Source organism: Pagrus major, chromosome 6 (assembly GCF_040436345.1).
Source record: "Pagrus major chromosome 6, Pma_NU_1.0".
NCBI classification, from domain to species: domain Eukaryota; kingdom Metazoa; phylum Chordata; class Actinopteri; order Spariformes; family Sparidae; genus Pagrus; species Pagrus major.
Window position 1 is genome coordinate 32,024,626 of NC_133220.1, and position 72,089 is coordinate 32,096,714.

Consider the following 72,089-nt stretch of genomic DNA (forward strand, 5'->3'; position numbering starts at 1 on the left):
GTTTCCATTTAGCAAGACTGCCAAAAAACAATTTGGTATGCTTTGGTGCTGTTTACAGTAATGCTAAGTGTAGTTTGTAGGTTTGTAGTTAAAGGACAATATATGCAACACTTGCTTTAGTGGGACACTAAATGTTAATTACTGTCCCTGTGTGTAGGACTGCTCATTGTACAGAATTTGATCAATACAAAATCAGCAGTTACTTCACCTGGTGGCTCTCAGGTCAGATAGAGTACAGTGTTACCTTATAACTAGACTTCAGCTTCTGTATTTGCTCTGATAAGCTATCTTAAAGGTTCATTACAGTTTATTGTTTGTCCGTGAGCCAGTCACAGAATCATTGACCATTTAAAAACTGGGGCTGTATTAGAAACTACAGAATGGCCATTTAATTGTATGGCATGATATTGCAGTTCATATCTAATGCCAATAGAGGTCAATAAAGGTCACAGATTACTTGATCTCTTTTTAATCACAAATACATCCTGGGCAATTTATGCAGCATATTTGAACTTATCTCCCAGAGTCTCTGTCTCACAACCATGGCACTAACTCTAATTTTAATCATTTAAAACCAGTTTTACTGTACAACCTGATTTTACTGTAATCTGATGGGCACATAACAAATCATTTTAGTATGACTTCTGTGCAGTGTATAACTTCGAAATGTGAGAAAGTGGCCATTTAAATGATTTTTTAACTGTTATAAATGTTGCTATTTAAACCTCTCAATGAAATAAACTGCTGTATAAAGTAACATCCAGTGTTACCACATCAGCCGGTATTTGTTAGTATTTGAGGGGAACTAATTGTTGTATTATCAGTAGCTCCAGTGCAGTGTGCTGCCTCTGTGCCATGTGAAAATGTGTTTTTACAGAGAGAAAACTCTCTTTGTCCAAGCTCTATTGCCTTTGGCAGGTAACACTTCTTGACTCAGACTTCTTCAAATGTGGGGCCCTCTTTTCCTATAGGCTACACACACACACAGCCACACACACATAACCATGAGGAGACCTCCAAATAATCACGTACTGTATGCTTGCCTGCCTGTCAGTCTGCCATGAAAGCAAGTTCAGTTCCAACAATGTGATGAGAGACAGCTGAAGATGGATGTCTGTGGGTTTTCCAGGTTTAGTCACACTGACTGCTGTCTTGACATGTAGAATATGTGAGAACAACACCAGAAGTTTCTGACAGTGAGCACCTTAAGATTTCTTATGTTCTGAAGTTTTGTCCGAATCATTACATTCATCACTGCGCTGTCTCAGCAGGGAGATGCCTATCTCTCTTTAACTCACTCCTCATTCAGTTTACATCAAACAGACTGACATGTGGAACACTTACCTATATTTTAATGTCAAGTGTCAAATGTGAAAGAGGGACAAAGTCACAGATAAGTCTCAAGTCTTGGCTATGAAGTCCTGAGTTAAGTATCATGTCAAGTGTCATAAAGAAAGTCAAAATGTGTGTTTGTTACTTTTAAACTATATATAGTTGTAACATTTAAAGGTGACACATTACTAATGTTTTGCATGTGTCTTGTTTTAATCCAAGGCACCAGTGTTTCCTTAATGGACCTCACTTAATGCACCATCTCCTCCTGCTAATACAACATGACTGGCTGCTGTCAAAATATAGTAAAATTGTTTATAAAGAGTGAAAGTTGTTTCACACTTTTTTCACAACATGACATTGATTTTGTCAAGTCATCAGATTCAAGAAGATCATTTTGATTATTTGTATAAACTAACAGATTGTTTTTTTAAAGTGGCTATAATCCTAATTATAGTATTTTTTTTATTTTGATTAGTATTAGTATGATCAGTCATAATAATAATGTGTCAAATGACAATGTGAAAACAATGTGACAAAGCTGTTGCTCATAGTTTAGCCAACTGTTGTAGTTGTTTCAATAAAGCTAGTTTTAAAGCTGCTCTAGTCAATATTTTAATATTAACAATGAATGTAATAAATATTAGTATAAGTATAAGAGATCATAATATAACCTACAGAGAATTATCCCTCTGGATCTTGGATTTACAGAGCTTTATAGTGGGTTTCAGCTCATTCTTTCGCTGTCTGATTTCAATTGCACTGTTTTGGGTCACTCTCACCACTCTCATGGAGTTGTTTTTGGCAAAAAAGCTTAAACATTTCACTGTAGACTGCCTGTTCAGCACTAAACAGCAGACAGACACAGTTAGAGACTAGCTGATGAACATAGTGGAGCATTTGGCAGCTGAAGAGTCAGATTCTCCCCTCAGGAGTTGGTGGAGACCAAAATCAGAGCTAAAAGTTAGCTTGACAGAAGCACAACTCCAAATGTTGCTGCTGGATGTGTGCATTAGCAACCATAGCAACAAGTTCACCAAATCACCTTAAGTACATTATCTGTAACATTGCTGTATTAAAATATCTAAAAACAATTAAACCTTTGTTATATATTTTGTTGAGTTGTGTACTTACATTATCTCAACTGTTTCCGACAGTGTTCAAACACAGGGAAAAAAGTTACTATACTAATAATAACAGTGTGTTTCATTTGGTCACCTGTTGCTATAACTTCAGGGAAAGAGTCAGAGAGTGGGCAGGGGAGTTGGCTAATGGGACTAAATGTAACGTGAATAAAACTTAAATACATTATCTCACCTGTGAACATTTCTGTCTGAGTTACGTAGGCCTAGATTTTCATCAACAATAGCTGTTGTTAAACACAGAAGACAACAACTCCCATGTCCCCACACAACTTACTTATTGAAAGACCCCTAGTGGCAGAAATTACATACTGCGCATTTTAAAGGTAATTTGTCAGTGCTGTGTTCACAGCTTGTTTCCACTGCCCCCAAGTGGCCAAAAAATCTATTATTGTGGGTATGAGTCAGATATAGTAACATTATAAGGTTGGTGAAATAACACTTTTTCACAGAACACAGTTTGACTAATGGTAAGAAAAAAGTGTAACAGATGTAGCTCATAATGTAAATGGTGGCTCCAGGACTGGAAATGACAACCATTGTTGATGATATTATTAATTACACCTGTGCATTTCCTACCATGACATGTTAATGCCTTAAATGAATATCACATTCACACTGGGCTGTGATGAATAACATCACAAAAAGCTGCATACATATCATCTCCTTACATAACAAGGTAATCAGTGTGCTTGTTGTGCATGAGTTTGTATCGAGTGTATCATGCTATCATTTCTGTCTATTTTGAAATCAAGGTTTGACGTTTTGCTGTGATATTTGTGATCCTTTGTCTTGGCGTGTTTTGCAATATCACAGCCTCTTTCTCTCTGGAACCAGCCTGACTGCTAATATTTAGAGCTCCACCCCAAATGAGGTTGCAATGACTCCCCCCTCCTCCCTCTCCTCCCCTCCCTCTCCCCCCCTCTGTCTGACTCTGTCCTGCCTTTCTTCACACTTCACCATTCACTCTGGATCAGTACGCCGGACCTGTTGGAGCTGAAGGGATTACTCAGGACACCACGTTTATGACCACGACCCCAGACGTGAGGACCAGCACGGATGATGCGTGTTCGGCTATTCAATGAAAGAAGAGCCGCGCAGAAGAAGAAGAGATGGGCACCGCTCCTGGACCTTCACCTCCCCGGTCAGGGGGAAAATGTTGTCATCGCTCCGTGTGGGCTGTACCTGTAGTGGCGCTCCTGCTGCAGCTCTGCGCTGCGTTTAACTTGGACACGGAGGAGCGCGTCGTTTTCACCGGACCACAGGGCAGTTACTTCGGCTACTCAGTGGAGTTCTTCACCAACTCATCCAGGTAAATACAGTCTGTATGCAGCATTTCAGAAGTCAGTGGGAGAAAGTTTACAGCATTATTTACAGTTCAGAATCACCTCCTTATTAAACTCTATTACTATAAGGAGTGTGTGAATTAAAGAGGAACTGACCTCTTCACTGGCAATGACACTGATGTATACCCTAAAGTTCTGAAATCAACATTGTTTATAGTCTTGGGTCTTTATGACTATCTTACACAGTGGCCATTACATTTATTCTCCTCTATGGCAAGGTTATATTATTATACTCCAATATTTTAGTTGTGTATGTACTCCTGCAGCCATATTTCATATTTTTTATATTGTACTATACTTACAATGTAGCGTTGACTATTCCTACTGATAATATCCCTCTGCTGTGTTATTATGTAGTCAGAATTCTGTTTAAATAAAGTCTATATTTAAGTCTACTATAGGTTTTTAGACTCTGTTATTCAAAAATGTCAAGAAAACATTCGAAACAACATTTTAAAGTTTAGCATTAGTCCTTTAAATATGTTTCCTAGTGATACAATGATGGAAATGTCATGGTATAAAGTTAAATGTCCCTCATCTAGCATACATCTCCCCCTCTCCCTCTCTTTCTCTTTCTCTGTCTCACTCTCACTCACACACACACACACACACACACACACACACACACACACACTGGATTCCAGCCCGACTATGATTGGAAACAGACACACGAGTCTCTCTGTGTGTGTGTGATTCAGAGAGGAGGGGGTTAACCTACAGCAAATTAAGAAATATGATAATCTTCTGAACACACACTTAAGGGACAGTAGGAGTTTCCTGCTGGGTTTTTCTGGTGACAGGCGAGGAGTTGCTGAGTGAGATGAAGCCAAAGATCAAACATGTTCTTCTTTCTTCTCAGACACAGCACGTTCCATCACCTGTTTCTGCTCACTGAGATAACTCTCCTCTGGGCGCTAGTGAACACACACAGTCATAATGCTTGAAGTATCTTGGCCATGTATGAGGTGTGAAGTATGCCGTCTGAGGCTGGTGGTTTGACAGGGCTCTGTTGATTAGCTGGACATAGACAGTTTGTGCCTCTCATGTCTGACATTTGAGTCACAGAGCTATGCATCAAATTTTCCAAAACATATATACCTGATTTTTGAAAAAGCAAGAAGGTTCTTCAACAACAGGTCTACAGCTGAAGGTATTTACAGAATCCATCTGGATAGAAAATATATATAATTAGTCCCCTGCATGATTTTTCCTCATCCAAACAAACATTGCCAGAAAAGATTTATCTACTTGCCTAATTTGTATGACATGTACCAAAATAGAAAATGTGTTTGTGTTTTAAGAAAGGACATCCAGATGTCAAGAAGAATCTTTGAGGGTTGTGGAAATACCTTTGTAATAGCAGTACGTTTTGTTGCAAGACCTTCTGGGTTTTTCAAAGGTCTCCAGGCATGTATTTTTTGGAAAATCAGATGTTTAACTTTGTGAGTTGAATGTAATGGTAATACAGTATATGAGAGAGAGGCACAATGTGGTGCTACACACAGACAAAGTCTAAATTCAGTCTGAAATGAGGCTTTGAAAAAACTTTTTTTTTTAAAGTAACACATTCCTAAGGTGTCAGAAGGTGTTGGTCTGGTTAGGAGCTTTTGGTGGCTAATGTTAGCAAACCTTACATTTTAGGTATTGCTGTGTAACTGACATTACTGATACTGTTGGCTGATTTTTCTGCTTGTGCTAATATTACACTGTGGTTTACTATTTACCATCATCCCATAATTGTAAACTTTTGCCACAGTGGCTGTTGTCAAAGGAGACATATTACGCTCATTTTCAGGTTCATAATTTTATTTTGGGTCACTACTAGAATAGGTTTACATGCTTTAATGCTCAAAAAACACATCAATTTTCTCATTGTATTCTCCATCTGTCTAAAACGCTCTGTTTTAGCTCCTGTCTCTTTAAAGCCCCCATTCCAAATACCCAGTCTCCTCTGATTGGTCAGCTCACACATGCCTGACCTAGCTCTGCTAATAACAACAGAGCAGCTGTGCTAAATCAGTTCTTACAATGTAGGCTAATGTAGGCTAGCCGACTGATTACAAGTTAACACATGAAGAATCTCTTTTAGCTGGCATGATAACAGTAAACCTGCCAACAAACTGATTGAAACATTGAACAATCTGAGAAAGAGCTGCAACAGTTAATTGTTTAATTGTTGATTAATAGTAGAGTGTTTTACAATCCTGGTTCTTGGGGCCCCTGCCCCAACACACCTGATCCAAATGAATGGGTTGTTATCAGGCTTCAGCAGAGCTTCATGACGAGCTGATCATTTGAATCAGGTGTGTCAGGGAAACAATATCATGCAGGACAGGCGCCCCCTGGAACATGAGTAAAAAACCCCAGTTGATCGCAAGAACATTAGTTTCCCCCCTTATTTTGATAATGAATTAATTGTTTCATTTATTTTTCAAGCAAAACTGTCAAACATTCGCTGGTTCCAGTTTTTTATTGTGAGGATTAGCTGCTTTTCTTTGTCACGGCAGTAACTAAAGAGTCTTTGGGTTTTGGACTGTGGTTGGACAGACGCTATTAGAATACGTCACTTTGGGCTCTTGGAATTTGTGATTTATACACTTTATAGACTAAATTATTAATCATGAAAAACCTTGGCAGATAATTCGGTAATTAAATTAGTCCTTAGTTGCAGCCCTAATCTGATTGATGACTGTTGAGACAGTCAAATAGATATTATCTATTGTTGCCAAAACACCCTCTCTCAGCTGAGGACGAAGTCTGCAGGAAGTGTTACATCACCTGAAAACCCCATACAGGTCATAACATAAATCTGGTGCATATCAGCTGTTTCCCTTCTTTATCTGCTGCATGATAACCTGCTGGAGAGCAGGTACGCAGCAAACATTTGGGACACAGCTGCTCCTGTAAAACGTTAAACTGCTCTGATCTTTGCCGTATAAATCCCACTTACACCTTATCAGCTCTGTGTGTCTCAGTTTCCCCTCACTAACACCTTTGAGGGCTCACAGAGTAAAAGCAATGTTGGTTTATGAATGTAGATATTCCTGTGAGGAAATTGGTTAAGATTTTCTCTGTTTGCTTAACTAAGCTTCTGGCAGTTAGAGGCCATGTTGACGAGTAATTACTGAGATGTTGATTTAGACCAATTTGTAAAAGCCCCCTACTAAGCCTCCTTTTACCTGCGATAGCTTTGCTCATACTGAACAACACCACTTTTGTTTTAGGACAAATTCATGTATTTAGATGGCTCAAAATGACTGTGGAACCAGTGGTTCGTGTTTTGTGGTGGGTAAACAACGCAGCAGGAAAAGGATGCTTTCCTGAATGAGGGAGATGTTTTCTTTCTGCTGATGGGATTGTTTCTGCGGTTGTCATGCATTCTGACAATTACTAGACTGTTTGGCTATAGGGAGGATTGTTAATAGGTGCTCCTCTTTCTCCCCATGCCATCTCTGTTTCATTGTTTCAGCACACATGTCCAGTTTTAGTCAGTAAGTCTAGTTCAGGAGGCAGGAATCAATTGTGTTTATAGAGCTGGTTCACGTTAACCAATTTTGAGATAATCAAAGCAAGAAATGAATGAGGTTTGGAATGTTTCAGCACACTAACCATAAGGGTTTATTGAGGCACTGAGTTTTTTTTCTTTTTCTGCAAAAAATATATATATTTTTTTTCATTTTACTGAGCAAAACTTTGCACAACTGTGCATTCACAGGTGAAAACCAAGGCTCGACAACTTCAGAACAAGAAAGTGCACACTGTCCTTTTAACTTGCAATCAGTACAATTTAATGACAAGCGACTGAATAGGTCGATTGTCAGCGACTCTCAAACGTGTTCCCAAAACAACTTACCAGGCCTACATCGTACACTCTCTGTTAAGACAATGAAACTACTTGGTTAGCTTTAGGAAAACATCATGGCTTGGGTTAAAAAAACAGCGATAGTTACATAACTTCAGTTACATATGTACATGATGGAACTTCAATATGTTTGTAAGTTGAAATATCTCACTGTCTACTTTTGGTTTGACAATGGACACAAACAGTGGTCTCCTGGTTGAAAGTCTTGCTTGTTTGACCCAACCATCCATCTCCAATCTCCTCCCTATGTGGACTTTCTCACTCTGTATACAACTTAGCCTGACTCCCTCCTTTACTGCCATAACAGTGACTTTGGCCACTAGAGGTCATCACCTAACAACAAATGTAAATATGGGTCGTAATAAGCTGCTTTCACAGTCGACCTGCATGGTCGTTTTTCTGATGAGGATGGGCAGCTTTGTGAAGGATGAAGGTCTGTGTGTTTTTTGTTCTGATATTTAATTTTACTGTATTTGTCAGTGCTACATGCTTTCTTTGACTTTCTTTCACAAAATTGGACTACAGGAGGTTTGATGTGTATGTGCCAACATCAGTCAAACTGCAGCTTCAGATCTCACTGCTAGTTAATCTTCACAAAGAGAAAACTAAAGATTATTATGTATTTCCTTGTTGTCCAAGATGTTCCTCGGCCTGGTTTGCCATTAACTGCACTTTATTTAAATTCTTTATAGCTTTGAGTAATGGTAATGTATGCATTGTATTGTAAGACAATACTGTACTCAAAAATATAAAGCTTTTTCTCTGTATATATGGACTATTTAGCCATGCTAGCATCATGGCTCTAAGGATGGCGGTGTTAGTTAACCCACTGCTTTAGTTCAGACTAAAATATTCAGACATTTACTGGATGGATTGTGTAATTGTGTTTACTGGCATAATTGTGTCAGTACAGATGTTCATGACTCCCCCAGGTTGAGTCCTACTGATGCTCCGCTGACATTTCCACTAGTCCCACCATGAAGTTGACATTTTTGTTTATTGTTGAAATATTAGATGGATGGCCATGAATTTTACCCACATTCATGACCCCAAGAGGATACATTTTATAACCTTTGAACCTCTGACCTCTTTATCTAGCACCACCATCAGATAAAAGTTTGCCCAATACTGGTTTATACCAAATACCTGCAAAACCAATGATATTCCCAGCAGCCTTGCCTGAAATTGTGTTGAGTGCTAATTAGTAAATGTTAGCATGTAAACACACTAAACTTAGATGGTGAACTTTATACCTGCTAAACTTCAACATGATTGTCATTGTAGGCATGTTCGGCAGAGACGTTAGCATATCTACAGACCTTGAGTCTTGTTTGAGTGTATTCAACACACTTGAGTCATTGAACTTCTTTATGTTTACCAACTTGTCTGTGAGCTCTACATTAAACGACACCAAAGGGCTAATGTTGCTAGCAGAATTTTACTGCAAAGCCAGTCACGGTCAGTGCTGTATTGGGATTTACTCTTTATTTCAATCAGTCCTTATTTGTGAGCAGAGAAGTGTCCATTTTTAAATTAAAAACTTAATTTGGACAACAAAGCAAATGTACAGTCTAGAAGAGTGGGGATGGGGTCTCTGCTACCACAGCATTAGTGCAGCTTTAACGCAGGTTAAGTCAATATTGTTCATTTGATTGATTAAATTTTGACATAATTTATCCTATTCATGCCTGTTACTCTAGAGGTTCAGTCACGCTCTCATGATTGGGACAACAGGAAAGAAAACACGCTAATTGAGTATTATGTCAGATTGTTCGTGGCCACCCACATATGTATGAGTTTACTGAGTGTGTTTACATGTTAACCAAACAAAGCAGATATTCAGGTTGGGGATCTGACTCATATAAGACTGTTTATTATAACAACCCAGATAAAATCTTGAGAAACCTGAACAGGGTTAGTGGGGATATTGTGTTCATTACTGAATATAATAAAAGATCATATCTGGATACCTCAATGGTTCCCATCTCTTGTTGGCTTGTGCCCCTTACGATAAAGCAATGTCTACATGTGACCCCATGACACATGTTTATTTAAAAGACATTGTGAGAAGTTAAACCAAAGTCATTGGCTGTTCTTAAATATATTCTTTTAGATGCCTGAAAGGGTTAAAGTATTCAATATTTTAAAGAAAATGAAGACTTACTAGAGAAAGGAAAAAAACAGTGTAGATGTAATATTTATGAACAGTTACATTGAGTAAGACCTATCATTAGGATATGACTTGTTTCATAATAATGTGGCCATGTAATTGCATTGACTAAAGCTCATAAATCCTTTAGTAAAAATTACATGTTACATCCTTGACCTTGCTATGCCTCTGAGCCATTTCCTTTTCTGCAGATGTTCCTGTCGAACATGAGTTAAAGGAAAGGAATTCTTATTTCAGGTCTCAACAGACGCGTCCATCATCTCACTGATACACATCACATTGTCATGGAGGCTATTGTTGCCTGTTAAGTTTTCATTAGGAGTGTTTTTAATTGACTCACAGCTGTATTTTACACACACACACATGCAGAGAACACAGGGGGTGGCAGTGGGTTAAAAGTGCTGTACCGTTGACGGAGAAGGCCATTGAAAGGCTGCACCCTGATCAGCTGAGTGGCTGGAGAGTGAGTGGTTTATAAGGAAAGCTCATCCAGCCATGTAAATATTCCTCCTGTGCTCTCCAGACAATTTGGGGGATGGGGGGGAGTACAGAGTCTGTCTGATCTCTGCAAATGTCATCAGTCACCAATGTCTTAAGTTGTGCCATTTCCTCAGGGCCAGGCCTTTTTAGCAGGGCTGCCTGAAAACCTTGAAAGCACAGCTGATTTGTAATACACACTCACATATTATGCACACATACTTGCATGTGTACATGTGGGAGTGTGCTCATGATATTCACACACACACATCCATGGAAATGAAAGGAGATGTTTTTCTCTATCGCTCTTGAATGATCTCGCCATTTTCAGACTGTCATCCAGTGAAAAGAAGCAGAACTGTCTCCTGATACTTCCTTGCACATTTTTCTTTTGAAACCTTTTGAGATAAAACACTTAAAACCACATTGCTAGTTCACTTGCAGATAGTTACAGTAACTAGAGTTGCAATAACAGTTATGACATTGATATTTTTGGAAGTCTTGACAGATGTTGTACAGTTGCAGAACTGTGTTTTACTTGAAATAGCCTCCCTTTTTAGCTAGAAGAACAATAAAGATCATCACATCTTTGTCTGGATGACCATTTAAACTAAGCAAAAACTGCAGCCAAACAACCAGTTCCAATACAAGATGGTCATTCATTACGCTAAAAAGAGCTACAATAATTGCACTCATGTTAAGACCACTGCAGTTTTTTAAGGGCCCACTAGGACATGTAATCATTCTTTATAGCTGGTGTACCTGTTTCAATGTAGCAACTTTGTATTGCACTTACTTTCTCAAGTCAATATTATAAGTTAAAAATGGTCTAAAGTGACAAACCTACAATAATATGACCTGCAGTATCCTCAGCTCTCCCCTCAGTTTTTTAAGCATCTTTCAGCTCATTGTTTTGGTAATACAACCCACAGCTCTACTTTTGGTTCACTCTCACAGCTCTCATCAGTATGGTTTCGAGCAGTAACAAGCAGTTCTTTTCATCAGACAAGCTCTGAGAAACACACTGTAAACCTGCTCAGCATTTAGCAGCATTTAGCAGCTAAAGAGCCAAATATTTAGATACCTCAGAAGATAGTCTTGGTGTTTTTGCTCACAGGGCCGCTATATCATTTTTATGAGGTGATAATATGCCAGTGTTTACAAGTTGTTTAGCTGTCACTGAGGTAAGAGCTGCAAACTGATCTTAAAGAGCGCACTCACACTAGGCAATCCGTACCGTGCCCAAACACGTTTGATCCCAAAAGTCCAGTTTGTTTGACTAGTATGAGCGCTCCGTACTGTGCTCAAGTAAGGTACACCTTCATGGCCCTGGCACAGTTGGAAGAGATGTGCTTCAGCACGGTACAGTTGCTCATGCATGAGCACAACCACGGGTATGACGTACATCCAAGAGCTAGCTTTTTATTATTTTTATTATTTATTTATTTTTAAATGTATCAGCATTAAATGCAGATATTCATTTAAATAGATTAGCTGAAATGTTGTGTGAAATGTTTCTGTGTTTTTAAAGGTGCAATATGTAAGAACTGGCATCCAGTCGAATTCAGAGGCAGCATATCACCAGAATAACCACTAACTGCTGCTAACTGTAGTAACCAGTTAGCTCAGTTAGCTGTACATCTAGCACTCCAGACCGGGAGCTCGGATTACCGGGGATGTGTTGGTGTGTACACCGCTTGCACAGGAGCTTTGAACCGGTAGGCTATGGGCTGGAGTAGATATCTCTGCAACACAATACACAGACGTCATGATTTCAAATGTTATTTCTTCACATTCTATTTATAATTTTAGTTATTTTTTTTTTATGTTTTCAATTAATATTCTTACATATTGCACCTTTAACTTGTCAGTGGTCAGTGACCTCTTCAGGGAAGAAGAGGTCTTGGCCCAGGTCTCCATTAATTGTTATCCAAATATCCACTGGCTCCACTGTAACCCCCAAAACATTGGCTGTTGCCCCCAGAGGCTAAATTGGACATTGGCCAGTGTGTTCAGAGAGTGCTTTCTTGCTCAAGGTTAGATGACAATAGTTATAGTCCCATGTCCGTTTGGTAGATATGAAGCTACAGCCAGGAGACAGTGAGCACTGGCAAGATACAAAGACATGTATTTATTTTGACAATTTTTTCGAAGCATAATTAGGGGAAACTTGTAGGAATCAAGCATTTAACCAATCATGGCTCCATATTCACCCTTCAACCCCTTTATACCAAGTCTTTGCCCAGATTCCTACTTATTTCATTAGCTGTGTATATGACATGTTAATAAGACAAGTTAAATGCACATGATTTTAGATCAAAACAGTTGTTTCTTGGTATAATGTCAGACTTTTCCTGGACTCAGTTCTTCACCACAACATAAGATTTTGTTTTTCCTTTCTGCTGTCTAGCATCAGTATTTTGATCGGCGCTCCGAAAGCCAACACCAGCCAGCCCGACATCACTGAAGGAGGAGCTGTGTACTTGTGCCCCTGGAGCCAAGCTAACTGCAGCATTATCAACTTTGACAAGCAAGGTAGGCTGTCTTGTTAAATCGAAATTGACGGCTGGTATCTTTGTGCCCACACAGATAAAAATCAAGCTCAATATCAAAATCCAAGGGAGAGAATTTTCTCTACATCATAATCACAGCAGTAGCTGGTTACTCATATTGTTCCAGGATATAAAAATGTCACTTTCCCTAACAGAGCTGTTAAACTGATGAGGCGGGACTGTGTAGTAAACTCTCAGCTGTGTCTAGCCATAAAAGTGGCAGAGAGAAGATATAGGTAGCATCTCGAGTTAAGCACCACTGTGTTTGACCCTGAGGTCAGAAGTGCAGCTCCCTGGAGATCCTTGATAGCCGAACGGCTGCATTGTCGCAACCACTGACCTTTGTTGCAAGTTATACCTCAATTTCTCGTCTGCCTCTTCACTATCAAGTCCAATAAAGCAAGAAATGCCCCAAAAAATAATCTCAAAAAAAGGCTGTGCAGCTCCATACCATCTTGCAGCTCCAAATTGAACAGTTCTCTGTTTTGATTGAAACCAGCCTCTGATGTCTCTCCTGTGTTTTAATGGTGGTTGAGGACGCTAAGGTCTCCATTTTGGGACGCGGGCTGTGTTTACAGTGTTTTCACAGAGCTTTGATTTCTTGCTGGACTCGGGCCCACTGTTGTAAGCGCTCTTTAATTAGGGGCAGAGTCATTACAGGGACAAGGACCCCAGAGGACCTGGGCTGCCCCCAGCTCTGCCAGAAAAATAATCACCTCCATCAGAAATGCAGGAAGCGATAAGGACCACCGTTTGAGGATCACAGGGTCTAACTTATCGTACGCTCTCACATGCTGATATGGTTTACACAGACTGAAAGCTGTGGCTGTGCAAACTCTGCGTACATAAATACACACCTACAAATTGTTTACAAACTGTCTCTGCAGACGGCCTCTGAAACACGATACTTTGCAGAAAACCACTCTTGCATTCACACACACTCACGTATGTACACACAAGTGCTCCTACTTTTACACTCAGTAGTCTTGCATTTCCCATTACAGGCCTCAAAATTCATGGTGTGTTTGAGGACACAGCCCAGACTCCATTAACCTAACAGGCACGCTGAGTTGCAGCCAGGAGAGTTTAATGTCACCACTCTGCTACAGGCTGCAGGCACATATATCAGAAGTATACCACAGTAAAGCGTACACAGTTACAGGCACATTTAAGAATGATTTAAACTTTTAGTGCTTAAAGGCAAGCTTTCTCATTCAGGCATGTTGAAGGCATCAGGGTTTGTTAAATGGCTTTTCAAGGTTGCTGACTAGCAAAAAATGTTTGATTACTTTTTTATAGTTGGTGTGACAAAAATGCTGCATGTAGAAGAAATTAAGAACTGACAGCAAATCCCAACGCAAACTTTGAACAAATACCTGGATAAGGATGTGAGCTGTTTTTCACAAATTCTTTTCACAGTCTTCCATAGGACATAAAGGTAACCTGGCTCACCCACCTGGCTCAAAAATAAGAATTTTATGGACCAGGGATAGCAATCCAGGTAGAAATATTACTGTTGTATATTTCCAGATTAATTATTATAACAGCATATTGTTGAAAGCAGAAATCATGGAGGTGTAATGCTGCTGAAGTTGTAAAAGTAAAGCCTTTGGCAGCCACACACACTCCTGGAGACTAACCTAAACCAAGCCTTCAACCTAAATTTTAATAATTTACGTAATGGGGACTTGTGTTTTGTCCCCATAAGGAAGGCAGGTCCCCACAATGTGAGTTAACAGGGTTATGTCCCCAAAACGTGAGAAATGCGTGTCCTCCAGCACTCCACCGCCCCCTCCCCCTTCACTGTTCCTTGCCTTCTTACTGCCAGGGCCTCTTCTTAAAACAGAGCCTGACAATGAAGTACAGCCGTTTGGGTTACAGTAACAACAAGGTCCAAGTCCCTTTGAGCTGTTTGATGTCTGCCATAGCATGGAGGATGGATTAAGACTGCAGACCCCGGGAACAAGGCCATAAAAAATCCATGTAAAAAGCCAAGAACATGTGGGGAACACTCTTAAATGAAGCCCTGACAGCACAGATATCAAACACCAATGACAGGGGGATCTTTGACTCAGTTAAAATAACAACTCCTGACATCACTGAAGTTTGTTCCATGTCCCAGTTTAGTTATTCAGTCACAGAAGACCTGCGTTCTCCTTTGTCTAAATATGTTCTCAAATTAGTTTTTTCTCCTCTGTGCTCTTCTAGGTGATCGATATTTTTATATAAATGACGTGAACACTCAGGTTGAGTTCAAGTCCCATCAGTGGTTTGGAGCTACTGTGCGTTCCCATGGCAACAGCATCCTGGTAAGAATGGGTCAGGGTTGGTTGGTCTGTTTGGATAATTTACCTACATCATGCTGTGTGATTACATGGTTGCATTTGTTTAGTTACTGTTGACAGATGTAGTGACATCTGTAGTCCACGTTGCCATCACAGTATTTCAATATGGAGCTTTCCATGTGGTTGCAGAAAATTGCTCTAATCTGACTCTGTCTGTGCTTTGAAGATGCAAAACAAAAGTAAACTCATAAGACAATCTGATCTGAATCTCTCTTACCATATGTTTTGATACTAAAAATATTGTCCAGGAAAGGTTGAATAAGAAGAAGACAGTAACAGTGACCCTGCAAAAGGATGTTTATTTTGCACATGATGGCTACATTCATAACATCGGTTTACATCCTCAACTGTTGATAATTAATATAGAGGACACACAAATAAAGGAACAGTAGTGTTCTTGTATCTCAGGTGAAACTAGTACCATAACCTTGCCTTAGATACGACATACAGTTTGAGTGTTTGCATGTTCAAACAATATGCATCACTTTGACAAGGATGATGGGCTACAGAACGAACACTACCTCATTAGTATGGGATGTGATATTTCTACAAATTAAATATAGAGCAGCACGCAGCTGCTGTTTAAAAGTTGGCTAATATATAGTAAACATTTGAGATTGGCTCCCACAAGGTCGATATGCTATTCTTGAGACGCACTTTTTCAAACAACCTCTCATCCCAAAAAGTCTAGTTGGCTAAAGCTGTGCTACCTCTTAGCCATTGAAGTAGATACTTTGAAGCACACTTGTTCTTGTATTCTTGATTTTGGCCATAAATTGACCTCACCCTCCAAACTTCAGTGATAGCTTACTGACTATTATTCCTACGTGTATGACCACCACGTTTAGAGGACTTTAAGGCTTGACTCACTTTCTGTCTAGTTGTCAGCTGCAAGGCTATTGATTGTGCAATGCAATCAATGTTTGTTTGGACAAGTTCAGGCAAGGGTCAATTTAACACTTGTAAACTAGAAAAGGTGGTAATGTTACTGTAACTGTTGTCACTGAGCTGTCCCACTGTGCCTCCCAGGCTTGTGCTCCCAGGTATTACTGGAGGACCGAACATGACACACCCTTCTCCGATGTCACAGGAACCTGCTACCTCTCTGTAGACAGCCTCAAAACGTTTGTGGAGTACGCCCCCTGCCGGACAGGTGAGTTAACTGTCATGACAGCCAACCTCCAGTGGAAGTATGTTAGCAAACACCTTAATCCAACAGACATGGAGCAACATCAGTATTTATTTGTTGGCATGTGACTGTCTATAGTTACATGATAACACCTCTCCTTTTTGCTGGTCAACCGTAACCATAGTAATCCTTTATAATGTGACAGTGCTATGGATACGATCTGGTTTCCTCTAGGTCAGGCAAAGATACTTCAAGGTGAAAGACACAGGTGCATGAAAAGGTTCAGGAAACAATGGCAAGTTAGTTATTGTTTGACTCACTGATATGTCCTGCTTACCAACACATCAGTAGTTGGAGCTGCTTTGACACACAGCTCAAGGAGGCAGTTATTACCCAGTGAAATATGAGCACATTGCAAATAAATACCCTTAAATCCTCTTAAATCACATCACACCAGAACTTGCCTGAAAATCATCACATTTATAGAGTAGTTTCTTATGTTGTTATCAGAGTGTTGGTCTGGAATTCAGTTTTGGGTCAATGAACAACTGACATGTAACAGAAATCACTCTGGAGAGTGCTTCCCTCAACAGAACAGAATGTTTTGTGTTTTCAGTTTTCCTGAAACAGATCATTTATTAGTGTTTCCCATGTTTTGTGCTGTTCGTTGCAGAAAGACATGGACCTGCTGGGCAGGGCTATTGTCAGGGGGGATTTAGTGCAGACTTCACCAAGGTAAGAGAAATATTTGTTGGAGTGTGTCCCGGTTCCTACATAATCACATAGTCACTGTTTCTCAGTCGGGATTTCGCTGTGTACATGAGATTTGCAGAGTTTGTTTGAAACTCATGATGAAGCTAGTGACTCACAGACTCCTCAGCTCTGGCTACTGTTGTGTGTTACAGGACGGGAAGGTTGTGCTTGGAGGACCAGGCAGCTTTTACTGGCAAGGTGAGCTCACAGGAATGTGGAACAGCATGGATTTTATCTTCCAATAGATTTTTCCTTTAATCGAGTCAGGAAATCAATCCATCATCTTTATCAGTGAACAAACTACAGTGGAGCAGTGGAGTTCAAAAGTCACACGTCTAAGTTTAACCTCTGACCTCTGACCCTTTGTTTCTTCTCACAGGTCAGCTGCTCTCAGCCACAACAGAGGAGATTGTTAAGGCCTACTACCCCTCGTATTTTCTGCTGTCAGTCGCCGGGCAGATTCAGACACGACAGGTGCAGGGAAGCTATGATGACAGTTACCTGGGTGAGGAACTGCACTTGCACAAACGCTAATAGTATTGCTACCACTACGACAAATACTACTTATACTTCTACTGTTGCCAACAACAACTATTTTTATTGCTGCTGTACATTTATACGTCTGCAAGCAGCTGGACCTCATGATCCAAGTTTTCCTGACAATCTGGTCCAGAGCAACGAGCAGCAGGATGCCATGAAATGTAATATGGATATTCATTGTTCCCAGGGGATAATATATTAGGATTTAGGGACCCCCTGACCAAGGCTTTGGTAAAATAAAATAAACACCTTGAAAGCTAATGATTGGATTTTCATTCAGTGTGGTTTGGATATGTTTGGTCCTGACTGCAAGAAATAAAAAAATCTTACTGGAAGATTTTCCTAAAATTCTCTCATAATAGTCATGTTTCTGGGAGAAAGAGTCACATCATGAGCTTTCCACTCACACCACCCTCATATCAAATTGTCATCTTTGTACAGAGAAAACTGAAAAATAAGTGCAGCCTCTTGACCTTTCGTCTCGTTCCACTATCAGGCCAAAATATCCGTGGAAACATGAGTCATGGTATGACTCAGGATTTCTCATAATGTAAACAGGCAGGCTGACAGTTGATATCCTGAACACAATCATGCTCCTAATGGGATACAAACATATCATTATCCCAGGACAAACGAATCAGAACGAGATTGAAACTGTTGTAGAACGTTGCAGGGAAATGTTGCACTGGTATGAGCTGGCCCCTGTCAGCTCGACTCAAGCTGGCTTATGGCTTTGTTGGCAACTCAGCCTGTCAAGTTGTTAGTGTTTTGTTTTAGAACGTAATAATGTCAACGCTTTCAACAGCCAATCAGATTGTAGTTACCTCAACTGTTTATGCACAGCTCACCCCAGTGCACACCCTGACCACTTTAATCCAACATCCAGCAGTGATGGCTGAATGAAGGAGGAGCATTATCTGGAGCCATTTTACAGCTGTAAATGAAAATGTTGTAAACTTTGATGTGTGTATAAGGCTGTTCACTACTATGGCAACACCACAAACTTGTTTAAACATGTAAAAAACCTGAGAAAGACAATTCTGAGCTGCAGCAAAGAAGGGAGGATGAGGAGGAAGAGGAGGAAGAGGGAAATGCCTCATCAGCACTAAGACCCCCCAGACAGCTCACTGGAGTCTTTTCAGGGGAATACCCAGGCATATACAATGAAATAGATATCTTAGTCAAACTGATGAAATAAAGCATACTATATTCAGACATCCAATAATACATTCAGCCCATCGAAACGTGTTCCTTAAATAAATTATGTTAATGAAACAAAAAAAAGGTGAAAGTGTAGCATTCCTATATGGCTACATGCAGTCTATCATAGGCAAATTATTTTGGTGTTTCATCAAGGTGATTCCCCAGGAGCCCAACACTTTTGTTATTTGCCTTAAAAAGCTGTCCTGCTCTTATAATAAAAAGTATCTGTATCAATATCAGTGACATTGTCCTTTTATAACTTCGTATCGGATCGAAACTTTTGACAATTTTGTTGTTATCATCCACCCCTGCTTCACACCCTTAGATTTCTTCATTATCATTTTTCATTTTAGGTGACATCACTTGAGGCAACTAATTCCCTTCAGAGCCACAAAAAGCTTAATGAAAGTTTGTTCACATAGTGGAAAAAGAGACTAGTAGTGCCCAAGTTGAGGCTTGCAGCTAAAAATATGTATGAGTTGCAATGTGGTTTCCGTCAGGTTTTGACAAGCAAGATGAATGAACAACATAAAAACACTGATTGGATTTTTTTCTGTTCATTGTGAATGTTATAGAAGTTAAAAGCTAAATTGGATTTCAGTTATGCATCATGTGCATTAATGTGTCAGAAAACCTTTCACTTAAACCTTTCGTATCCACTCTCAGCCTCATCTTTACTCTCATTTCCTCTGCAGGTTACTCTGTGGCTGGTGGCGAGTTCAGTGGGGATGATGAGGAAGGTGAGGGTTATATTTACAGTACAGAGAGTTAAAATGCATGGCTGAGTGCAGAGTTTACTGGCCCCGATCCCAAGCATTGTCTAATATTTAACTGCTCAGTCTCCACACACTTAACTGTATTGGAAAATAAAGGGATTATTAAGTCTTTAAGGAAACAAGGACAGTTTGAGACCCAAAGAATCCAAAAGATAGATCTCACAAACAGTGTTTTTGTTGATTGGTCACTAGCTTCAACCAGCGTTTCAGTTTTTAGTTATCAGGCTTGTTTTTAGAGATGGCCCCTTGTAACCTTTTGTCCTTTGCTTTCCTTGTTGCAGATTTCATCACAGGAGTTCCAAAAGGACTCATGCTGTATGGTGTAGTAAGGAGTCCCTGCATTTTCATTTTACAACAATTCACAGTACAAATAGTACAAATTACAAAACACAAGTATACTCATACATGCAGTACTAACGAAATGAGCTGAATAGATTTTAGTAGAATAATCTATTATGTATTTTCAGATTTTGAACCACAGATTTATAATCACTTCTGACTTTTGTCTGCCTCATATAGGTGTCCATATTAAATGGAAGGGATCTAAAGTCTCTGCTCAACTTGACAGGGGAGCAGGTATGTGCACATCTGGCTGGAGATTTTCTGTACTAGCCTGGCCCCTATTTTCATATGTGGGTACACATTTAAAGTGGCATGTGTGAAGGGGGGGGGGTTGAAGATGAAGGAATTTGCCCCATGGAGAGGAGGCCTATACCGGGGTCAGAGGTCTAGCTTACAGTACGCACAGCTCAAGGTCTCTAAAAGCTGTAAATCAAACCCAGAAACAGCAGACCAGGAAAGTGTCTGTTGTCACTGTATTGATTCAGCGTGTGCTTTTGAAATGGGAAGTAGTTGAAGCGTTGGCCAGCTGAGCTCTTAGTCATATAGCTTTAGATATAACCCACAGATACTCTTTAAAACCAAATATCACTAACTTAGTTTAGAAGCCCGATTTATTTTGGGAAATGTTCTTATAAGCAAACATATGACTCATCTGTTGTGCACTTTAAGGTGTGAAATGTCTCCACCCAACCACTTCCTGTGTATGGGACCTCAAAAAGTTCAACATGAAATAAATAAAAAAGACATTATCATTTAAACACATTGTATAAAATATAAAAATGTATATTGTAATTGTGAAATACTTTAAATACTTTAAATTATAAAAACACAACTTTATAATGAAATATCATTCATCATTTCATAATAACATTTGTATTTCACTATACACATTTTTCCTGATGATACATTTCATGTCACTTTCTATTTTATAAACTACCTTTTCGTGTCAATTCTTATTTCACTTGTTGAAGCATTATGAAATCAAAACAAGCATGAGGTGTAAGTGTTACTGGGATAATGGGAATATGAGACCCTAAAGCAACATTATGTAGAAATTGGAATTTTGTGGAATTAGACGCTCCTCCAGTTTCTGAGTGCAACACCACTGTCGTAAATACAAATCCCAAGTGTCATAATGTGACTTTAAGGGAACAGGTCAGCTAAAAATTTAAATTAAATCATTATCTACTCCTCATGACATCCCCCATGTCGATAGTAAGTTGGTAGTCCACACATTCTTCACAGCATTCTTCTAAACAGATCTTCTAAACTGATGAAGTAGATAAGGTCTCTGTAAGCCTGGAGATCACAAATTGATCTGAATAGACGTTATTTACACCCTTGACACATGGTCGGGTTTGTGCACCCACTTTAGATGGGAAGAACACTAATGCTGTTGTCTTAGCAGCTCCAGTGAAAAATAACGTCTTTAGACTCTAAATCCAAAAGTGTTTTTAGTTTTTTTTCTTAGTTGTTTTTTTAAGTCCCTGTCTACTTTAGCTGTTTGGGAGAATGCTAATGCAAGACCCCAAAATGTTTTGTGGATTACAAAACTTCACCTGACTTTCCATCTATTCACAATAAAGACTGAAATTTAATTGGTGTAAACTTTTCCTTAATCTGTGATAAGTGCAGGGTTGCTGAAGACCAGAGGTATATAGGAATGTTTGAAAAAACACCTATGCATTTGAGTTGTAAAGGATAGGTTTCCAGTTCTTGAAGTCCATCTTAAAACAGTACTGACATGCTCATAATTACTTGTTGTTTGGAGATAATTGTTCTAGTTGTTTGAAATGTACACTAAGAGATCAATACATATATATAGCGATTTCAATGTATGTGAACCTATCCTTTGATATCGGACATGCCAGCTACATCATTGGGGAAACTGAGCTGTCTGTTACTTTCTTATGTAATTGAACAGGGCTTCAATCTGCACATATTGCGCAATGTCAGAGCATGTGACCATGCACTCATGGGAAAGCATGTGTCTGTGTGGGTTTTCAGTGTGGGAGGTCATCAGTGACTGCTCAGAGGTGTCAGTGTCAGGGTGGAGGGCGCTGAGTAAACTGTTAAGTCAGAGTGAGAGTGATCCGAGTTGAACTTCAGGCTAACTGACTCTCCACTCTCTGTGGGTGTATGCTGATCCCTCTGTTGATGCGTGGACTGTGTGGTCACAGTCAGCTGCAAAAACAGAAAGAGGCTCCATGAGTGAAACCCTTAAAATGTGTCATTTGTTGTGCAGTTCAACAATATTTTCTCTGTTTGGCCATGTTTCATTGCTTACTATCTCATGTTGTGGTCAAAATACACAAAACATGAGATGGTAAGTATTTATACTAGATGTTGATGAAGGTTCTCAGTCATCCAGGTCATGGTAATTCTGAGTGCTGTATCGTAGGCAATCAAAAGACAATGTGAAAATAAAGTGACAGTATCAAAGGGGTGGCTCATATTGTTGAACCTACAGAGCGTTATCAGCTGAATCTGCAGCTGACTTGGCTTTATGGATCTTCTGTTTTGATTCACTCGACCACTTTTGCGTTGTGCGCCGTAAGGTGTGAAATGTCTCCACCCAACCACTTCCTGTGTATGCGACCTCAAAATGTTCAACATGAAATAAATAAAAAAGACATTATCATTTAAACACATTGTATAAAATATAAAAATGTATATTGTAATTGTGAAATACTTTAAATACTTTAAATTATAAAAACACAACTTTATAATGAAATATCATTCATCATTTCATAATAACATTTGTATTTCACGATACACATTTTTCCTGATGATACATTTCATGTCACTTTCTATTTAATAATCTACCTTTTCATGTCAATTCTTATTTCACTTGTTGAAGCATTATGAAATCAAAACAAGCATGAGGTGTAAGTGTTACTGGGATAATGGGAATATGAGACTTCAAAGATTGTATGTGTGAATTGTAAGAAAGAAGTTGGTCACCCACTTGGATACAAACAAACTAGATTTGGGTTTGGCTTGTACTGTATTGTATTGTATGTTCTTCAACCAGTTGTGGAAGATTTATGTCTAGAGTCCTCTAGATAAAAGTACTTAAAGCGACTGTAATGGATATTTTTTTTAAATAGCAAAATCAAAAGACAATGTGAAAGTAATGTGGCAATGTCAAAGGGGTGACTCATAGTGATGAACCTACAGAGCATTATCAGCTGAATCCACAGCTGACTTGGCTTTATGGATCTTTAGAGAGTTTCATTCTTTAGCTGTGCGGCCCACAACTGTTTAGATTCAGTTGACTTTCGCATTGTTATCGGCTGCTGATAACATTGAAAACGCTCTTAAAACCTGCTGTACACTACCCACCCCGCGTTCAGCAGCTAAAAAGGCAGATATTTCCCTCAGGAGGTGGTAGAGACCAAAAACAGAAAAAGAGCTTAAAGAGGGTGAATATTGGACTTACATTTGCCATTGGTGATAAAAAACATAACTCCCACTGCAGAATGTTTAAATAAGCAAGTGTCTGCTAAACAGTTCATAATATCAACTTTAAAAGTGATACGCCAATGTTTTGTTCACAACTTGTTTCTGCTGCCCCTGGTTGGCCGGAGTTATTGCAGGTTTAATCACTACGTCATCCCTGCTTACTAAAAATTAAAGTCACATCTGAAATATGAGAATCAAAAGGAATCAGATCAATGATAACTGATGACTGTGAAAGTTGATCTGTGGCTAACTTCTCTTAGCTTGCTGATCTCACCTCAGATGAACATTCCTGGTGGTTCAGCTCTACAGGAAGTGTTGATCATATTTCAAGGAGTGTGAATATGTCTGGCAAAGGTATCAGGGGTGAATCTGAACTTTGTCCTGAACCGGTTTGATTTATGCTGATATGAGCTGTTTTGCATGTGTGATACAGGAAAACATGCCCAATATTGAGTCTTGTTTTTCCCAAGAGTCTCCCAGCTCACTTCTGTTCAGCTACACTACAAGTCACTTTGAAGTAAGAGTCAACCAAGGATGTAACATGACCCTAATTTATCATACATTGGTATGAAATTAAACCGGAAAAACCCAAGCCCCATGAGAATTTTCTCTGAATTTGAAAGGAGTTTGTGTCCCGATCCCCAGACCCCCTACCTCTCCTCGAACTTACAGAAGCTCTTAACACTGAGCTCCATGAAAAGGGAGAAGTGGAGACCCCAGGGGATTGTAGGATTGAGAGATTGAAGAGGAAAGCTTCTGGGGGCGGTGGTGAAGGGTACAAAAGAGAAAATGGCCATGAAGAAAGAAAATGAAAGAAAAGAAAGGGATCTATGCATCGTGGTGTGATTAAAGGCTAACCAAGTCTTGTTTGTAATGCGTTCCAGATGGGGTCCTACTTCGGCTACGCAGTGGCAGCCACCGACATCAACAACGACGGGTGAGTGGCTCGAGTGACGGTGAGACATGATGGCAAAAAAAATTGGGGAAGGGAAACAAAACGAGCTTAAATGACAGAAAAGGGACATGAATATTAGCTGAAGCAGAAGACTGAAAGTGGAGGATGAGGTCACTGAAACAGAGACAACAGTAGGACTTTCCCACACAGGTTCAGTCATCCTGTCACTCTCTAGATGTGTCATGGAAATTTCTTAAAATACTCTGATTATGTGAATAGTTCCTCTCAGGTTAAAGTTCTCCTTTGGCCAATTTCACTTCCTTAACCCTGGCAGAGGCACACCCTGAGAACTATTTGTTAGTATAAGTATCAGGATAGCCTTTCAATGACTATTTACCGTTCCCCTGAATGATTCTGTAGTTTGGTATACAATATACATTGCAGCCATTTACATTGCTAATAATTTAGTATCAGGGAGTTAGAGGGACACTTGATTTTTAGCCACTTTCATCAATCTAAACACTTTGGTCATAAAATATCTGTCTTTGTTTTGTGTCTATATCCCAATATTGCCTATTCTCCTTGCCTCCCTAGTTTGGATGACCTGGTGGTGGGAGCTCCAATGTTCATGCGTCGAGGGTCCAATGGGCGTCTGGAGGAGCTTGGCAAGGTGTACGTGTACCTGCAGAGAGGCCCTCTGCTGCTTGAACCAAGCCAGTCCCACCTCCTCGGTCAACAGGCCTTTGGCCGGTTCGGCACCTCGCTGGCTCCTTTGGGTGATCTCAACCAGGATGGTTTTAATGGTAAGTAACAGTAGCAGTGATTGGATAGCAGTGATTTTATCAATTTACAATGATATTAAGCAGGGGAAAGCAAATCTTCACATTTGACAAGCTACTGTACTAGTCCAACTCAGTGGATGTAGACTGCTTCTATAAGCCTTCCATTGGGCGTCTATTGGTGCATGTTAACATTTTCAAAATCCCTGTCACTACGGGAAACAACAACAACCTCCAAGCTAGCAACCTACATGCTGAAAACTGCAAGTAAGCCTAACCCTAACCTCTTCACCAACGTTACGATCATAAACAAGCGAGCAACTCTAACCTTTTCTTTTACAGGGATTTAGCCATTTTAATGCCAGCGTTTGCCTCCCCATGTGCAGAACAAGTTCCCCCCAATGCTATTTAGCATGGGCACCGTCACTTCATCCTAGGCTTTACACCGGCCAAGACGATTGTGACTGGTTTAAAGAAATGCAAACAAGTCTGACCTTTCTCCAGTGCTGACACAGTGCTGTAGAGATACGTAGGTCTGGCTATGCAATATCAATTGTAGAACTAACTTATGTTATATATCTTATATATTGGTTGCGTAACCACATTTTGAGAAGTCATTAGATTCTTCTCATGTGTGTTGTCGCTGTTTATAATCAGACATGGCCATCGGCTGTCCGTACGGAGGAGACGACAAGCATGGATTGGTTCTCATTTATAACGGTCATGCCGGAGGACTGATGGACACGCCCACTCAGACTCTCTCTGGCCAATGGGCTTCCAGCTCTTTTCCAGCCAGTTTTGGCTTTGCTCTGCGAGGCAACAAAGATCTGGATCAGAACGGCTACCCAGGTACTGCAGGAAATAGTCCAACACCGGATGTCTATTAACACTTTATCCTCCTCTTTGATATCTTCATTTAACTCACTTTCCCTTGTTTCAGATCTGATTGTTGGTGCTTTTGGGGCTGATAAAGCAGTCTTATACAGGTATGTTATAGCACATAGGAGTGCGCTAAGAAATAAATAGACAATTCTTTGTATTCTGATTCTTTCATGGTCTGTGTTTCCAATCAGGGCTCGGCCAATAGTGAGTGCCAGCGCGTCTCTTACAGTGCAGCCGACCATGTTCAACCAGGAGGAGAAGACGTGTGAGCTGTTAACAGGGATTGAAACCATCGCTGTGTCTTGGTATGGACATCAACTATTTTCCTTGAAAACATTACAGCTCCACTTCTATATTTATAGCAGGGTTTGATCCAGCACACTGTGTCCAAGGAAATATCTTTAATGGTTGAACAAAAAGCTTAAGAGTTTAAGAGCCGTTAAAGTGAGCAGTTGTGACTATAACAGAACATGGAAAAGTCTTGCAAATGTTATGTAACACACATCTTAGTTCAATTTCAGCTTTCCAAACTTTACCTCACGAGAATGTCAAATGACTTCATGTTTGCCAGTTTCCTGTCCAAGCTGCTCTGAACTACACACTCAGTATTCTTAGATCCAGTGAAGAAAAAGGGGAATTTCACCCGGCTTTCAATCTCAACGAAGCTCTTTCCATAAGTTCGGTTTAACCATCGTATTAAATGTGGAACATTTTTAGACTGCTGTGAGAGGCATCTGCCAAACTGGCTGGTGTTTAAGTATCTGCCCTGTAGGTTAATACAAGAAAGTCTTGTATTCCTGTTTATTGGTGTTCTTGCTGCCGTGGAAACAAAGAGAGGATGAAGGGAACAGAGAAGAGAAAGTGGGAGAAAGGTGGAGTAGTTCTGTGGAAAGATGAGTGTAGTTATTAACATAGAAAAGGTTGGAAAAGGGTTGTAACTTTCTGGAAATTGATGAGATATTGTTTGGCATCAACAAGAATATTTAGACAGTATGAGGTTACACCTCCCTTCATGTGAGCTTTTATACGACCACACACATATTTACATGTGTGTGCCTACGTTTTTATTAAAGCATTTGACTCTTTAAAGGTCCAGTGTGTAGGATTTAAGAGGAACTATTGGCAGAATGGAATTGAATATTCATAATTGGGTTTTTATTAGTGTATAATCACCTGAAACTAAGAATCATTGTGTTTTCATTACCTTAGAATGAGCCTTTTATATCTACAGAGCGAGTGGGTCCTGCCAAGTAGTCTGCTGTGTTTCTACAGTAGCCAGGAACAGACAAACCAAACTCTAACTCTAGAGAAGGGGGCGTTCAGTTGGTTGCAATCTGCAAACACACGGCTAGATGCCACTAAATCCTAATCCTTTTGCGATACCTGTGGCGACAGCAAGTGTGGTTTAATACTACAGCAAATACTTGTTGAGCAGCTGCTCTGTCAGGAATGCAACAGACGTGCAGCTGGTGTATCTGTTTACTGTGCATCCAAACAAACTCATGCTGTTGAAGTCAGTCAATATTAAAGGGTAACTCCACCAATTTAACACATTAAGTCACATTGTGGGTAATATAGGCGCTGGGCATTGAACAGGAATAAAAAAGCCGATACCTCTGGATCTGCTGTATCGATTTTGATCATCTCCATAATGAGTCTAATAGTGTTAGCACAATGCTAGACCAGTGGACCAAAGTCTACATTACCCACAATGCAACATAGCCACTGAGTGACATCACTGGAAACAATTCATCAGATTACATGCAGCTTCCTCTGGAGCCACAAACGGCTTTATGCTACTTCTTTCACATATGCAGTAGTACTTCCCAGGAGCTGTAAACACACTTTAATGCGTAAAACTGGTGCTTACCCTTTAATTTCAACAGTGATCTGATTTCATGATGCACAAGGGGCAAGTAGTTTTCCACACAACATTAGTACACAGTAAAGTTGGTTACAGTAGTGACTCTTCATTTAACAGCTCACTGTACTGAAAGTGACTTTTTTTCTTGTTTTGTGGTCTTTTGGTAGGCAACCTGAATCCAGTGTAGGAATGGCAGACTTGGCCACTACCAATAACAGAGACTGTTTAGAGAGATAATTCCTGATTGTGAATACCTTCAATAGGTTTTACAGAGAAAATGCAAACCTTAAATAGTATCAAACATGGGGTTTGGTTTTATACCTTCAAGATCATAGCTTTAAATAAAAATGATATAGAAAAGAACCCATATCAGTGTAAGCACATCTCTATAAGCTCAGTGTTAAGTTGTTTTTTTCTCCACATTTTTGCCTGTGTTCAACCTCCAGTGTCAGCATCAGTTTCTGCCTGCTGGCTAATGGGAAGCACCTCCCCTCTCATCTAGGTAAGGCACACACACACACACACACACACACACACACACACACACACACACACACACACACACACACACACACACACACACACACACACACACACACACACACACAGATGGTCCCTATTACCTTGCTTTCTTTGTGTAGCCACAAGTATGCTGGACCTCACTGTGGTCAATTTGGCAGTTAAGATCAAGATAAAAGAACAATCATGTAAATACAGGGTAACTTGGTGGGCTTCAGCAGTTTAGAAAAGTGTGTGTGTGTTTATTTTAAGTGCGTTGGTGTGTATTGTCTGTGTTCTCTGCATAGTTTTTATCATGTGGGCCACAGCAATGCCCTCTGTGTGTTTCTCTATACTGTATAAAATATAGCACATAAAGACAATTTACCATTATAATGTCAACCACTGTATGTGTGTGTATGTGGCGCACGTGGTGAGGCATGCATGTAATATGTCAGCGCAAATATGTGCTTGTGTGCCTGTGCATACATTTACATGCATTTTTGTGTTTAATGCAGGCATATAGATGTACTGTGTGTATATTCACTGTTTTCTTGCCTTGTCTGTGTCTGTATGTGTGTATAATTTCAAGGCTTTGTGGTGGAGGTTCAGTTGGACAGTGTGAAGCAGAACCAGAAGGAGTCCATCAGGAGGACTCTGTTCCTGGACACTCAGCAGCCTAGTTTGCTGAAGACCTTCAGCCTCGCCAATGGAACACCCTCATGCCATGACGCTAAGATCTATCTGCGGGTCAGTCACACTGGTTGTTTTCCACCTCAATGTCAAGCAGATTGGGTTAATACGTTTGAAATGTTGCAAATGCTATTAAGGCATATTTCCTTCAGATATAATAAATATTAAACAAGACGCTAGCAACTCTGTGAGGTTGTATACAGGCACAGAATGCTAATATCAGCATACTTATATGTTTACATTGACAATGCTAACATACTGATGGTCACCAGCTTAGTTAAGCATGTTAGCATGCTAAGTACAGTTGAAGCCAATGCGAAGGTCATTAGTTATGCATGTATTTGGTCATAAACCAAAGTATTGGACCATTTTAAAAATATTGACCTGATGATGGAGTAAGATGAACTTTAAGGGATCATGAGCAGTATCAGAAATCATCCTAAAGGGAACATGAATGTTTGCACCAAATTTCTTGGCAATCCATCCAGTAGTTGCAGAGAAATTGCACTAAAAATCTATCTTTAAATTGTGGTTGGTCTGTTATTTTACAAGAATTTATATTATATTAAGAAAATGTCTTTGTCAAAAAATGTCAAGGCAGAGAAGGTGCAGCTAAAATTTTTCGTGTGCTAAAATGCTAGCTTAACAGTGGTGAGTACTAACAATAATTAGTTATTATTATAACTATCTTCTAATTATTAACTAGTTAGTTGTTTATGTTCATTATTGTAGGTGTTACCTTTCTTTGTTTTGTGATTGAGACATGAGGTAGTCGGATATGGTTAGCGATGGCACCGATTTGCTGCACTTGCAATACACAGCCACCGATCCTTTTGTTCATTAGATTGCTAACTGAGTAGCACAAAGCACATAACCCCAGAGCCAATGAACAGAGTCGCTGTGGCAGCAACAAGCTAACTCAGTGGCTGACGTTAGCACAAAGCACACAGCCACAGCAGTGAGCAGTAACTGACTGCCGTGCCAGATAGTCTTCAGACTGAAGTGCGCTTGTGACGGCTATTTTGCTTGTGTTTACATTATAGTGCACTTAACAAAGTTGTTTATTCATGTTTTTATGTGACTTTTTGGTTGGATACTTTTAAAATACTGATTTCTTACTGATTTCTCCAGTGTTCTCAACCCCAGCTTTATGAACTGTGAAAAGGTTTGAGTCTGCTTGAACTCCATCATATAGCTGTTTCCAGATGACCTCTTGTACCACTGTAGAACCGGTGCACATGAGCAGTCCTATGATAAATAAACAGACTTCTCATTTAATTTCAGTCAGATTTCATGCTGTCATGTAAACATGAAAACAAAGACAAGTATTGTGCACTAAATATTTCTCAGGCTAATCATCTCAAGCCTTTTATATCTACACTCATTTTCCGGTCCTTAATCCTGGGCCCTCGGGAGCCGGAGCCCTGCTGGTTTTCATTCCAGTCATCTAATCAGAGACCACTTTGCACCTGTGACACCAGGTGAATGTCATTAACTTGTTGCTAGGACAGAGGTTAACGTCATTTCCTAATAGGCAGGGTTTGAAGTTGCTGTTTGAAGTGCTATTTGAGGTGAACCTACTACAGTACCAATCTTCTCATCACTCAGTGGTGACCTGATCAAAGTGAATGGCTGCCAGAAACACTTAAGTCATATGTGTAGATGTTCACTGTTAGGACATAATGATCAGAGCACTCTGCTCTTCGACAGGATAAGAGATGGTTTGAGTGCCATCCCTCCACTCACCTGTCAGTCAACACTTATCTGTTTGTACACCATTTCTTCTTCCTTTTTAATCTTTTCTTTAAAGGGGCCACATCATTATGGCTGGTCGAACACAATTCATGTCACGTTTTAGAGAACTTCAAACACACTGATTTCTGCATGGAGGCCAATAGTCGCTGTAACATCTGCTTTTGATTTGGGGATTTTTTTCTTGTACATTTCCTTGGAACATGGTTTCACAATAATCAGCTCTAAAAAGCTGGAAATGTCTACCCTGATGACAAATTTCTATCCATCTTTTGCTCCTTATCGCAGTGTCAGCTTGATTCAGAGTATTGACAACTGACATCAGTTCCTCACGTGATTGCATATCTCTCTGTTGCAGGCTGAAGAAGAGTTTCGGGACAAACTGTCTCCCATTTACATCAGCCTTAACTTCAGTCTGGATCCTCAGGCCTCAGTGGACCAGCATGGCCTCAGACCAGTCCTTGACTATCAGACAGAACAGCGTATAGAGCAGAAGGTATGTATATTAACCATAAACCATAGCCACGTAAAGGGTCACACAGTGTGTTATGTCATGTACTGAAGATGGGTGGGTTCCAAACTTTTTGAAACCAGGGCACCGTTTCATTAGGCTGTTTTTCATACAAAGGTGCCAATTTCAAGTTAATTTTTCATTATTTTATATATAATTAGACTGTAGTGTAAATGTTTGAAGTACACAGTCAGTGTTAAAGTGCCCAAAAAGTCATACTTGAGTATACCTGGGTAAAAGTAAAGATATCGTGTTAATATATTACTTTGGTAAACATGTCACCCATACCAACAGTACTTAAGTAAAAATCTTAAAAAAGGTTTCCCACACATATATTTTACTTGGGCAGTCCACCCAGGTATATTTGGCAACCCATTTTAGCATTTTATGCTTTTTTGTCTGTCTGAGAGAAGGACGTCATCCACGATTGATCCCCTCCCGTCTACTGCCAATCACAAATGCTCTGCAGACGCTCTCTGGTATCACATCCCTCCTGAAAACGCATTGTGACACATGCACTTAGTTACATTACATCACTATTCACAGCCCACTTCAGTATTGGTATTGGGAATATGCACTGTGACAACTCATCATTTATTTGATCAAAACCAAAATGTGTCTTATTTACAGACATCTTATCAACATGCTCTGTTTACAGTGACGTATTTCCATCAATTGCTCTCACAGGGCCGTGAACCACTAATTTTAGCTATCGTATAACTCGGATTTCCCCTAAATATCCAACCTTTAAATCCACGAATAACTGCTCTGTTTCAGTTCTTCTTGGAAGTTAGATTTCCAAAGCTATGAAGTGTATCTGTGTAGAGTTGTAAACTGTATCTATATATATTACATCACCACACTAAACATTTAGGCCGCACCACTTATAGGGCCACACGCCTTGCTTTTTATGAACTAAACAGATACTCACCACAACGTTTACCAGTGCAGAGAGAACGTAACAGATGGCATGATGAACAGTTTCACGAAGCCTTACCGAACAATCTAAAATCATGTACAAACATCTGTTAAACAGCAATTCTCTGGACTATAAGTGTTTAACTTCACCCTCCAAACCACAAAACATCTCCCACTGTTTACATTTGGCATGCAGAGAATTTATTTGACTGGCAGAGGCGGAGGTTACAGGCCTCCATTTTAAAATTGACATCAAATGTAAGGCCCCTCCGCAGTGCCAAACTCCATATGGTTAGAGGTTGAGGGTCAGCCCTGATAGAGAGAAGGCTGATTACTGCAGCGTGGTCTCCACTGGTAGTGTTTCCACTTTCTTACATGAAGAGATGGAAGGGTTCTGGAGGACTGGCGAGTCATGGCTCTGCAAAAACACAGAGGGATGGCTGACAGCTCCGTTTGGGTGGGGCGGCTCCCACACATCTGGTTGTGGTTTGTTTATGTATTTTGCCAGTGGTCTCCTCCATCAGGGAAGAGCCAGAGCCTGAAAACGTGCACATGTTTGTGTGAGTGATATAAGGTGAAGTGAGTGTGTGATGTGGGTGTGTGAGCGTTTACATCATGTACTTGCAACTGGCTGTTTTTAAGAGAATACACCAACTTTTCCAGCCTAGAAACTTTGAAAGCAACATTATGAATTCCATCTGTTTTCTCTTCTTCTCATGTGAGGGGAATTAATCAGCTTTTCATCCACTGATCAGTATGAGAACATCCTGCATGTTCCCAGTGGACTGCTTCATGCTAACACTTCAGTTTACAGTGTTTAGACTGACACTAGGCTCCATGCTGACAGTTTAGCAGACACTATGTCCAGTGGCACCAGAGGATCAGAGCCTTGCTGCTGTGTCTCACCAATCTTACGTGTACATTTAAATAGAGTGGATTTGAGTGACTTTTCCTGATCCAGCAGGAGTTCATCAGTACAGTAAATGAAAGGATTGTACTTTAAAACGAATCACAGCTGAAAATCATGGTTTTGCTGCCGTCAAACTGTTAAATGTTTGATAATGTGGTGGTGATGATGCATTGCTGTGTAGTGTAATGTTAAGTCATTGCTGGGTGTGGTCACACTGCAACCGGCCACAGTTCTGACCACACCTACAGTTAAAATTATACGGCTTCAGATTTTCATGATGTCAAACCCCATTATTGACAGTATTAACGTTTCTCACTAATAGCCATATAATGTCTTTACATTCTGTAACTGACTCTCCACATGGTAGTTTTATTGTTACTGGTGGGGTCCGCCTTTCTCTACAGGGTTTAAATTGCACATCCACAAGGTCTGAATGTTTTCGTCTGATTTGAATTTATCACTCTTTTTAGTACTTGCCACAAATATAATTTAATTTACACAATGAAGTCCTGTAGGCTAATTAATTGATAATAAAATAACATTTGTTCTACTATTCTGTCACATTTACAACAATTCTTCTTAAAAGTTTACTATCTTTGAGGTAGAAAACACAATGAGCAACCATACAGAAGAAACCGATCCTCTGTGTTTCAGCATATCCTCTTACCAGTTTTAATACCTTTGAGAAATGCTATGGGAGTGTCTGACCATTCTTATAGCACTGACCTGAGGTCATTACTGTATTTGGTGAGAGAGAAGGAACATGCATCACGTGATATTTGAGCGGGTTGAGGACTAAGAGCATTGATGTTAGACATTTAGTTGGAGTGTGTAATTTTTTCCTGCACTTGATTCTCCACCTTTTCAGTGCTGCTCTGTAATTAGAGCAAATGCTCTGATGGATGTAGGTCTGTCTTTGTGTCTGAGTAAGCCACTTGTTGATCTGCCTGGATAGTTTATATCTTCGATTTGGCTTTTTTCAATTCATCAAAAAAAAAAAAATCACCACACAGGTGAAGTGCAAGCTGCTACTTTTGCATAAATCATAACTGAGTTTTCAACTTACGCGCAAGGGATTTACAAGAAAACATACATCCAAATAGAAAAGGACAAAAGTCGATGCTTGCACTGCACTAAAAAAATCATAATACACAGAGTAATAATTGACTTTATATGCAGTTTAAGACGTCCTGTCAACAGTTTTAGATATATCTTTCATAATGGTGGTCGAAGGGGAATTTTTTGGTGGCAGTTGGACTTTTTCACTTCAATAACACAAGTGGCCACTTGGAAAAAATTGCAGGATGACTGAGTGGTGGCTCTGTAATCATCAGCCACACAGAAATGTGAATGAACTGTAAATGTGTCAAATGACCAATCCCTTATCCCCCATGACAAAAACAATTTAATCATGTTGTGTTTTTCCTTTTCCTTGCTATTTGTTCTAAATGAATTGACTTTTTAAGTTTAATTTTTTTTACTAATAATGAAGGTTGCTTAGCTTGATATAATTTTTTAATCCTCAGTTATGACCCACTATAAGTGTGTGGCGTTGTCCGCAGAGTGTTAGGTTTGGTGGTACTAAGACTCAGGCGCAGAAACCAGGATGAGTGGAGAATTCAATGTTTATTGTAGAGAAAATGGTAATGTGAAGATCCACGGGGAGGCACGGGAGTGAGCGTGAGGGGAGAGAGCTGCGGGTGGTTTCCTCGGGAAGGCACTGGAAAAACACAAGAGAGAGCACATGAGACAAAAACACAAAAATACCAACAACACTGCTGGGCTAATTCAAAACTTCTTTCTCGGAAAGATTGCACGAAGGGCCTGGAGCTGTATTACCAACTGGTGGTGTGAACAAGACTCTGGCACTGTAGAGAGCGTCCCCAGGTCTCTTGTAGGTAGCTCTGATTGGCAAACGCGGCACTGGTGTGGCTCTCTGCAGCGCCGTGATGGGAGAAACTCAAAACAGGTGTGTTAGTAAAGAAACCTGGAGTGCACGAGGAAAACACAGGAAGTGGGGGGAAACCAACAGGAAGTGAACAAAATAAAACCAAAAAATGAAACCAAAGACCAAAAACACCACACAGAGACCCTGTATTTTCTTTTTTTCGCATTATTTTGCTGTGTTCAGGACGTTTCAGGGCATCAGCAAGTCTGGAGAAAGATAGTTGATTGTTGAGTCTCATTCCCACATTGTCAACGCTCAATCTGGGATTGAGACTTAACAATCAATTATCTCTCTCCAGAATTGCTTAGGCCTACTGCACCTTTGAATGTTGTGTTTACAAACAGCAACCGACAAATCCTGCAAAGTATGCCGTTCGGGCAAGGGATTATTTCATCTATTTGCTGGCAGGAGAAGGGAGTAGGAGAATTATGACTGAGTAATCAATGCTCAGTGGATACATGATTTCCCACAGTAAATCAGCTTCATTAAGTCAATGACACTTCTCTTTAAAAATGTAGTACTGCAGTTACAGTTTAATAAAATCATTTGCATCATTACTGTAAATATTGAAGTATTATAATAAATCTTAATTCAGATTCTTGATTTGGTGCTGATATCTGTGTTTTCCCTCCACATCTTGAAATTGACCAAAAGGCCAACCGTGTGCTCTGTCCCTTTAAGAGCTGCAGGGAAACATGGGTCACATAGATGAAACATATGGGAAGATAAAGAGATGAAAGTGAAAAATAAATGAAAAGTGGTTTGAAGGGAGGGAGGATAAGTTGGGACTCATCACTTGATCTTTGTAAGTCTATTACAGAGTGCGTGTGCTGCTGTCTGTTTGGCGTTTAATGGCCGATAGCCTCTATAGTCTGGAGTGAATGTAAAAGCAGGGTCTTGAATGAGGAATCTCCACTGAGACACTGTTAACCATTGCCAGGGTGATTCTCTGCTCTCTGTAGCCCTCCGTAGCATTCTTCTGGAATCTAATGCTTCCCATATGTTTGAGAGATGAGGGTATGGCAACAGTGACATTATGGAGCTGCATGGAGACAGAAAGGGAGAAAAGAGAGAGTGAAGTGAAAAGCTCAGGGGACACACTGCATGGACAATACCATCACATCAAATCACGTTAATCTTGTACTGTGGTTTTCACGAAGTCATTTGTCACGTGAGACTATAGAGCAGATTAAGCTCTTTTCTCTTTTAAATGTGAGGTTTTCTCTCCTTTTCATCGAGGCTTTTCCACAGAAATGTCGAATGTTTTTAGATGGAATTCATCATCCTTTCATTCTCCTAAACCTTCACCATGTTTTCTCTGTTCTTCCTTTTCTTCTTTCCCACATGTATTACTTTTTATCCTGCAAACATGAAAGGATGCTGCTTTCACACAATGTCTTGGCATCTGGTTGCTGCAAATATTGTTACAGTTTTGTGCATTTATGCAGGATATGTATAGTCTCTATCCTCTCTTATCCTTTCATTAAATCATGAGTTTAGTGTGCTGGCTTCTGTAAACATGCACGTCCTCGAGAGCTTTTCTCTCTCCATACCTTTGGACTCTGGATACCTCTCTCTCTTTCACCCATCATAACCATCCCTCGCTCCTCTCTCTTCCTCCATTTATCTTTATCCTTTTTTCCCTCTCAGGCCCAGATTCAACTGGATTGCGGAGAGGACAACATCTGTGTCCCTGACCTCAAGCTGGCTGTTTATGGGTGAGAGGAAGTCACATTTCTATTACTTTACCTGATTCAACAAACAAAACCTAAACCCTCCGTTCATCCAGTGCTAATCTGTCACTGTTTTCTCCGCCTGTGACTGTTACAACACAACAGAGACTCACCGTATTACATTTGCCATGTGAGACATCCAGTGTGTGTGGTGGCTCTTTTCTCTGCTGAAGTTGAAGTGATGCATTTTATGTTTTTGGTTAGTGTGGAATGAACAAAAGGAGAACTGCATAGTAAGAGCAAGCAGCAGTTACAGTCTTGGCTGAAAAGAAAAAGTAAACGAGACCACTTACAGGAACCACACACACACACAAATTGCCACAGGACGGTTTAAAACAGTTAGTTTAATCTTCTGGCCACTTGAGGGAACTAGAACAAGCTGTGAACCTACATTAACATACAGTTAATATGGCTGTTAGCAGACAATTGCCAACACATCAGCAGACACGGAGCAACATTAGCATTGAATTGGAGTTGTGTCTCTAGCCTTCCAACAAATGTAAGTTCAAAATTGACTTTCTTTTTGCTCTGTTTTGGTCTCCTCCAACCCCTGAGGAAAATATCTGGCTCTTTAGCTGCTAAAAGTTTCACTTTGTTTACCTGGACCTTCAGTTGCTAACCTTGGCCATATGCTGTTCTGAGTGGGTCGAAAACAGCCCCATGGCACGAGATAGTGTTGATGAGAGCTTTGAGACTAAACCAAAACAGTAAAGTTTCAGGCAGTACAACCAAAACAATGAGCTGAAAGGTGCTAAAAAGCTCCATAGAGCGGAGGGGAACTGCAGAGTTGTCTGATGACTGCGGGGTAATCGCTGCAATTACACATTACACATAATCATTTAATCAATGGTTATTATTAAAAAAATAATAATGCAGCTTTAATGTTTTTTTTGGAAAGTGGTGAGTGGGTTTTTTTTAGACAATATTTTTGGAAATTGTTTTTACTATATTTGTGAGTCATAGTGTTGATAGACTGGGAAGAGTAAGGGCTAAAACATGCCACAGCGAAGCTCCCTGACCAGTATCAGACTGTGTATCGTGGACATACTCTATGGTATGAACCATTGGGCTACCAGGTCATCCCAGTTAGCCATGATTTCAAATTCAAATATTATAGATCCCACTGCTTTTCTTGAAAGAACCTGCCTTTCTTTAACCCTGATTGGCTTACCCTGATATTCTGCTGCTAACTCAGTGCAGATGAAACCACAATGAATATAACATTACTGTTTAACATTTATTCAGAAGGACTCTGAGTTAACAGTTTGAGTCTAGCACAGAATCTGTATTCTTTGGTTGTGGCTGTGTTTTTCCTCCGGTTGGTGTGTAAAAGAAACAGCTTGGGTGGTGCTGATACAGCAGATTGTGAGCTGTAGTTTCCCCTGTAAACATACCAACCTCTTTGGCTCAGGTCGCAGCTGTGTCTCTGGGCTAGGGAGAATGCTTGACTCAAACTTTTAACCCATAGCCATGTCCAACTAACACAACCAGTGAAGGCAACCAATCAGAGGTCTTGCAAGAAAAGCAGTGGGATCCATAAATACATTTTAAAGGCCTCATTAGTAAATGGCAGAACATGTACAGTAAGAAAATTGATAATTCTTCACATTGTGGCATTTCCTCCTTGGAGTCCATTATGTCTATGTCTATGTCTATGTTGTACTTCTGAGTGTTTTACTGCTCTTATGCCATGGCCAAGGATAAACGAAAGCTGGATGTAAATCTTCAAAATTTTTATTTAGGTACTCTGTGAAGATTTTCACCACTAGAAGTGCAATGGAGCAATGTTTTAATTAATGGGTCCCTGTTTGATGTATCATGTGCACACACATCAGGAAGTGCATGCATGCGAATTAGCTCATGAGCAACCAATAAACATTTCGGTGGATGGTTTCATGTTATTCCACTGATCATTAAGGCTTGTACGATAAATATCTGCAGGCAAAAAATGCAGCTTTCCAAATCTTTTAGGTTGAAGAAAATTAATTCAAACATGCATATTTCTTTAGAACACAAGGATATACATAATATCTTAACATTGCATGTAAACATTGCTGTGTTTAATTACAGAAATAAATATAGTTGCCATGGTTATCTGGAAGAATTTACTTTATCTGCAGGGAAAGGAAGCTTAGGAATGATATTGAAAGGAATAAACATGGTTCCGTGAGGTCGGATCATTGAGGACACAAATGATAAGGCGCTGTTTACAGCTCATAACAGGCCTACGCTGGAACAAAGAGCTCTGACTCCTGGAACATTATCTTATTATTGTTAATTAATCATATATCCTTGTTTGTGAATGGACGCCAGCCAAATATCTGGCAAAGTCTCAGTCCATTCACAAAGCGAACCCACGCTCAGACTCTCTCCTCCCAGTCAGCTCTGTTATGAGGAGTGTTTTTCATTACATGGCCATGTGATTTCTCTTAGCTGCAGAAATACAATCAGTGCGAAAAAGTCTCCCATGAAAACTCAAAGATCTGCATTTGTAGCTGCCATGGGACCAAACTGGAATGATTCAGCACTTTCACTAAACACAATTTCCCTTCGCTGATTTACTATAAGACAGCATTTTTGTCTCGCTAGCCAATAATTTGCAAATAGTGGTGTGTTTAACATTCACAATCGAGAAGTCTGCACCGATGTTTGAGTTGTATCTTCAGGCTTAAATTATGCTTTTATGAGCTTCATGATCCACTTTTATATTTTCCCAACAAAACTCGGTTTACATCTCCATTATACGCTGCAGACTTCTGTCCGTTCTCAGCATCTGTTCAGTGTTGGTGTTAGGGTATCGGTGTTGCTTCCTCTTCATTCGCTAAACTTGCCTGGGCCTAATTAAATTCATCTGGTGGTTGTCTTACCTAGCGAGGGGTCACTGCGTCCAGACCCTCTGAAGACAGGGGGGAGGGGGGACGGAAGGGAATGAAAGAAGAACCCGGATTCTGACCCTCAACCAGACGCCTTTCTCCTCTTTCTGCTCAATAGAAACATGAATTTACTAACACAGAGTGTAGCTGCTGGGGGAGGGCTGGAGTTGGAGGGTGTCGAGAGGATTTATCACTGCACTAGAGAAAGCGTGTTTGCACACAGGGGCGTCACTGTGAACACGCGGAATGAGGAGGGGGGTTGGTTTCCTGAGACAAATCACAGTGATCAAATTTGGGTCATTTCCCAGGTCGGTCACAGACAGATATGCAGGAGAAAATGGCCTTTGGGGACTGATGAAAACAGAGATGCATTGTCTGGAAAGACTTCACGTCCCTGCTTTTCATTACGTTTTACAATTGCTTCTCGGGCATTTTGGTCATGCCCTGCACCAAGTCACTTCAAACGAACGCAGCAGCAGACATAGCACAAACTGTGCCAGTATTTCAGACAAGAGGCTGAAAATTCTGACTGCAGTAGATAGGCTTTTCGAGGCTGACAAAAAGTAATGGCTTTGTAATAGATAGACCACTTTTAAAAATCTAACAGAGGCTAAGAGTCTACAGCCATGCAAGGGATCTGTGAGGCTGCACATGGTGTGGCTATGAGCTAAACGCTAACATCAGCATGCTAATATGCTTGCATTGACAATGCTAACCTACTGATATTTAGCAGGTATATGTATTCACTTCCTTTAGCCTGTTCGTAAACAAACATTTGCCAATTAGCAATAGAGCCAAAGTGAGGATGATGCAAAAGTCTGCAGTTTTGAACGTATTTGGTTGTGAACAAGCAATTTTGTGGGTAGATGAAAAGTTAATCGTCATTTTGATTTCTTTAATCTCCTGATTACATCTGTGTTCTAATTAAAGCCCTCTGTGTAGGATTTAAACATTTCAGACTCTGGACTGTGCAAGAAAGGGCCAGAAAACAGAAATATTATGACTGGATCGTGATTCTCTTGAGAAAAAGAACCATTTTGTTTGTTTGATATGTGCCATATCAGGTCAAATATGAACTCAATATTCATACTTCATGGAGACATGTATCATGCAGAAAACATATGTGCAGCATTCATTAGCTGTTGAGTCAGATAATCCCCTCAGTAGTGGAGACAAACACTGGCTGCAAACAGAGTGAATATGGAACTTACAATTGTCTGATGTTCAGAAACAGTATTCAAATGAATGCTAATGTTGCTCCATGCTGCATTTATAAATGTGCAGCTGTTTGCTAACACAACTTTAAGGTGAAGGTAAACCAGATGTTGTGTTTACACCTTGTACTGCCTCAAGTGGCCAGAAAGTCTGAGTGCAGGTTTAACACACTCCAACACACCTGATTCAAATGATCAGCTCGTCATCAAGCTCTGCTGAAGCCTGATAACGACCCATTCATCTGAATCAGGTGGGCTGGAGCAGGGAAACAATGCAGGAGCCCCAGGACAAGGAAACACTGATCTCTAAAATACATTCTCAGTGTTACATCAAAGTGATACAAACTGAATTAGAAATACTGTTTAAGTGGATATTCTTATTTTTTTTAAATATCTGACTCCATTATGAGTTCTGTATGCATCTTTTTACTGCAGTATATGCAATCAGAAAAGAGAAACTCAGCCTGTATTAAAGGCCCTTCAACAGCCTTTAAAGAGTGGTTCAGTTATGACTATTAAACATTCAGAAGAAGTACAATGACGATGTTATGGTTCTCCTCCCTCAGTGACAGGACAGAGGTTTACCTGGGTGATGAAAACTCTTTGAGCCTGACCTTCAACGCCAGGAACGAAGGAGAGGGAGGGGCGTACGAGGCCGAGCTCTATGTGGTGCTGCCCCAGGAGGCCGACTACAGCGGGATAGCACGCCACAATGCGGTGAGGCAGACAGCTGTCACTGTAACTATGGCTTTAGCTATTATTATTATATTTTATAATTGTTATTATTTATTTTTGCTGGATAATTATAGTTTTCCAACTTAAAGGAAAAATTCACCCAAAAATGAAAATTCAGTCATTATCTGCTCAGCCCCATGCCGTTGGAAAGTTGGGTGACTTTTTGTAGTACATAAAACATTTATGGGGCTTCACAGCAAAACAGCGTAGCAGTATTCTCCTAAACAACTGAAGGAGATGGGGACTTTTTTGAAATGTAAATCCAAGTCTCCAGTTGCTCTTCAGACAGCACCCTGTCTGAAAGGGGTGCTAGGGCCTAGAAGCTACAGTGAAGATTTAGGCTTTAAAAAATAAAAATAACGTCTTTTTTAATCAGTTTCGCATCTCAGGACTTCTGGAGACTTGGATTACGCTGAATGAGCTGCACTGAGCCATTTTTGTTTAGGAAAATGCTGCAATGTTTTCCCACCAATATGGGAGCAGTATAAAAACACAGTATAAAAATCTTCTTGTGGCAGAAAACACATCATCGACCATGTCAGAAAAGCTGTAAAAGTATTAATATGTCTTATAATACAAATATGAAGTAATGTTGCAAAATATTTTAGTTTATGTGTTTAGTTCTGTAGTAATCTTAACATCAGAGTTAACAGTATTTGATGTTTGTGTTTCTCTAGAGCTTGACTCAGCTGACGTGCAGCTATGAGGCAGAAAACCAGACCCGCTATCTCGTGTGTGATCTGGGAAACCCCATGAAGTCTGCTACCAGTGTAAGAGCCAACAACGCCCACATGTTGTCTTTGGCCTTTTTCAGTTTTTGTGTCTCAAGTCAAATTGTTCTCGTATGGCGTAATTCATACACAAACTTTGAACGTTTTTACACTGACCTGGTAAAACATACGAAACTAAATCGAACTTTCATGTAGAAAGAACACCCGCTTTTTCCAAAAGCAGGGAATTATTTGAGACCAGAATAAGTCAGCTTTCATTACTACAGATAGAATCTGTTGGAATTATTATGTAAATGAGAGGAAGAAGCTGTTTTTAGATCTCCTGAAAGCTGTGGAGGGAATGTAGGAAAGTTATTTAGTGCAGGGTAAAAAAGAACAAATAAATGTAACACAAATGTAAGACATCTTTGTAATTTTTACGTGATTAATGTGTCATGTTCCATGGATAAATTGTAAATGTTTTCTCTGATTCATTTCCTAGTTATTGGCCGGCCTCCGCTTCACTGTGCCCAGACTGAAGGACACTTACAAAACTGTGGAGTTTGAGCTCCAAATACGAAGGTAGGTCACCTTTTAGTGAGTCCAGTACTGTAATGTGAGATCGGTTCATGTGAGGTGTCTGCAAGTGCTTGTCGGAGCTTGTCTCGATGTTCCCACAAGGTTATGCAGTTATAATGTTTAACTGAATTTTGAAGCAGCATGTTTTGTTTTTATTTTGTTTTTTTAAGGTCTTAAAATCCTTTATTTACATCTAATTTAGCAGTTATTAAATGATATTTTGACAATCAAATTGTACACTTTCATCAGGTTGTTAATAAATGTTGTTCCTGTCTTTCTGTTCTAGTAAAAATGCAAATAACTCAGAGAGTGAGGTGGTGCTGTACGAGCTGCAGGTGGCTGCGATGGCTGATGTCATTCTGCAGGGGTGAGGCTTCATTGCAGAGTCTTCCACTACATTACATTACCATCATATAATCATGCTCATCATAGTGGTCTCTCTGTGTGTTTCTGTTGCAGTGTTTCTCTCCCAGACAAAGTCATCTTCCCCCCTCCCAACTGGAGCGTTAGTCAGAGTCTGAGAGAAGAGCAGGACATCGGCCCTGAGCTTCAGCAGGTCTATGAGGTACACCCAGATTTCTTACAAACCCTCCCGACATACTTTGTAGAGTGCAGAACACATTTCTTCTGTATTTTTAATATTGTGTTTTCAGAACCAGCATCTAAGTTCTAACTCTGTCTCTGTTCCAGTTGGTTAATAATGGTCCCAGTGTGGTCAGCCAGTCGACATTAGAGGTGAGGTGTCCTCTGAGGGCTTACGGCCACCCGCTGCTCTACCCTGTAGAGGTGCTCACTGAGGGCCCGCTCAGCTGCTCCCCAAGACACACCTTCAATGCACTGAAACTCAAGGTGAGGACACACACACACAAACGGCTTAGTTGCCATGGTGAGGTCATTACCCTCGGTCTATTCCTGGCCTTGAACATTTGATTGTGTTTGTTAATGACTCTGTTAATGTCTTTATGTCTGCAGCTCCAGCCTCCTGCAGCAGAGGGTCCCTCATCACTGAAATCCAGCACTGAGCATCACATACAGAGGAGGGAGCTGTACAGAGACCTTTTGGCTGATCAAGGAAACCTGGTGAGACAAAGAAAAGGAAATATAGTTGTAATAAATAAAAGAGAATATGTTTTCTAGGACAGTAGAAAAATAGGCCAAAATTGATGCAGCACAACCACGTTCTTCTTCCTTGTCGAAACCTACATTACCCACAGTTCAACGTGACTGCAGACAAATCACTCGGAGATATTTGAAAGCTGCAGTCCATTTTTGATGGATTCACCTTTTTCTTTTTTTAACTTGTTGAAAACATTTGTTCCTCATCAGGAAAGAACAGTTCACTCATGTGTCCCATAAAGACCACAGGGGGTGTTTGTTCTACTCCTTCTCTTTCCTGCTTGACTCAGCATGTGGAGGTGACGTGAGTCTGTAGAGTGGTTCGCTCTTACAAACGCACCACAACAGAGGCTCTTAAATATAGTCAGTGGCTCTTGTGTTGGGCGTTCAGTCCCACTGGATTTCTTACGGGACTGTGTTTTCATTAGTGTGTGGAAGTGTCCTGTGTTTCAGTCCCCTGAGTGGGCTTTCAACACGCATGTAATAAACCTAAACCAAAAAAAGTCCAGTCAGATTGTGGGAGGAGGTAGCTCCGGCCTCCGAACTTGAAAAAGATTTAAATGATAATGAGATTATTTCTTTCAACAGAGGAAATAGATCTGCAGTAATGAGCTCTGGTCAACCTCTCCTGCTGCTGGCTGTAATTATTTGTGAGATGAAGTTAATTAGTTTGTTGATTTAGTGGGTTGCTTTTGTGCAGCTTACGTCACTTACTGTAATGTTTGCCAGCTAATCTCTTTCATGGTATTTTAATGAATCATCTTTTAAACTAGAGAATCTAACCACATGTTGAAGTTGCTTCCAAACCTCCAAGCTTCACTGTTTTTGAAGGCTGAATGTTGACGCATTGAAATTACTTTAGAATCAAACCAATCTGAAGTGACTGACTTCTGACAGTCCTGGAACCCAGAGCCTATTATGCAAAATAATCAGTTAAAACATGTTATCAAATGTATTTCACTAAAACCGTTCCATGTGTTAAAGGAGTGATTTTCTAGACTAGTTTTCAGTGTTTTAATAAAATGAATGAACTGAAAAGACTTGTAACAAACCATGTTAGTGATATCCACCATGGCTGAGAAACAACAAAATGAGCTCCACCTACAGACACTCAAACACGATTAAAGGAGCAAGATGTCAGACGTGGTCACAATTTTGGTTTAAAACATCAAAAAAACAGTGTGAAGAAACAACAATTATGATGTTACGTCAAAGATGTCTACTGTATGTACTGTGTCTACTGAAGTTAGCATGCTAACCAGCTAGAACCTTGCCTTGTCTTATAATACCACTTTGTAGCCTACTTCAAGAAGCGATAGTCTGATTAAAAGGTGAGATTTTAGTGTTTTAATGAGCAAAATAAACTCACAAAATGTCCAGAAAGGAGATACACTCACACATATTTTTCTTACCAAACAAAAAAAACAACAACCGTACACCATCTGAATTCATGTTCCTCTCTTTTACCAAACTAAGACGAGCCAAATTATCTTGTTAATAATAACAAAAAAGCCCGGTTGAGCTGAGCCCCACTGTACGTGATGATTCCCCCTATGATCCGTGGTCCCAGTCCAGGCAGACAGAGCAGCAGTTGAAGGTTACTCTGGTGATATGCTGCCCCTTATGTCTGTTGGAACTACCTTCGAAAGCTGAACGAAGTCCTATGAATAGATCATAGATCAAAGTGCTGCCCTAAATGACTGGAGGGTGTGGTGCACAAAACACCAAATGAATTAGTGCTTACTAATGTACCAAAGATAGCCACAGCTCCTGCAAATGTAATATACATGTAAATGTAATAGTACTCTGTTTACGCCAGCAAAAACGTAAAATCACTTCCTGTGTGCCAGAGCTTTTATTGGGTGAAAAAGGCTATTGATACTGGTCATAGAGTATATGTTGCTCTGTTTACTGCTGTGGACTGCACTGACTGTGGCAATGACTTTCCTAATGGAGGACAATTTCTATTACAGCCTATTATGATGCTTTGTTTTGACTGATACTGATAGGAGTTCGAAAAATCTGCTGATGATTTATCAGCTGATCGTACTTTTTAAAAACATAACCACATAATTTAAACATAAACTCCTGATATGAATCAATGAGATTTGTTGGTTTTTACTGAGTTGGACATTTTACTCTGGTGCAGAGGTGTACCAGTCTTACAATGTTTCATGCAAAGTAATGTTTGCTGTGCACAGGATACTTTTCCCTGACTTTAGTCTTTAAGGTAGTGCCTCCTCTAAGGCAAAATAAGTGCCCCTTTAAAACTGCACCAAGTGTGGGGAGGTGCTCTCTCTTAGGGACAGACTCAAGGAACAAATGACTTGCCTGCTGTGGTTCCAGTGAGCCACAGTGGGCCCTTCTGCCAAGACACCACTACACCACAGCCGTGGTGGACATATTACATCATGATGACCCTTTCTCACTTCAGACATAGTTTCCATTATTGATATACTTTTAACTTACTGGCTGACATTTACACTGTTACCAATATAAGTGCAGTAAGTACACGAACAAAGACCAATATATCAGCCTGTCACATCTACTATGTATCTACTGTCTACCCCTTTAGTATCTACATTTTTAAAATGAATACTACACTGGGTTCTCTATTTCGATGCAGCATGGATTTATCTTTTTAAATGGATATATAAGTGCTTTCAAAAAGATATCATGAAGGCAAAATTAATATGGATATTGGAAGAAGTCCACCAAATTGTTTTGGCTGTGAGACTTCTAGGCCAATATCTGGCAGCTCAGTCATAAATGAAAAGAAATAGTGCTGAATGCTCTGTTATCTGTGTGCTGTGTGTCTGACCGTGGCTCTGTCCCTCTGTAGACGTGCTCTGCAGTGGAGTGCTGGCAGCTGCAGTGTGATGTTGGGCTGCTGGAGAGAGGAGCCAGCGTTATCCTGGCCGTACGCTCCAGAATCTGGGCTGAAACCTTCATCGAGGTGAGACTACAGGACACACTGCTCTGCTGTGTTACTCATATCTGTTAGTACAGGAAGCTCAAGTCAAGAGGAAAACACAGAGCAGATGAGAAACAAGGTAAAGTCAGATAATCTGTGTTCTCATACTGCCCTCTGCTGGGCAGGTCACTAAACAACATTACAACTCCATACTACATGTTAATCCTATACAGTGTTTACTACACTGTATAGACCTACTAATTTTCACAGTATATGTTTGCAATTATAATACAATAAATTAATGTACTTTCACTTTGTAATTGCATTAAAATGATACGTCATGTCCAAGTACTTCTTAAACTTGACGAGAACAGAGCAAAATGGTTTTCCCAAAGATTTTTTTGTGTACCTGCATCTTCCTGGAGACTTCTTACGATCATCTATTTTTTTTTTTTTACTTTTCTGTCATCTGTGGGGGGCTCCTCAACATCCTTTTACATTTTTAATGCATACAGTCACCTTTTGATTGTAATATTATCAGTATGACCACGCTGCATACTGAAAATCTTTGCAGAATTAGTATGTAGTCAACAGCATGGGGCCTAAGACAGGATGATTGAACATCAGGATGTTTGATTGATTGCCTATATTTTGTAGAACTGATAAATTCTACTCCATTCCAGTACATTAGCACTCATAGCATTTATAATTACAACATGGCATTCTGGTTTGGCTGGGTTTCAGTACAGTGTTTCAATGCCGTAAAGTCTGAATTATTTTTTATGTGATTCAAGATTTACGAGAATTTTGAGGGATAGTTTGCCTTGATTGTTTCCCTCTTGACTTGACTTCAGGTCATGAAAACACTGATTCTTAGCTTTAGGTGATTATACACTCAAGAAAACCTAATTATGCCTAATTAACCCTCTTTAGGATAAAATTATTGGAATTATCAGTCCAGCCCTTATTAAAATGTTTCTTTTTCCAATGACCTTTTGCTTGTCCACAGAGGGCTTATAAGCAATATGTTCTGGAGTGCTCTGTTCAGTACAAGGTGAACAGGATGCCTTATTCTATCCCTCCAAAACTCAAGCCATCGGGATCCAAAAAGGTAACTTCATCAGAATTTTTTTGTGGTTTCTTATAAATATAATGAGCTTGTAAACTTCAGCTTATTTACATGTGAGTGTCAGTGAAAGGTGGTCCAAATTTACCGAGGCTCATCTGATTTCCTGTTGTTCAGGTGGTGACAGCTGTGTTGTGGAACAAGCCAGACAGTCTCTTCTATGTTCCAGTGTGGATCATCATCCTGGCTATTCTAGCTGGGTTGCTATTACTCGCCCTGCTCATATATCTACTATACAAGGTAAAATGCTGATAAATAACTCTGCCTGTACAATTACCAGAGAAAATACCAGTTTCTGACATTTAAGGTACAGTTAAATAGGGGTTAGTTAATGTTACCACAAGGACTAAAAGACACACTTTTGACAGCTATGTGGTCTCATTAATCGTTATCTCCACTTGCATACACATGTTGAGTAAACTGACTCAGTAGAGATACAGTACAAATGCAAATAGATGCAACCTTACTAAAAAGGTCTGCAAAAACAAAAAAAACCAAAAAGACGCAATACGAATGTAGAGACGCAAAAGGCTACAATAAAACACAAAATGACAACAAGGAGACACAAAAAACATAGAGATGCGAAAGGACTTAAAAGGGATGCAGAAGGACTACAAAGAGATACAATACGATTACTAAGAGATGTAAAACAACTACAAAGAAACGCAAAGAAAAACAAAACCAATACAAAAAGACACAGAACGACTTCAAAGAGACGCCAAAGGACTACAAGGGGATACATTATGAATACACAGAGACACAACACAACAAACGCGATATATATGTAAAGACTACAAAGACACTCAAAACAACTACAAAGAGACGTAAAATAATATAAAGATGAAAAACGATTACAAAGAGACACATAATGACCAAAAAGAGATACAAAACTACTATAAAGAGATGAAAAATGACTACTGAAACACAAAACCACCACAAAAAACACAAATGCAAAATGACCACAGAGAAATAATCACAAAGAGACAATAAATATCCACACTGAAAGAAACAGAGCATCCAAAAACGATGCAAAATGTCCGCGAAGAAAAAGACACAAAATGAATACAAAAGATGCAGCCTTGTCATCTGTAAAGGTTTTTCTTGTTTCAGCCTGGGTGTCTTGCTCTTCTATAGGAGGAGTTGGTGAGGCTTCTGTAAACCAGAAATCTTAGTGAGAGTAACCATGAAAGAGAAAGGGAACATTAATTTCTCGAGATTTCTCCTCTTACAGTACAGACTTTTGTGTCAGATTGATCTGTATGTGATCTTCCTCTCTCCATGTTCCCCTCCAGATGGGGTTCTTCAAAAGGTCAGATCCATATGGTACGACCATGGAGAAGGCCCAGCTGAAACCCCAGGCGTCCTCTGAAGCTTAGATCCAAGAAGGAGCCTCAACTGCAGCTGTTCCAATGAACTGGAATTATTATCACATTCCCAAACAAATAAGGAAACTTGCTCACGATAAGCAGGCAACCCATTTATGAAGGGACACTTATGGGTGCTGTATCACTGGAATACACAATATCTGGTGCTGCACTAAAATGCCAAAGCAGGAAAGTATAAGGGTCATGCAGTTGAATATGCACTGTTGTTTTGGACATGAATTCGTACAATCAGAGCAAGACTTATGAAGCTTCTTCAGACAGAGCAGCGACAAGGATTTGTTCCACACAAGATTATCCCTGTGGAAGAATGTTTTGTTGGAAGAATACTCCTCATATGTAATGTGTCGACCAGGAAAAGATCCAAACTTTACAACCCAGATCAATACAGGGAAATATGCACTTCCAGCAAAAGGCACTAAAGCTACAGTATTTCTTCATTCCTAAAAGATGTGTTTTAAGCCATGTTTGCAATCCTAATGTTTGACATTTCTTGAAATTCCTGCTTTTGTACGATTTATACACCACTTTTTATTTATGGCACAACGTTGTCGTATTGGTTGTTGACTGTTGTACTGTACTGTCTGCAGGACAATCCTGATCAAACTGCAATGTTGAACTTGAATTATTCCTCTCCCATATTGGGAGGTATTTTGTGTATGTTGTAATGTATGAAGTGTATTCATTGTGTTATGACCCTTTGGTGTTGTGGCCCAGAATAAAGCCTTATTTTGTATACCCACCCAAAACTTTATTCCAGTGCGAGTCGTAAGTAAACAAAATAAAACGGAGCCCATTGCTATTGACATGACATACTGTATGTTGGAATTAATGGTGCCATGTCCAAGGAAAAATGTCATGTAGATTTAGCTTTTTTTCTTTCTAAATTGATATTTTGCTCACTATTCTACAACAGTTCTCCACATTTAGTAATCAAAAATATGTATTGCTCTACTCAGTCAAATGCGTTGGTGGTTTCTTACCGCCCTCTGCAGGTGGATACTTGTTACTACAACCACACAGTCAACCACAGCCCCCAGCATAGTGGTGAATATGACCCAGATTTGATGTTTAGAATGGACCACTATAGGAGCCTGCTGAGTTGTTAATTAGCCGGATCAGAACTTGGCTTGACTTTGGACTTCGGTCCATCCTTTGCAGGCTTGCCACCTAGCTGGTATGAGATTCTGTTATATATATATTGGTTATTTATTTATTTTAAAATTTAATTTAGAAGTGCAGTGTAAAAACAGCAATTTATGGGTTTTATGTGCTGGACTGTTTCTTGACTGGAAACAGTGACTTCCCTTTAACCCCTATTTCCAGTCCTATTTCCACGTTAAAATAACAGCTTCAGAATCATTTTGATGGTTCAGTGTCTTGTAATAGTGTGAATGGTGTCTCCGTCTCAGCTACTTCACCCCTATCATTGTTCCTGCACTATGTAACTTCAGTGAGAGGGTAGGATCACAGCGTTACATACATGTTTACTTCAACATTAGAGTAGTGTTTATTCATCTATTTATCAGCCAGACAGTGATAAAGCATATCAGTTTAGATGACAAACTCTTCCTTTAATTTTTCTGACAGTAAGATTGGGATGAAGGAGACAGACACCATGGAGTCATCACCTGGCTTCTGCTCAGTCAGAGGTGTGGACAAATAAGTTAATGGATAATACCAGATTTCACCACATAATGTTTTTTTTTTTCACAAGGTCAAAGGGGTACATACACATACACATACACATAAAACCCATAAAGGAAAAGAATAACAACATATTAGAAGGAAAAAAGTAAAACTTCCTGTTGTAATTTAAGTGTTACTGTTACATCACAGAGAGCTATAGGACAAATGTTACAATATCCAAATACAAATTCACACATGCAGCTATACACTGTGAGCATTTAAATCACGGTGAGTGAAGGTGATAAATAATTTATGTGCAGCAGTGGGTAACTCTGAGCTTGGTGAAATGCACAGATTGGCTGAACTCCAACATGCTTCTTTTGTATTTATGTTCAGCCTTTTCACTTGAGCACATAAATTATGCCATTTAAAGCAGAGCACTGAATGTTTTCCTGTTGGTGTTGACGTGTTGTTGGCTCTAGCTGACATTTGTGCTGAGTGTGTGCATGTGTGGTTCTGCTGAGTTCCGCTGGATGGATGCTCCCTCCCAACCTGCAGATTAGGTGTTTTGTGTCTCTCCTCCTCCTCTCCCTCCCTCCCTTCCTCTCTCACTCTCTGGGTGTTTGTGCGGTGTGCTGCCTGGCTATAAAAGCCACACTGTCACGAGGGCGCTATCCTGCAGAGGAGCTCAAGTGAAAGGCAGAGAGAAAGACAAACAAAACAGAAGACTGCACTTGCCTCCCCCTGGCCGTGAGTAACACGTTTGCTGTCTTATGTATTTAGAGTGCGTCATTCACAGCAGAGCATGACATTAATGTGCATGTGCTGCATCTTTTATGCTTACGACTTTGAGACTGCAGGGTCAGATGACTCAGCTGTTTGAGTTTGGAGCCTCAGTGAGCTGTGAAATGCAGGACAAATATGCAACTAATTCGTGTTAATGCATGAAAATCTTTAGATATCATAGACCTCCTACAATTCTCTCCTGTGAAATAGTGATTATTGTTTGTGTTGTGACTTTTTTATTGTCACAAAATCTGAAAACTGATGAAAACCACCTGACTTCAGTAATATTTTGGGGGGTTGATTTGATATCTATACATGAGGTAATAGTAAAAAAATATATACAGTAATTCCTACAGTATACAATCTTATAGTAAATTGCATTTTGGTATCTAACTCAGGACAACAGTCCCAAACAGCCCCTTAAACCATTGGTTTCTATGGCAACATGTTGTCCCAGATTGTTTTCCTGCTGACTGATGTATGTTTGATGACTGGTTGATCCTCTGTGACACCTCCTATTCAGCATGTACAGAGGGGGGACTTTTGCCTCATCTGTTGTGCTGTGAATCAGCAGACAGGGTATTAGTGTTTGGGTTTGGAATCTGTAGAAGTGACCCGGCCTGGTTTTAACCTCTTCATTCCCACTGGATCCAACACTGTGTCTGTCAGTAATAGTCTTTTATTGTATCAAACATTTCAGTTGGTCTAAATCTGTCCTATGTCTTAACTGTAAGGTGATCCCTATATGCATGTGTGTGTGTGGTTTAGCTGCAGATCGAGTTTGGAATTAATCCAAGCCTGAGTGGTGGTGGTGGATGGGATCTGGAAAGTCTGATAGAAACTGCAGACTATTATTGATCTATGCTGTTATTTCCTGTTTCTCTTGTGCAGACCCTGTCTTCTCTGTATAAACTGCAATCATGACCAGAAACCTGCTGAAGAATCCCTATGGGGAAGGTAAGATGTAATTTTCTTCATGGAGGATTGGCCACTATGTAAATGGTGGTAATTGGGGGCAACAACCAATGTTTTGGAGCAGATATCCGAATAACAGATAGCAAATACTGGGGCCGAGACTTCCTCTTTCATGTGCGGCTTATTGTTTATAGTCCGATTAGCAATTAGAGATATGAGAATGAAGTCTCGATCTTAATTAAGATGAAAAAGTGTGTTTTGGTAGCCATGATTTTGGCAAATAAGCCGAGGTGTGATCCAGAGGCATCACTGGGCCGAACAGATAAGCAGAGTTGAGTATCGTCAGTATAATAGTGATACAACATGACCAAAATGACTGATAGAGTAACCTAAGGGATGCATATATAATGAAAATAAATGGGTCCGAGAATTGATCCCTGAGGCATCCCACAATTTTGAAGTGCATAGATACTTATCGGTGTATACAAAAATTTCAGTGAGATAAATTGGAGGAAAACCAGTTTAGAGCTACACCAGATATACTGACCCATTTTTCTAGCTGGTCTATTAGCATGATCAATTCCAAGGTTGAGAAGCACAATTGTAGTGGGTGTTAGATCAGTTGGACACATTAAAAAAGGTAAAGTGATGTAAAGGTGAAATTTATGATTTATCAAACGAAAACTACTAGACTGGCTCTGTCCAACATTTGCCTACACCAGCACCTGCAGAGTGCAACATCTCGTGGCAGTACTCTCTTTCAAACAGAGTTATCAGCAAGAAACTCTCAGCATGAAACTGATGCATATTTCTAAAAATTTCAGTTCTTTTGAGATTGATGCATTATGCTGCTATTGACAGCTTGAGACTCTGCATTTCTCCCCCAGAGCAGCTGGAATTCTGGGACCTGACGGAGAATGGAGGGAGTCAGTGGAAGGTGGAAGACATGCCAGGAGACTGTGGCTACGACTTCTGCATCGACGGCGTGTCCAAATACTTTGTAACCTCGTTTGAGTGAGTGTTTACTACTGTATGTGTCGTCTTTGATTCCATCCATTTCTCTTTTTAAGGAAAGGTTCACCAAAAAGTTCTGTCATTATCTAATACCCCTGTACCAATGGATGTTCAGGTGAAGTATCGTAGTCCACAAAACATTTGTGGAGCTCCACAGCAAATCAGGGTTGCAGCATTCAATTAAAGATGGGGACTAAACAACCAAAAAAAATGATAAAACATAAAATGGGTCCATTGAGCTCATCCAGCACAGTCCAAACTTTGGAACCCCCAAGATTCAAAGTTGATTTGAAAGAACGCTATTTACACGCCACCTTTATTTATTTACTTATTTATTTTAGCAGAATCTTCACTGTAGCTGCTGTCTGAAGTGGGTGCACAAGTTCGACTGTGCATCGAAGATATAAATACAGTTCACTATCTCTGTGTGTTTCATTATTTCTCATATTTTTCATACTTTCATTTAATGTCAAAGTGAGTTGACTGTTTACATAAATCCCATGCAAAATCCTGACAAACTGTGTATCGTAGGCTGTGTCTGAAGAGGCAGGTGATCGACCTATTAGCGGAGGGCTACATCTCTGAACAGTTGGATGCTCAGCCTACCGTCACAGTGGAAGACTGGTAAGACAGAGGTGGACTGATGTGCATGTAAGCCCATTCTGCTAGTGACTAGTGCCACTGATTAATGCGTGACTCTTCCTGCAGGTACTGTGGGAGGACAGATTGTGGTTGCACCTACCAAATGGCCGCGTGTCTGCTGGATGAGAATCACGAGGTCATACAGGAGTTCAAACTTAAACCAGTGACACTCGAACCTGACACTGATGACTGCTCGTGGAAACAGGTACATGGAGAGGGCAATAAACTGTATACTCAGTCCATCCCAGTGCACCCCTTGCCCCTACCATATAGCCCTACCTCTCCGTTTCGAGGGTAGGGTGTCCCAAAGCCTGTTGGGATTGAGGGGTAGGGTGAATTGTAAGAGCTACATGGCCCTCCAAACTGAGGTAGCTAACCAGCTAACTAACCAACCTTCCATTGTTATTGGTGATTTGAGCATGACAGTCTCATATTTTGATGTATTTCAACACTAAATTCCAGCAGCCAAGTTGCTGCACTTGGTACCTCTCCTATAATATCAGTGCAGACTGGCAGGGTAGGAGCACAGGTAGCTAATGTTAGCCTATAAATCACCTCTAGTGACCAGAAAATGAAGCAGTGTTCTTTTTATTTTTAGACTTAATTGATAGCGTGAAGATGTGAACGAATTTGGAGCGTCCATGCTTTTCCATCTCCATCAGATAAATGGCAAATGGCATTGTGATACTAGCCCCATTCACACTGCCCTTTGCGTGCGGGGATCCTGCGCCAATTCTCCACATCGTGCTCTGTGTGAAAGTCTCAGATGCGGTGAGGGGTGAAATTTCGCTGCGGCATTGGCGAACCGAACCAGTGTGAACGGATAAGCTGGCGCCGCGGAGTGGGGGGGGTGTGTTGATCTGATAGTGTTCACTCTGTGATAACTAAACAGGTCCATCACTCAACAAAATATAGAGAAATGACCCACAAAGCAACGTTACAGGACCAAACAACAGTAACGTAGGAACTGGTAGTGTCTTTGGCAACTTATATGAGGAAAAAAATACTGCAGTTATACATGGAGAAGTGTCTGTCCTCCTGTCTGTAATCCTGTCTGTCCTACCAACTCTTCATCGCATTTCTGCCCGAAAACCAGCATCTGTCCCCGGCAAAATAACTTTAACTCACCATGTCTTTGTCTCCTTCAACTATTGTTGTAGTTACTGTCTTGAAAAAAGTCACCGCGACGGTCAGCCCCCCCAGCCGAGACTTCAGTGAACTTTCCCCCAGAAAACAGCATCCCTCCCCACGACTGACAGAGTCAGACAGCGTCCTGTTTATTGATGGCGATTATGTAATTATGTAATTTAGAGCGAAAAACGTAACTTTGTCACTTTCCAAGGTGTTTGGTGGGTCAGGATCCCAATGACAACACATTATAACAGCATCCATATGATTATAAACAGTCAGCGGGTACATGTTTAGATTAACAGGAGGACACTGGGGGAATAACGTTGAAAAAAAACACACAGACGTCATCATCATGACGTGTACTGTCATGCCTCTTTTGGATCCGCAGCGCCGGCTTTCTGTGTGAATTACACACTGCTGCGTCTTTATGCTGGAGCTGCTTGGCTCTGTGTGAACAAACAATGGCAGAGAATTGGCGAACCGCCGCTGCGGTGATAATGCAGAGTCTCTGTGTGAAAAGGGCTAATACCGGGATTGCCACAGTAATGCAAGAGAAATCACCATAGCTGAAGACGGCATATTGGAAATGTCCAGTCGTGTCTGTTTACATAAACACTGTCGACGACAACTGATGACATATGAGGGTCTTGATGCGTTGTCCCATTTCATAAATCTCAACTACCCATTGAAACTCTGTTCTTAGGGACAAGGGGGCAATCGAAAGCGATGGGTAGGGGTAAAAATTGGAAATAGGATTGAGCTGGCGTGTCCGGGAGCACAGTGACATGATCAGAGTTCCCCATTCATTACTTCTTCTTGTGTTTGATAGGAAAACACATTTTCTATGGAAATGTCCATTCTATTAATTTAGATTCTATGACTTCACTTGTGTTCACACTCACACTAACAGAAAAATAAAACCATTTCCTGATGTGACAACACTATGGTTGAGATTCAGTTAGATTTTGGGAAAGATCATAGTATGAGGCGGGTATTTGGACAGTGTCAATGTGTTTAAAGCCCGAGCAGATGCCACAACACTGCATACAGCAAGTCATGGCAGTACCTTGCAGCAAAAGTGGATACTGGTGAACTTTTTAGCTGGATGAATCAGGATTGTTTTCCCAGAGCCCTTTGTGTTGATTGGTTACATTCAAATGAATGAGACATTTGGGTTAAAATTACGTTTTGGTTAGGGGACCTTTGACAACATGGTTGCCGCCCGGTTGAGTTCATGTAGCTTGGGTGGTCATGGTTGGAAACCGCTCAAGCTCCTCCCCACTCCCCACGTGTACTTTGGCACCTTTGCTCCTATCATAATTACTATGACCGCTCGAGAGAGCCGTCATTTAAACGCAAGTTGTTTTGGGACACTTGCTGCGATGACGGATGCTGTCAGTCTTCTTTGGAGGACAGTCTTGTTCACTCACACCTAACTGTTCACATCACAGTGGTTTTCTCTCTCTGTTTGAACTCCAGGTCAGCCATTCATTTTCTGAATACGGCCCTGGATTGCGCCATATCTCCTTCGAACACGGGGGACAAGACACCAAGTTCTGGGACGGCTGGTTTGGAGTCCGTGTCACTGGGAGCTCTGTTACTGTCGAGATGTAAATAAAAGAATTAAAGGAGAACGAAACCACGGAGTTAGGAATACTGAAGGAGTGAGGCGGAGTAATAGAAAGGCTCCAGACTGACGGAGTGAAGTGTCAGTTTCAAGGTTTCAAGAGGACCAGCTTTGCCTTATGCACTTAGCCTATCCTTCTGTATATCATACACAATGCTGTTCATGCTGTGGAAACATCCTGCTGCTATGAAGACTACAGTTGCAATCAACACCATCATGGTGGCCTGGCAGCTTTACTAATCCCATTAAAATTACTGCTTGCAACCCAGTCATTAATGATGATCTGTTAACTACAACCCCTGCACACTGACTTACCCTGGAATTAAACTACATGTGTTTGGTGGAGAGGGATGTTGTAAGCAGTCAAGTGGTGTATCTTTCAGATTGGAATTAAAAGGATGAAATAAATTGATAACTACACCATTGCCTGTTTTATTTAAAGATCTAATCAACTGAAAGTGATAATCCTTCATCCCAAGATTGAATTGTGACTGTAGACACAGCATTCAGTGTATTTGTGTGTGTGGTTGTGCTTTGTCCTCAACTACAAGAAACTGACCATAGGTGTTTGAAGATGTGAGGCGGAGAATATGCAGACTGTTATTCTCGACAAGACAAATGGTCACAATGGCTTTCTGTCTGGAAAGTGACAACTGGTAAGAACATTTATTCATGTACTTTACTTCTAGTTTTCTTGAATTTTCCCATTTTCAAATGTTTCCAGATTAAGACTTTACTTAAAAAAACAAATACGATAACCTCATATATTTTTTTTAGATTAAACCAGTGGTTACCCAACTTTTTTGGCTTTTGAGAGTTTCTGGTTAAGGCCCTATATCATTATGAGTGGTTAATAGTTTCATTTCCCCAATAAACAGTGGTGGAAAAGCACTTTACAGATTATTTACTTAAGTAAAAGTAACATTGTCTAAGTATTGTATTTTAAGTAAAAGTCCTGCAATCAAAATAGTACATTCGTATTATCAGCACAGTACACTCTCAAAAATGGTCCCTGTGACTGTTATATTATTATTTAAGGCATTAATAGATTAATACTGATACTGACACATTACCTACAATTTTTACCATAAAATGTGGACAGCAAGCAGACACTCTCACATAAAAACACACATTTAAGAAAAAAAGGCTTTTATTTTCATTAAATTAAAATTGCATAAGTGAAAGTGGATGATACACTGAACTAAACAATATAAATGTTTTAGTCATCACCAGGCAAACAGAAGCTGCCATTAGATGGCAAAACATGTGAATGTGACAATAAAATGCAATATTGTTCATAGAGGCCAGTTAGCATGGCATAGTGTCACTGACAAGAGTGTTCAAAGTGAGCACCATTAACACTGGTTTATTAAGAGAACTGCCTGTTTTGAAGCTACATTAAGCTAAGGTTATGGATCATTATAAAACAACCTCTTGTTCTGCCCTTCCTACTCAGCATCAATGTCTGAGGCTGAGAGCTGAGAACTGCAGTCATTCAACAGTAGCTGGCATTTTGTCAGTTGAGTCTAATATTCGTCTTTATCATGGCTAGTCAATAAAGATGTGATCTAACTGTGGAACTGTTAGCAATGCAATCCCAAATGGCAGCCTCAGTGACAAAGGTAAAAAAAAACATTGTTCATTCAGGTATTCATTGCTGGTAAACGATATACGATAACGAACGATATGCTCAAGTGATTCACACCTTGGTGAGATAATAAGAGAGGAAAATAACTGAGAACATGTAAACTATGAAGATGTAAGTATGGGAACATTTCCACCTGATCCAAATGATAAGACAATAAAAGCAATATTTCAATGAATATCAGATCTCAGATCACTACACTGTGTCTCATTTCAACAATACAGGGGCTTTCAGTGGACACTGGGTCTAAACAACACCAATAAGGTACATTCATAATTTGTCTCTAAAAATATTTTATGTTTAGGCTTTTTGGATCAAACAGTAAATCATTATTTTACTGAAGCATTGCACAATAATATGTGCATTTACTGCAGCACATCTGAACAAGCGTCTTACGATTGAATAAATAACACATTAACTTCTTGGTTTTTTCTTCTTGCACCCATGAGACTGAACATGTAAAACCAGTGAGGTGTTGCAGTGCTTTGGCTCCGATCTTGAAGGGCCGCTGTAACTGCTCACTGAGTCTAAAGCCCCAAAACTACAAATCAATTTTTGGCACAAACCAAAAGAAAGCACCAAAGCTTTAGAGGGCTTCATCCGCCTGTCAGTAACAAATACACATGGGTAGGTAGTGTTCAGCTTGATTGTTTAAGCTTCGTTGCATACTGGAAGTTTCTTTGTATGGGGTCTGTAATGATCAAAAGTCACTTAATGCAGCTTTATTTACATCTACACACATCCCAGTGGTTATACAGCTGTGCCTTAAGTGATAGGTCTCTGACCAGCTGACAACACTGATAACATCTGCCCTTCCTGAGCACAGGAAGGACTTAATAAACAGCTTATGATCTGTGTTTGACAGATCAATTTCAATTAACTCTCAAAAAAGTAAATTTGAATTTTGACAGTACTGTAAAATAAGAGCATATAAGCTCATATTAATTTTATATTAATGTAACAAAGGCTGATGTTTAAGCACAGGAGATATCAGTACCTGATACGTCCGTAGGAAATATGAAACTCTGCTTTCTGTCTGCTTTCAGTTAAAAATCAGATCATCTTATTTTAACAGTACAGCTTTCAGAGTCAGCCGAACAAAGATTGTCTTATTGAATGAATGTCTTATTGTCTCAAGGCTTTTACACACTGGAGGCGTTGCTTTCATGCCAATGATTCGCAGGTCAATGTTTTTTTCCGAGCTGATGTCTTTGAGAGTATTTGCACACAGAAGGCGAATATAACACAGTGAAAAAGCTACATTTTCTTTCTGAATGAGGTTGATTTTTCTGAACTTTTGCACCGCAAATGAAGGCAACAACCAATCATGTCATAGCACAACAAAAATGGTAGACCTGCTGATTTTTTATGTTTGTCATCACCCTGTATTATATGACAAAGGACACAAAATTATACAGACGATGTGACATTGATTGCTCCCTGCACAGTGAGACTGCTGTGTGTGTGGGATTTACTGACTGAGAACTGAAGCTGTAATATATCTGAAGTCTGTGCTCTCTTCAAATCCACCAGAATACTTTGATGAAAAGTAATTTTACCTCGTGGTACCTGGTGAATGTGACCTCTCTCTACCTGCCAGTGCTGCAGTGCGACTCCACAGATCCCGGGTGCCGCCTTGGAACTCTGCAAGATAGCACTGTTTTTCTACCAGTCCCTGCCCTGCTCGGTCTGCAGTAATGTGGTAATATACCTATGTCGCAAAATCGCATATTGGAGCATGCTATCAACAGTTTTGAAGTGACATATTCGCATCCAAGTATTTTGCATATTCGTCTCGTTCATTTGTCGCATTCCTGGTGTGTAAAAGCCTTAAGTATGAGTGTTTGGTTGTGTGTCCTTAATAGTGTCCGCACATGGTGTTTCTGGAGGTGACAGGTCCTGGTCCGGGTGAAAGGGGAAGGCAGAAAGACATCATTCTCCTTGTGACTGCATCTGTTTACAAAAGGCCTCAAACTGCTGCTGCTCCAACTCCGTCATTACCTTGTTCAACGCATAAATCTGTAAATACAGAAAGTAAGACAGCAGACACAATTGGTAATACAAGACTGAGGAGTTATGTTACGTATAATACATTTGGCACACTACTAGAATTAAGTTTCTTAGAGAATAGGAGTACAGTATGAGTGCCAAGTTTAAAAACAGTGCTGCTGGTCACCTCTGCTCTCTGTCGCTGTTTGAGCTCTTGCTGTGCAGACTTCTGTCTGGCTCTGTCTCCTCTGGTCGGGGTGGAGTTCAGCTTTGACTTGTCTTTACGGCAGGCAGGCTCCATGGTGACAGGATCCAATCAACCTGGGAGGTTTGATATAAGATACATTATTATTATACACCTTAGACACTCTGACACTTAACTACTGTCAACAAGCCGAGAACAACTTTGACATGTTTTTTTTAGTGCAATCCAGACATAACAGTTATCGACCAATCCCTTCAGCTTGTTAAACGTTACTTGAATAAAGTTACTGCGAGCAAACAGTAGCCACATGACATATTTTGAACGATTTCGCGTATGCCCAGTTAAAGTAAGTGATGAGTGGAGTTGATATGTGCTGTATAGGAGAGCAGATACCGACACTTCCTTAAAGGTCTTAAGTCTTGTTTTGCTGGTGGCCTCATGCAGCCAACAAAAGTTTTTTTAGGATAACTTCAGGCTACTTTTTCGACATTTAAGCTAACGTCCCTTTCTCACAGAACTGTCCGAAGTTACGTTATTAGCACACAATTTTGTGCTAGCAATGTCGTATAAAAACGGTATATTTTAAGTTAGCAACGCTGCCCGGCTAAAAAAAAGACACATTTCTAGTCGGCCCCTGTAAGTCAGTTTTATACGCCTAGGATTAATGCTTAGTAAACTGAAGGTTAGCTTGTCAGGAGACTCACATTTACCCAGTTGGCTAATGTTAGCTTGCCAACTGACGCTGAGTTTTAATACAGTAAGAATCCAACCAACAGTAACATTTTTTATTGCAGATAATGGCGCACTTACCAGTGAAGTATTAAAAGAAATTAGAGAAAATAGTGATATAATTCGATCAATGTAAGTTAGCCAGCAAGTGGGACTGTAGCTTGGAACTAGCCGATCAAAACAGCTGTTCCCAAGGTGTCACCAATAAACAAATCCGAGTTTCACCGTAAAGCGTTTGGGTTCCGCTTTGACTTCCTCTGTTTTTTATGGTGGTTAACTAAGAGGTTAACTGCGCATTACCGCCACCCAGTGTTGTGAAATGAGGACAAGAAGTGAGAAAACAATATATGAAAAATACAAAAACAGATAATTGTTATAATAGGGCTGATGGGACTTCCCTTCAGTTCAGTTTGAAAATTTCACCAGTTATTAATGTCTCCTCCAGTCAAGTCATCTTATCTCAAGTTCTTTACTTTTCAAACAATTATATGTAAATTGTAAAAAAAAACATCCCCTCTTGTCCAAAATATACACAATGTTTTTAAAAACAGCAATCTGCGTTTTTTTTCTAAATTAAAAGTTAGATATTAATATAACCTTAAAAAATTGGTTAGAAAATTTGTGGCACACTTTAGATTACAACCCGCAATTTACAGTACAGGAGTTACGGTGTACCTGTACAGTATATATGAAGGCACTGGGAAACATGATGTGAAATAAGGGGGTAACAATCTCGGATTTTACAAATAACTTATACAGTAGTTTTTTTTTAAACTAGGCTACTGGGTACCTATTTTATAATTACAGGGTAAATATGTCTACTGATGTCTACTAATAATCGGGAGGTTTGGGAATAATTTACAGAGAATTTATTCTTAAGTTATTTTTTAACTACTGGGTAACTATTCTATTATCTGGAAATTTCAGGGAAGATGACTTCTGTATCACTCTATAGCCTAAATCCTATGTGATTTTATTACAAACATGCATATTAAATTAAACTTGGGGTCCTTAAATGAACTGGGGGGTACATCTGTGTATTTACTTTGCAAATAATGTCCAGGGGACACTGTACTGTCATGGATACTGTCAACGTCCTTAGACTTTTTTCACAAAACTTCAAACTTCATTACTGGATGTACATTTATGGCCACCATGTACGGTACATGTCACTGGTGTTTTAGTGCAACCACATGTTGACAATTTTGAAGCCACGTGAAGGTCTTCTCCCTGGAAATCCTTGCTCGACCAGCAGTACAGCTCCTCACAGTGCAATGTAGAAATTGGCATTTTGTGCACCAGTGTCAAAAAATACAAATCCCAGGTCTGTAACAATTTGTCAGACATAATGTAGGTGCTAACTACAAGCAAAACTCATTACATCATATCAGTGTTATGTGTTGAAAACTTGCATGTTGAAGTAAACATGTATGTAACGCTGTGATCCTACCCTCTCACTGAAGTTACATAGTGGCTGTGACAGAGACATCATTCACCCTAATACAAGACACTGTTCCATCAAAATGATTTTGAAGCTGTTAGCTTAAGGTAAAATAGTTGCATAATGTTGCTTTAATAAAAATTATATGTGAAACGATAACACAATATCTGTTATTTTGGCCTTTAGCATCAATCTATTTATTTTCTCACAAACTATTTTCATAGAGATATGGATGCAGTAGTTCAACGCTTTAGTATTTGTAACTGCAGTTGGAATAAACAAACTACTATCAAAAGTTAACATGTTCTACTTGATGTGAAGAGCTTCACTCAACCTCCGACAGCACTGACTGACAGCACTGACTGGCAGCGCTGACTGACAGCACTGACTGGCAGCACTGACTGGCAGCACTGACTGACGACTCACAGCCTTTTTAATATTGAAAATCAACTCTTCTACTTGCAAATAATAATACAAGAACAATTCCATGTACAATATTCTAAAAGGTAATGTAGCATTTTATTATAAACTCTATAAAATCTTTTTCTGTGGATAGACTGAACCCAAAGATGTACACTTTTCTGTATTTCAAGTGACGTCATGTTCTCCACCCGCACAGACATACTAGTGTGTCAACTGTTACCTTACAATCAGGCTCTCAGGCATTTCCACAGCTTGAATGTCATATTTATTGAATTGTACTATTCAGAAGATAAACAGTATACATACTGTATATACAGTATCCAAAGAGGCAAAGTGTTGGTAACAGCTTCCTATGTACACGTGTGTGAGGAGCGTTCCACTTGTGTGGTTGTGCTGGGGCGCTCCTCATCATCTCGGTGGTTGGGGTGGAGGGGCAGGAGGGTTGTAATGTATTCACTGGGTTTTCAGACAGTGTTTAGGTGCATGGAAGTGAGTAGTGTGCTGAGAGTGGTTCTATGGTCTGCTGAGTCTTCTGGGTTGTTTGGTTGTTTGACATCCACTCTCAGCTGCTCTGGCAAAACCAAAGACACAGACTCACCCTGCCCTGTGGAACAGAAAAACAAGTCATGAATACATTTTGTACACAACTATTCAACCTTTGCATAGCTGGTAGCTATCTTTTTGAATTTGTATAGATGTTCTAAACAATAGAACAACACCCAAGAAAGTTCCTATAACATACAGTATAATGCACATATGTCTGTATGAGGATCACTGACTTAGCTCACTGAATAAAGCTAACCACCAGCAGCTGGTCCTGCTGGATCCATCCTTCTAATCTGGTCCGGATCTTCTGTGTCATCATGGAAATCCTGGATGTAGAGCCTCTCTCTTCCACTTCTTTGCTTCTCACGGGGAGAGTTCATCATAGTCGTTCATAGTTCATCATTTCTGAACTATTAAATAAGCACCAACCTCGCGATATCAATATTTCTCCAGGTGTGATATCAATTTCATATTATTTGACTCAGGTGGAAGATCATTCAACTGTGCAATTTCAATATTCCAATGCAATGGTAAAAATTCAACTGTTGAGTTTTTTCTTGTTATATTGTTTGTATTGTTCTAACAGTTTCTCTTGTTCATATCTCTCTTTAATTATTTATTATTTGTTGTACTTTTTATTGATGCTTATCTCTATTTTACTTTCCCCTTTGCTGCTGTAACAGTAAAAATGTCCCCATTGTGGGACTAATAAAGGATTATCTTATTCTATCTTAAGTCAAATTAAAATAAAAACAATTTAGTTAATTGTAACTGTTTGTTAATTCACTTCCCTCATATATAGACACATTTACAGTTTAGTTGAAAGAACAAGCATGGTGGTTGCCATCAGGATGTGAACAAAAGACACATTAGAAAGTGCTTTGGATTAAATGGTGGATCAAGTAGTTAATGTTTCCTGCTGTGTCCCTCGTATTTAAAGCTTTCCTCCCGTCTGATCACTGTGATCCCAAACCAGTTTATTGACGTTTTGAACAACTTTGTACAAACTTCAGCAATCTGAAAAAACATGAAGTACATCATTGGCATTGGCGGCGTAACCAATGGAGGGAAAACCATCCTCATCAACAGACTGATCCAGATCCTGCCCAACTGCTGTGTGGTACATCAGGATGACTTCAAGCTCCAAGATCAAGCTGAAGTTGGTGAAGATGGCTTGAAGCAGTATGATGTCATCACTGCTCTTGACATGGACATCATTATGAGTATGATCTATGCATGACTGTAGAATCCAGTGAAGTTTGAGAAATCTCTCTGTGTCTGATACACAATCTATCAACCAGTCAAAGCGCTTTACAACACATGCCACATTCAAAGGTTGCCATGCCAACCTGCCCATCAGTCCAGCAATCCAAACCCATGATGTGCCCCATGATATTTCTATGCCATTCACACAAACACTCACACACCGATGGAACAGCCATTAGGAGCAATTTTGGGTTCAGTGTTTTGCCAAAAGGGCACTTCGACATGCAGCTGGAGCCGAAGATCAAACCACCGACCCTCCAATTAGTGGACGACCCGCTGTATCTCCTGAGCCACAAAGCACTTAATGAATGCTTTTCATTTAAGGATTAGTTTTCCAGTCCTGTCACAAACACGGCTGTCGTTCCTAATCTGAGTCACTGTCATTAGTCCCCATTTCGTACACAAATAGACCCATCCAGAATCTCCTGTTTGTGGAGGATCCTAGGCCGGAAGTTGAAGGAGCTGAGTCCTCTTGGCTCTCTTCACAGTTCCACCGCTGCCTCTTCGTACTTACCTGCTCTGTGTCGCTCTCCACCTTGGGGAAACTGAGGGTAGACCTCCTGGAGGTGGTCCCGCTCGCTGCCCTGGAGGCTCCTGTGGGTGCCTGATAATCAGGTGCTGAGGAACAAGACGGGGAGGAGAAGCAGGATCAGGAGGATACTCCTCTCTCCAACCCTGCTGAAAAGGTCCTGGGAGGAACTGCTGGTCATCCTCTTCATCATCGTCTTCAATGTCTCTTCAACTTCAGACAAAGACTCATAACCAGAATCTACTAACCAGTTTGGATCATCATCAGTTTCTTCATCATCCTCTTCGTCAGACTCGATAGCTGATCGTCATCTTCCTCAAACTGGGGGGGAATGCCCTCATCAACACCATACACAACATGTATCACCAAGCCACCGACACACAACAGGCTCTTTTAATAGTAGTATTAATATTGTGCAGTTCTGCCTCTGACAGGTAATGATGTCTATCTTAACTATTGTTAACTGTTCTTAGTCGACCTTGGAAGAAACCTTTTAAAGGTTCTGTTTTTCATCAATTTCACACAGCTGTCAGAGGTCCAACAACACTGTATTAGAAGTGTATTGCCCCAAACCCATCCTGGTCCTGAATTTCAGCTGTCTGAAAGTCACTCAAGTGAGCTCTACTGAGAGCAGGCTGTTTCTGTGCCTGCACCTTTAATGCTAATGAGCTCCGTCTGCAGTGTTGCCAGGTGTATGATAATTATCGTATTTGTACGATAATTTTGCCTTCTGTACGATGTACGATCAATAATCCCAAAAAAGGCCAAATATACGATAATTTGACCATTCCGTGAATGTGTGGTTGTAATCAGCCTGCAGCAACTGTCTGCCGGAGTTTTTTTGTGAACCCTGAAGGCATCTGTTTCCATTTTGACAAGTTTCCAGCCAATTGTGCTTTTCAAAATGTGAGCTACGTGACGTCCATGCGTTTGCCTCAGAACAACGAGCATGATTGGTTGAATGGTCCGCTGCGCCAGCCCCACGAGACGCTCCAGTCGGTCTGGTGCTGATGTGGTGCTGTGAATCCATTCCGTACTGACGCCACAAAGCCGTGAGTGCCTGTTAGACACTATTAAACACTAGAGTGACTATAGCGCATCAGCATATTTGACTATAGTGCATCAATAGACTTGTTATTTTGGTTATGACGAGTGTATGATAATTTCCCTCAAAATCCGATAATTTTATGTCTCCGGTACGATAATCCTATATTTCCATCCTGGCAACACTGTCCGTCTGTCAACGCCTGCCTTGCCTGCTACACGCCCCTCTCAGGGAGAGGATGCCGCTGACGCTAGCGGTAGCATGCGTTAATGTTTACGTGGATGTATCGCTATGGCTCGCCGAGATGCTGTCGTTGAACCACACCAGTTTGACCCAGAATCGGACCCAGAAGGAGAGGCTCAGAAAAATACAGACTCTGCGGCTGCAGCAGGACTCCCCAACACAACCACCCGGCTCCCATCCCCCACTGACCTGCAACAGGTAACATCTAAAAAAACACAGCTAGCGGAAGCTGTGTTTGTCTCCAACACAGTCTCCAAACTCTTGGACACTGTTCGCATAGTCTCTGTCTCCAGTCTGCACATTTCCAGACTTTTTACTGTGACAACCAAGCTCCCTCCTAATATTATTAACATTAAACTCACTTCAAATGCCACTGCATAGCGGACCGAAGCGGAGCTAACTAGTTAGCCAATTTCAAGCTGACTTCACCATACTCGTAGGCAACTGTAAATACTATCAACACGTGGCGACACTTACCTGTGGCTCGGGTGCAGTTGCTGGGTCCCGTATGGTTGGACTGATCCTTTTACGAGGGTCAGTGTCGAGGCAAAGCCAGCTTTGTACTGACCCTCGTTACTGAAGCAGTCCGATGTGAAGTGGTTAGCACACACAAACAGACTTACAGGAACCGTAGCCGGCACGTTGTCGTTAAAAATGAAACGCAACCACTGTCTCTTCTGTTCTTCTGTAGCTGGGACAGAATATAGGCACTTATGTTGATTTTTACAACCAACAACAGAACACTTCTCGTTGCGCTTTGACATGGTGCTTTCGATAGCGTAATGGCGGATCTCCGAGACGGTAATGCTGCACCTGGTGGGTGGACATATTCAAATGATCGGTCAATGACGTCGGTGACCGATGCCGAGTTTGACTCGCTCATCTGGAAACTGCAGGCAAGACACGTCAGAAATCTGTATCTCACTCAAAAAAGCACAGATGGTCTTTTTTCAAAGTTTTTATGCGTGTGGCAGCACCATAGACCCAAAATAACACCCCAAATCCCAGAAAAAGTGAGTTTTTCATAATATGGGACCTTTAACAAATATGAAAAGTTTGAGTATTAAGTATATTCACTTGTGTATATGGCTGAGAAAATATAGTAAAAGTCTGTTTTGCTATGTATTTATACACTTCTTACAGCATTGAGACAAACAAAAACTGTATCAAAACTCATTTAGAGCGGAGTATTTCTGGATAAAAACGTCACATTACACATAACTAATCATAAAAACAATACCAAAATGGATTCTGGGCCTAATAATGATAATATTCATATGTAGGAAACACTGTAGAGCGTTTGTTTTAATCACAGGGTGCAAGTGAAGAACGCTTTGTAACTGCTGTATAAGAAGGGAGGACCTTGATCACTATATAGGCAGTGCGCTTTTACGCACGGCCATCTCTACTCTCCACAAACAACACTAAAACTGGACAACCACGGAAATAAGAATGGACTAAGTTAAAAATCATGCAACTACCAGGCATGATGTGCACGGCACTAGAAGCATCATTACGCACTGTGAACCATATCCACGTTGATTAAATCATGTGTAACCGACAACAGCGTCTCCAAAATAACCACATTAACCTGCAGACCAAACTGGTGGTTGATAACTCCTGAGCTGCATATTACGGGGCGTGTGTCATGGCTTCCTGGAAGCAGGGCGCGCACATACAGCCCAATACAGGTGTTTGATAAATAGCTCTAAATAGATAAACATTTCAGCAACATGTCCAGTACAAGCTGTGTGATAACAGAACACAACAGCTCAGGCTTAGGGTTAGAAAAACTGACAACAGAAAGAATGTGCGTGGTAACACCTGTGAGTCCTGACGCTCAGAGCTATTCGTCCCACGAGAGAAATATGTTTTTTGGAATATTATGGAAATTGGCCTGCTGCCATCTTTTTCTGATAATTTCGATGCAGTTGACATTTTAATGCCCTCAAAGCAAAATAACAGTGTTTTCAAAGCACCACGCTGGTTATTAATATATCCCACACCTGTCCCGGGATATTAAAGACATTCTATCCAACAAATAATCATTTTACACGGAGAAATCTTCGAGTGAAAGTCTGTTTTCACCAAATCTGTGTTTAATAACACAGTGTGAGCTGTCCACTTTATATTCAAAGAGTTACACTGATATCTGCACTGATAAAGATTGTAAGGGTTTTAAAGAGATGAATCAATGAATCAGTCATAAATAAAACGATGAAACAAATGTAAAAATTGTCTTGAGTGAATTAGTAGTTTTCTTCAACAAGATCTGCTTTCCAGTAGAAAAGAAATCTCTCAGTTCTTTGCAACAAGTCAACTCCAAATCCAAGTGAGAAGACAGAAATCAGAATGCTGTGCGGGCCTCATGCACCTGCACAGTGACCGACGTGCATGTGTGTGAGTGAGCGAGGCACAAAAAGTGACACATCATATTTATTTTTTTCCCTTATATTTGTTGCATATACTTTAATTTTATTTATGAGTTTTTTTATGCAACTTTTTGTTTTCTTTTCATTCTAGTAGAGCTGCACCAGTTTGAAACCAACATTGAAACCATAAATTGTGTTTCTGTTTTCTTCTCAGTTACAATTGCACTGAAGACGGCAAGCACTCACTGCAAGTTGTTAGAAATTGTGCAAACTGCCTCACTTTATATGTAATTGTTTTGTAATCATATTTACTGTATGCTGTCTACATGTAGTAGAGTTGAGCTGCTCACAAAATTAAACAATAACATAATATTTGAGCATTATCTACATTAAATACATATTAGAGCATGATCTATATTACTCCAAACCTCCATAAAAAGAAATAAAATGATGTTAAATTCTAAATAAAAGCTGGTCTAGGTGGAATAAATGAAACACCAGGTTTGAGCGGTGGTAAAATACAAGTCAGAGTATACAAAGCTCATTGGGCCATGTTGCAGTTGTGTTTGGAAGGAGGTCCAACTGAAAATAGTTGTTTTTCAGTGCATGTGATAAAAAGGGACCATGTATTGACAGAAAGGTGCCTTATAACTAATCCATCCAAATTATCTAATGAAACAATAAATGAACAATTAGTTCTGTGCATGCAATGGGAATAGATCCAGACAATAATAAACTTGGATAAATGTGTTTATGACAAATAAATAAATAAATAAATAAATACATACATAACATCAAATATAATTTGTTAAAAAACAAACAATACACACCTGTGTGTTCAAACTCTGGTGCAGATTTATGGAAAATGATAACTTTAGATCACTGAAATGTCCAGATAATGGACGAATACACCGTACACCATTAGTACAAAAGGTTACACTGTAACTCCAGGGTACTTACACTGTAAATTGTGGGTCATCTAAAGCATTACCAAATGTGTTTATAATAATGATAATAATGTGTATGCAATGACAGCATGATGCTGACCTTCCTCAAAATACTGAAATTACTGAACTTTTTAAAAACATACTATGCAGTAACCCAGGGGTGTCACTTTGTGTTCAAAAGTGGTGGGGACATGTGACATATGAATATATCTGGTTTTAGGATACATAATGGTGGATCGAGTAGAGATAGATAGAGCAGGAAAAATAAGATGTTAAGTCAGGCTGCATTCTTGAAACACAGGAGTTCAAGAGTGAAGTTCAACCAATCATTAAAGAGCTGGCAAAAATCTCAAAGGTGGAAAACTCAGGACTTTATCAGTTCAAACCACAAAGCATGTACTTAGCCAAATTATACATACAATGTGTGAAATGGAGAAAGTGTGTTTTGTGAGTTGTGAACCAAACATTTGTGAGAAATGTAGCCAGGTTTGGCATTCCATGGAAATGATAAGCAATGCTTAGAGTGAAGTTTCACCATCAATTCATTTAAAGCTGTCTTCTGCTCTCCAGCTAGTTCTGACCACAAGATGTCGCTCCTGTCTAAAAGTCCAGTTGAACTCATGAGAGTGTGTATCAACACAGATATTTGAGGCATGTGACATCACTCAGCATTGACCTGATGTGTGTATCTGACTGAGATGGTACATACAGAAGTTTGACAGGAGATCCTCAATGAACTGGTCCTGTTTAAGCCTGATGCCCCGGCACCTGTTTATTGGGCACCACATGACTTTAGATAATCAAAATGTTTCCTAAGTGTTTTCTCCGGTTTTCACTTTTGATTTATAACAGTTAACTGATAAGTGTTACTCAGACCATACACACACACACACACATATATGATACAGACTCCCCTAAGGGCACCTCTTCAGTGCATAAATCAGCTGGGTGAGGAGTGAGCCTGACAGCAGCTGAGCGGTGGTCCAGAACACATTTATCACCTCAGGAACAAAAACAATCATCACAAAGGGACAGAATCATCAAACACTCTAACATATGAAACGAGGAAAATCGTCCTCGAAAACCAAACTACCTGATAACACTGGTAGTCTCTGGTGTTGTTGTGAACTTGAGTCTGAATGTGTGCATGTGTGCCCTCTGGCAGTGCTACGCCACAGAGATTTATCGCGCGGCATACCAACGGTTTACCTGGATTTATCCTTCCAACTACAGGAGAGCGCTCTCCCTCGAAATAATATCCTGCCAAGAACAACTTCTGCTGAATGCTGCAGACAACAGCCAGACCTGCTGCTCCATATGCACTGCAGCATAAAGGAAAAAAACACGCTTATATAAAGCGGTGCAGTCAGCAGCTGGGGCTAAATGTGGTCCCTCATTGGTTTTCGGTGGAAACGCTGCATCTAAATGTTTAATTTCCAGGAATTTAAGTAATAATCAGAAACCTTTTTGTCTGCTTTGCTGCTCTGTCAGGAGTTAAT

At 40.1% G+C, this 72,089-nt stretch overlaps 3 protein-coding genes across 3 annotated transcripts; 2 read left to right on the top strand and 1 right to left on the bottom strand.

The window, feature by feature from the left end:
* The first annotated feature begins 3,425 nt into the window (after nt 1-3,425).
* LOC140998257 (integrin alpha-5-like) lies at nt 3,426-50,215 on the top strand. The gene is made up of 30 exons (XM_073468476.1): nt 3,426-3,786; nt 12,740-12,864; nt 15,090-15,190; nt 16,256-16,379; nt 17,029-17,090; nt 17,261-17,306; nt 17,488-17,613; nt 19,547-19,591; nt 19,909-19,952; nt 20,147-20,203; nt 24,319-24,371; nt 24,924-25,132; nt 25,766-25,957; nt 26,049-26,094; nt 26,182-26,295; nt 28,301-28,356; nt 28,945-29,102; nt 31,156-31,293; nt 36,735-36,802; nt 41,471-41,621; nt 42,317-42,409; nt 42,852-42,931; nt 43,215-43,295; nt 43,388-43,493; nt 43,619-43,777; nt 43,901-44,008; nt 46,887-47,000; nt 47,968-48,069; nt 48,202-48,324; nt 49,377-50,215. Exons 1-30 carry the CDS (start codon nt 3,587-3,589, stop codon nt 49,458-49,460), a joined length of 3,165 nt encoding a protein of 1,054 aa, XP_073324577.1. The 5' UTR covers nt 3,426-3,586; the 3' UTR covers nt 49,461-50,215.
* A 1,490-nt stretch (nt 50,216-51,705) lies between these two features.
* Nucleotides 51,706-57,611, top strand: fbxo2 (F-box protein 2). Its single transcript, XM_073468477.1, has 6 exons — nt 51,706-51,845; nt 52,773-52,838; nt 53,684-53,810; nt 54,342-54,434; nt 54,519-54,657; nt 57,063-57,611. Exons 2-6 carry the CDS (start codon nt 52,802-52,804, stop codon nt 57,195-57,197), a joined length of 531 nt encoding a protein of 176 aa, XP_073324578.1. The 5' UTR covers nt 51,706-51,845; nt 52,773-52,801; the 3' UTR covers nt 57,198-57,611.
* Nucleotides 57,612-58,342: 731 nt separating this feature from the next.
* Nucleotides 58,343-61,957, bottom strand: svbp (small vasohibin binding protein). The gene is made up of 3 exons (XM_073469023.1): nt 61,860-61,957; nt 61,032-61,165; nt 58,343-60,874 (listed from the first exon to the last, which is right to left on the bottom strand). The coding sequence occupies exons 2-3, from the start codon at nt 61,143-61,145 to the stop codon at nt 60,788-60,790; spliced, it is 201 nt and encodes a 66-aa protein (XP_073325124.1). The 5' UTR covers nt 61,146-61,165; nt 61,860-61,957; the 3' UTR covers nt 58,343-60,787.
* Nucleotides 61,958-72,089: the final 10,132 nt, after the last annotated feature.

What these genes read in the sequence shown, in the direction of transcription:
- fbxo2 (XM_073468477.1), top strand. Translation starts at nt 52,802, where the DNA reads ATGACCAGAAACCTGCTGAAGAATCCCTATGGGGAAG. An exon ending in ACCGTCACAGTGGAAGACTG is followed by an intron (nt 54,435 to 54,518) that starts GTAAGACAGAGG and finishes CTCTTCCTGCAG; the next exon opens with GTACTGTGGGAGGACAGATT. An exon ending in ATGACTGCTCGTGGAAACAG is followed by an intron (nt 54,658 to 57,062) that starts GTACATGGAGAG and finishes TTTGAACTCCAG; the next exon opens with GTCAGCCATTCATTTTCTGA.
- svbp (XM_073469023.1), bottom strand. Translation starts at nt 61,145, where the DNA reads ATGGAGCCTGCCTGCCGTAAAGACAAGTCAAAGCTGAACTCCACCCCG. An exon ending in AACAGCGACAGAGAGCAGAG is followed by an intron (nt 60,875 to 61,031) that starts GTGACCAGCAGC and finishes CTGTATTTACAG; the next exon opens with ATTTATGCGTTGAACAAGGT.
- LOC140998257 (XM_073468476.1), top strand. Translation starts at nt 3,587, where the DNA reads ATGGGCACCGCTCCTGGACCTTCACCTCCCCGGTCAGGGGGAAAATGT. An exon ending in GTACGCCCCCTGCCGGACAG is followed by an intron (nt 16,380 to 17,028) that starts GTGAGTTAACTG and finishes TGTTCGTTGCAG; the next exon opens with AAAGACATGGACCTGCTGGG. An exon ending in TCATATATCTACTATACAAG is followed by an intron (nt 48,325 to 49,376) that starts GTAAAATGCTGA and finishes GTTCCCCTCCAG; the next exon opens with ATGGGGTTCTTCAAAAGGTC.